Source organism: Fukomys damarensis, unplaced genomic scaffold, assembly GCF_012274545.1.
Source record: "Fukomys damarensis isolate Sample0158 unplaced genomic scaffold, DMR_v1.0_HiC HiC_scaffold_18, whole genome shotgun sequence".
Classification (NCBI taxonomy): Eukaryota; Metazoa; Chordata; class Mammalia; order Rodentia; family Bathyergidae; genus Fukomys; species Fukomys damarensis.
Genome location: NW_022900930.1, coordinates 34,022,896 through 34,094,984, shown reverse-complemented (window position 1 = coordinate 34,094,984; position 72,089 = coordinate 34,022,896). Strand labels below are relative to the sequence as shown.

At 38.8% G+C, this 72,089-nt stretch overlaps 1 protein-coding gene and 1 pseudogene across 1 annotated transcript; both read right to left on the bottom strand.

Moving 5' to 3' along the window:
• Positions 1 to 2,711: 2,711 nt before the first annotated feature.
• On the bottom strand, positions 2,712 to 8,079 carry LOC104866087 (annotated as a pseudogene).
• A 4,244-nt stretch (positions 8,080 to 12,323) lies between these two features.
• Positions 12,324 to 45,469, bottom strand: Aadat (aminoadipate aminotransferase). The gene is made up of 13 exons (XM_010629832.3): positions 44,962 to 45,469; positions 43,802 to 43,970; positions 42,749 to 42,881; positions 34,327 to 34,401; positions 33,025 to 33,234; positions 30,990 to 31,055; positions 29,733 to 29,815; positions 29,040 to 29,136; positions 27,447 to 27,508; positions 26,581 to 26,645; positions 25,227 to 25,333; positions 22,448 to 22,549; positions 12,324 to 12,609 (listed from the first exon to the last, which is right to left on the bottom strand). Exons 1-13 carry the CDS (start codon positions 45,026 to 45,028, stop codon positions 12,568 to 12,570), a joined length of 1,278 nt encoding a protein of 425 aa, XP_010628134.1. The 5' UTR covers positions 45,029 to 45,469; the 3' UTR covers positions 12,324 to 12,567.
• Positions 45,470 to 72,089: the final 26,620 nt, after the last annotated feature.

Genomic DNA, 72,089 nt, shown 5'->3' with positions numbered 1-72,089 from the left:
TATGATAAATGATAACTGTTTCCAGTTGAATACCATGAAGACCACCTGTTCAGCACTTCCGTTCTTCGTGGTCCCTGAATGGAGAAATTATGACTTCTGCATGGAAATTTCATAGACTAACAACAGGAAGTTAAACTTGTGTAACTTTTGTCCAGATCCACATCAGGTATGTTTGTATGGGTATGATGTTGTATTACATGACAACTGCTGCTTTGCTGTCCCAAGATTATTATTGTTATTTTACTATCACCTGTAGATCTCTGTGGAAAAGGCACTCTGTTACCACTTTACTTAAGGTATTAAAAATAAATATATTTTTATATTATTAAAGGATTGTGTTACAGCATATTTTGAAAATAAAGAAAAATCATCCAATTGTCCCATTTGTGTGCTCTTTTTATGTAGTTGTAATTAGACTACATCTATTTTTTTTGCCCTGATTTTTCATTTCATATTACTTAACTGTATTGTTTTCTTTTCTTTTCTTTTTTTTTTTTTTTTTTTTTTTTTTTTTTTTTTTTTTTTTTTTTTTTTTGGTACTGGGTATTAAACTCAGGCAGCGGCACCACTGAGCTAAATCTCCAGCCTGCAACCATATTGTTTTGACTTAATCTACTTCTGGCTATTATAACAAAATACCACATATTAGGTAATATGTAAGCAAGAGAAGTTTATTTGGTTCAGGACTTGGAGGATGAGAAATCAGAGGACATGGCTCTGGCATCTGGTGAGAGCCTCTGTATTGTATCCTCCCATGATGGAAGGTGGATGGGCGGGAGAGCCAGAGTATAAGAGAGCAAGAGACAGAGAGAGGAGCCTTGATGGGGAAGAACTTGCAAGGAAGCCATTCTGCTGACGATTAATTCAGTTCCACAACAGTGCCATTAATCCATTCACAAGGGCAGAGTCCTTATGCCCTAATCATCTCTTATAGGTGTACCTCTCAGTGTTGTAGCACTGGAGGCCTGGTTTCCAACATAGGTACTTTGGGGGACACAGTCACACCATAGCATGCTTCGTAAAACCATAATGGCTACAACCAAGTTTTTTTTTTTTTCATATTTAATGTTGGTCTGTTTTAATTCTAAGTAAAGCAATTCTAAAAATACAAACTGAACATTAGAACCATGAACTACCATGATAAAATAAAACATTTACAGTAATTACATCTAAAGACAGTTCAACTTGGTAAATCATATTCCAAGTATGGTAAATAAAGAGTTACTAAAAATATTGCTGGTGTTCAGTTAGAATTGAAGGACTTTGGGGAAAATGAAATAATATGATATAGGTGGAGTGTATGTGGGATTTACATTTTCCATTACCCCTAGATATGAAGAAACACTCAAAAATCAAAACAAACTCTGTGTTTTATTCAAAATATTGCTGCTGCAAGAAAGGCAACTTTAAATTAATAGCTAGGGGAAAATCAAGTTTTGGTGGAGTTAAACAGAAGCGATAGTTTTTGATTGGAACTTTTGTAAAGCTCATTTATACCTGGTAAACCAGGAACCAAATGCAGAACAATGAAGCTGCTTCTTTTGCCTATAATGTGATAAGAAAAAGTCACCTTTTGAATATGTTTAAAGAAATAAAGTGACTTTCTTTATAAACAGTCAAATAATCAATTAATGGAATAAGTACTAACCAATATTTTTACCAACTTGTCATCACTACACTTACATATTTTTCATTTTGGCAGCAAATTCTCCATTTATTTTGGTCTAAAATCCAATCATTTTAAAAAGTAAAATGTATAGCCACCAAAATAAGAATAGTCTTCTGTTTTCTTTTTGGCTAAGAATCTTCAGATCTTCACAGACTTACTGTTAAAAGTGAGAAACATAATCAAATGTGCCATGAAAACTTGAAAATGTTACTTCTGGTAGGAAATAATGTTGATATTATTTGAGATTGTTTTAAGTAGTGAACAGCTGAGTGAGAAGGACTGAGTTACAAGTGAAAAGCATTCCAAATGCCCATGAACTGTTGTTCCCACCCTTCTTCAGTACACACTAAATTTGACACATTTCCCTTCATACATAGCAAGCAACAGCACCCAACAGAAGCCTGAGAAGAAATGCTGCTGTGTAAATACTGCAACTATTCCTGAAAAAAGAATTATGGGATGTATACTCTAGAGCTGCCCATTCCCATAATTTTTATTGCATAGGTCACATAATCATACATATATATATATATATATATATATACACATATGTGTATATATATGTACATGCAAAGAATATATATATATAGTATATAGTACATATAGAGCAGTTTACAGTCTCAATATATTTTTTACACTTTGCTTGAAAGAAAATTTCAATATTTTACAGTCTTTTAGTAGGCATTATATACATTGCACCTTATGAAATCTAGAAGGTATTGGAATAAATATCTTCCCAACATTTTGGTATAACAAAACAGACAATGTTTCTCTAAATACTTGAGCTACATGATGTTTGCTCTGATAACCACTAATCACAAAAACTGACCCAATGGAATAATTAGAAAAATGATCTAACACCATGCATGAGTTTGAATAATTTTAATATCCTATCCTAGAAATAGTCTACAAATCTTACAATTTAAAAAATTAAGTCTCCTGATTTTTAAAAGACACCTTTTTTTGGACAATATCCATAACATTGACAAGTACGTGTTAAGGCTAGTATCATCTTCTGTGACTTGTTTTGGACAATGTTGTTTTTAAGAAAGACAGTAAAAGCCAGACTGCTTTAGGGCTCTGAGCTGTACCTACAGAAAATGAGTGCGGTGAACATAATAATCAGTCCTACAGTCAGGATGCAGTTGCTCCTTTCCATTCCACAAGGTGTCACCCGATGAGCCAAACTCGGTTCTATCCCACCTGCTATTCTAACTGCAGCATCAAAATAACTAGTAATGAAGTTTTTTAGATGATTGAGTTGTAACTCTTGATCTGCTAAGTTATTCAGGTTCTCTGGGTCAAGTTCTTCAAATTGATAATCTTCTTGGCCTTCGTCATCTTTTGCAATTTCTGAGTTCCGAGTCCAGAGTGTTCTTCTCAGAAGATGACCTCTTTTACGCTAATGTGGTATTGCAGCAGGCCAAGGTCTACCTGTGCAAATTCTTTTTCTGGAGTCAGATAAGCCATAATGCCTGGAAATACTAGATGAGATAGTTTCTTTTATACGGGAAGCACCTGTGAAATCCATATCTGAAGTATTGGATGAATATGCAGTTCCCTCAGTTTCCCTTATAGAACAAGGTAAATCAAAAGCAGGATTCTCAGACACTGATTCTTTATCCAAAGGCGGCTCAGCAGGTTTTGTATCATTTTTCTCATGTATGGGCCAGGAGGATGACCTACAGATTTTTTCTTTCCCTTTTTTTTCTGTTCCATTGCTTATTTCTCTTGGATCATGTATAGGTTTGGATGCCTTTCTGCCTTAAATTTAATTAATTAATTAATTAAGGTACTGGGGGTTGAACGCAGGTCCTTGTGCTTGTGAAGCAGGCAGCGGAACCACTGAGCTAAATCCCTAGCCCTCTGCCTTTAATTTTAAATTCATGGGACAGTCCTTCAGATTCTTTCTCTGCTCTGAAACCCACATTTGTTGGCATAGGAGGAACATGAATTTGCAACCCAAACAAATGCTTCTTCTTATTTCTTTCCCAGACATAAACATGGTCTTGTAATCACTTAATGCCTCCAGAACATACTCATAATTTGGGGATGAATTAGCTCAGATTGGAGCTTGAATAATTTGTGTTATTAGTCTTGTTTTTTTTTTTCTGGCTTGACTGGATCCAGGTCTAATAGCTAACTTGATTGGATCTAGTCAGAGGCCCCTGGTAAGCATCTTTTTAATAAAGGCTTACCTCAATACAAGGAGTCTAGGATTTTTCCCCCTTTGGTTTTTTGAGACAGGATCTCTCTATGTAGTTCATTCTGGCTTTGAACTACAATTCAGGTTGGCCTCCAGCTCGTGGTAATTCTCTTGCCTCAGCTTCCTGGATGCTAAGACTACAGGCAGGTGCCACCACACACAGCCGTGGAGTCTAGGGTTTTACACTCTGAGACTCCAGCTAATTTTATGTAGGAGAAGTAAAGATCCAGAACTTGTGAATTTTCAGAAAAAAAAAAAATTGCTAGAGACAAGTAAGAATTAAAATGGCCACTTGGAGGGGTTTTAATTTAGAAAAAAGTGTTTAGCAGGGTATACTAGAAAAGAGGGACAAAAACCTCACTAATCAGTGGGATATATTTTCACTGGTATGCAGAATCATGTAAAATTTTGAATGAATTAGAATTTCCCTAATATTTTCCTTGCAAAAGGCAAATGAAAAGCTTACAGAACACATAAGATGGTACAAAAAAAGGGCTATTGTGACTGAATTAACCCTAAGTTCTTCTCTCTGTCCTTACCTGAATACTTTGAGCCCTCTAACCTTTTTGGTCAATTATCTTTTCACCCCAAAGTAGTGAAACAGGTGAAGTTGGGCAAATTCTTACAAAGTGAGATGAGCAAGTCTGCCGGACATGGCAAAACTGCTCTCAGTTCAGGGTGTAATGACCATAAAGCCAAAGTAAAAGACACCTCCAAACAAGAGAAAAACCCTCAAAAATTTACTGTGGAATTTAGAGTCCTCATAGGTGAAAGGGGGTTCGCGTGCCCTTTCGGGTGCCCCTTCCCAATTGGGCCACTCAAGCACCAAGAGGTCAGGCAGGAGATCTTTATTGTAGGGAGGTGAGCAGGAGGCAAAGAGGCAGGAAGGCAGAGAGAGAGAGAGAGACAGAGAGACAGAGAGTAGGAGATCTTTATTGTAGGGAGGTGAGCAGGAGGCAAAGAGGCAGGAAGGCAGAGAGAGAGAGAGAGACAGAGAGAGACAGAGAGAGAGAGAGAGAGAGGAGGAAGAAGAAGCAGAAGGAGAGAGAGAACAAATAAAGGAATGTCCTTTTATCAGTTTGGGGGTGGGCTATTTTTTATTTATGAGGAGTGAGCTACTTTTAACCTATCACAGGCCAGATTGCTTTTATGGGCCCAGTCCTGCAGACACAGGTTTCAACTTCCTGGACCACTGTGGCCGTGGCGGGGAGGGAAATCAGAGATAAGGGCATGAGGTCATTTTAGGAGCCAAGATGTACCAGGAGAATGTAGCCTGTGAGGCGGCGTCGCAGCATACTTTAACATGATCAATTCCCTAACAATAGGAGCTTATAACATTGGACTCCCTGACTTTGCCAGTTTATTGATGGAGAGTGGGGTGTGGCAAAACTTCCTCATGAGAAGGACTGGAAGGAATTAGAATTGCTGGAAATCTTTCAGATTCAATTCTCCAGAGTTTTACACAAACACACACACACACACACACACACACACACACACACACACACAAATCAATGGGTCAATTACATAATTACGCAGGCAAAAAAAAAAGTTCTAATTCCAAGTTCAGATTACAGTTTGTTCAGAAGCAGTATTTGCAGCTGGACATGGTGTAAGACTTGAATAAGTGAAAGTGACTCCATGCTAATAGGCCAGACTGTGCTTCTTCATGTGCTAATTGCTACCTTGGTTAACTGCCCGCCCAGGGGCAAATGGTTTGACAAAAGGTGACCATAGAACATTTCCTGCATGAGATAAGCAATATGTTTGCAGTCTTGTTCTGTGAATTCCCTCTTTGTTTAGAAAAACCTTATAAAAAGGACCTCAGCCCCTGAGCAGTGGCCTCTCTGAGCTACCTGGCTCCAGGAGTGCCGTCTGGCTGGACTAATAAAGGTCTATTTACCATCTAGCCTGGTGTGTTCCTTCCTGGGTTTCTCGTTTCTCCGTTGAGCTCCCGGAGCCTCGCTGGGTGTTAGGGCCCAACATCGTGGAGGCCTTTTTGGCTGTTCATGCTCCTTGGAGTGGAAGTGAGACTTTAAGTCTTACAATGGTGGCACACATCTGTAGCCAAAGCTACCGGGTCCCAGGACTCTGGGAGAGAGATTGACCACTTGTGTATTAGTCTGTGAGTAAGCAAGCCTCCTTCTTTTAGACCGGACTATGTCCCCACCAGCAACAGCCTGTGAGATCGTAATCAGCATCAGTGTTGCTCTAGCGATTGTGTGGTGAATTTTTCCCTATGATACCTTTAAATAAATAGGAAGAAACAAGATTTAAGATGAATAGGGAATCCCACACAATGGTCCACTTTACTCTGTAAACCCCATTGTAATACAGACAACAAATCCCTCAGAGTAAAAAGGTCTTTTCTCTGGTGGGTGTTTTGAATTGAGTGAAGAGGTTCCCATTGTTTGAACCCATCCAAGTGATATTGGAGCCATTATCAGAAAAACACATTTTTGTTGTGTGATATTGTTCCCATAAACTTGTTAGGGTGAGATTTATTTTCTAAGCTAAAAGGACATATGCAATCTGCTTTGGAGGAAGAATTAATCTTAGAGTTTCCGAAGTCCTCTGAGCCAGGACTGCTATATTCTATGTGGGAATTGATAAATGCAAAACTCATGCCTGGATATTCCTGGTCTTTCTAACATACCTGATTGTTTATGGTCCTCTTCCTCTGCTGATATAGGAAAGATTAAAAGTGCAGAGCCTAAAAATTCCAAATAGGTCTGAAACTTTCCCTAAATGACCTCAATTGCTACTGAAGCCTGACATAATTCAAGGACTCTCCTTAATTTTAGAGAATTTAATTAAACAGGGACTCAAAATTTCATGTACTTGTCCTTTTGACATTCCAATCCTACCAGTTAAAGAACTAAACAGACACATTTGGAAATTTGTTAAAGATCTACAAACAATTGATTAAATTGTATTCTCCCCTGCCTTGACCATCCTTTCTCCTCTTTCATCTCTCTGCATCTACCTCACTCCAAGAACAAGATAAAATTAAATAAGACATTTAACTATGGATCCACATATAGTGCAAAAGCAGAATAACATCAGAGAAAGCTGAGAGGGAGCCAGTACTGTGTCATGTTTGAGATTTTACAGTTAGATATTATCAAAGAAAAAGCAATCTTCAGTAAATACTTTGGCAAAACAATTCCTATACACATATTTAAAAGAATTATCAATATCCTGTCAGAACAACTTGATATTTTTCTATTTATTCATTCATTCATTCACTTTTTGGTGGTGTTAGGGATTGAGCCCTTTGCACTTTGTTACATCCCCAGCCTTTTAAATTTTCTGATACAGGGTTTCCCTAAAGTTGCTAAATTGTCCAGGCTAGGTGTGAACTTTCAATCCACCTGCCCAAGGCTCCCAGAGTGCTGGGATTAGAGACATCCATCACCACACTGGTAGAACAATTATTTATTTGTTCCTCGTGAAGCTAAAAATTATCCCCATGCCTGAAAAACTATTGAATGAACAATTTTTAAAAATTCAAGAACTGAAACTTTCAAAGCTGTTTCTGATGCTGAGAGAGAGAGAGACAGAGAGAGAGAGAGAGAGAGAGAGGAAAACATCCATCAGAGGAAGCAGAAGGCATCACCGGAGTCCTAATAATAGCTCAAAGAAAGTTACTCTGTGTCTACTGAAGTATCTTTTGTAGTTATGCCCCAATATTGCCAATGCCTATTTTATAACTAATTTCTCTTGCATACCAACATCTGTATTGTGATTTGGAGTTTAATCATGGAAACATAAATCACAAATATTATAATACTGTTTGCATTTGATGTTCATACTGTTTTTCTGAAGACTTATTTGTACCGCCTGTGTTGGTATAAAATAATAAAAAGCCAAATATAAAACATACACTCACACACACCCACACACACAAGCAGGGCAAACAGCTGAAAGGGTGCAGAGTGATAGACCTTTGCTCAGGTTTCTTTAATGTCTGTTGGGAAGGAGAGTCAGTGCTTGTTTGTACTTGGAAATGTCAATAGTCCATCTGGGCTGCAGTGCCACAAGGGCTCACTGAAGCTCCTTGTTTTCATAGCCGTTGCATAAGTCCTGGACAACTCTGCAGTTTCTTTGAAATTCTACTCTCATTCAGTACAAAGATGACCTAAAATTATACTCCTCCAATAAATACTACTCTGAAATGTTCTCAACCTGCCTTTTTCGGCATGTTGCACATCAAGGTTACAAGGTTTCTACAGGAAATCTTCAGTTTTCAAGGGAAGAGTTTCACTATTTGGGACATGACCCAAATATGGAAGGGATTTCTTTGCCACTTGAGAGAATAAAAACTATTCAGTTTTCCTTAGCCTACAACCAACAGACAATTAAGATGTTTTCTTAGATTTGCAGATCCTAGGTCCCCCATTTCTTTCTAATGGCCTCACTATCACATGAGCTAGCAGGAAGTGCTGTTCCAAAGCCATGACCTTGGGAAGACAGTCATCAGTAAGGTTTAGCTAAAAGAAACTGGTCTTAGAACAGCCCTCAGCACTGGGAATTTCAAACTATGCTAAATCTTTTATCTTGTTTGTTCATGAGTGTAACGATCAGGAATTCGGGGTTTTTACCCACGAAACTGGTGAAAACATAGGTCCATTGAATGTTATAGCCTGCAATTAGACCCAGGAGCTGAGGCATGGCCTAAATGTTCGAAAGCAGTAGCAGCAACAGCTAGGCAGGTAGAGGTTTCATTTGAGCTGGTTTTAAGCACATTACTTTATTGTCAAATCCCACACACTACGGAAAGTTTGTTAAATTCCTGTCAAACTTAACATTTCTTGGCAAGTAGCCTAACTAATATAAACAAGGGAAATTCTCCTTTCTCCTTCTAATGTCTATCTAAAGTGTTGTAAACTTACTTAACCCTGCTACTTTATTTCCTATACTTGAAGCCATGTGAGTTTAGGATCAGAAATAATGGCTGCTTATGTTGGTTTGTAAGAGGCTCTATTGCATAGTCATGGGTTACTTTTTGTTGATTGTTGATGGATTTTATGCCAAAAACTCAGAAGGACAATACCTGGTAGGGTCTACTGCTATAACCAAGGTGTGTCAGTAGAAAAGGAAGCTCTTCCCTTAATCAAGACAGCGCAACATTCAGAGCTGGCTGTCACTCAAGCCTGTCACTTACCTATTCAGTAGAAATTTATACAGATATTGTATATGCTTTTGGAGTAGAGTGTTTCTCACTGCTAGCAGGACCCCCATAAAGACTCTGTGAAGATTAATTTCTTTCTGCTATCCAGTTGGCTGTCACAAATAGTCATTATTAAGACTGAAGCCCCTACCTGTAAAACTGATCCTGAATAGAAAGAAAATTCCCTGGCAAATTTTTATGCTTAATCAGCTAGTGCTCAAATGGCTAGAAGAGGTAGTTTGAGTGTGCCCCACAGCATGGATGCAAGTTAGTTTTCCTAGATGACCTATTTAACAATCAGTCCAATGGAAAAACAAAATTGGCATCCAAAAGGAAGTAAATTCAGAGTTAAGTGTGGACTCACAGAGGGTGCAGATAACTACCTGGTCTTCCTTGGGTTGCTGAAGCTTCCACTGTTAAAAGTTCTTTATTTCACAACTCCTTACTGCAGAGACAAGATGATCCAAATTGCTGGGTTGACTGCTCTAAAATAACCAGGTGTTATGGTTTGTGTTTAGAAGTCCCCCCAAAGCCTCATGCAGATGAGGTGAGGCTTTCTTTTTCAGAGGTAGCTGCATGTGGAATGGGTGATGTTGGGGTTAAAAGCATGTGATTACTAAATTACTATATGCGAATGATTACTTTGGCACTGCCATAATCTGAGTAGAATAAGATAAAAGGGGCAGAAAGACACTGCTAAACTCTCCTGTTACTTTTGCTACCTTGTGCACATTATGTCATTTCTGCTGTGCTATGCCTGTTTGTCATCCCTGCCTTGGAGTTGGCCAATTATGGGTTGAAACTTCTATGAACTGTAAGCCAAATAAACCCTTTCCCTTTTAACTTTGGGTGTTGAGTATTTTGTCTCAGCAATGAGAGAAAAGTGACTAACACACATGGCTTATAATGAATATTTAGTTTTCCAAACAATCCTAGGACAGTGATGGTAAAACTTTTAAGGACCAAGTGTCCAAACTACAACGACAAACTCACTTATTTATTGCAAAGTGCTAACACTGAAATTAAACTTAAGTATTGAGGTTTTAGTTTGGAAAAAAACAACTGTTATTCATGCTCGGCTCCTGGGGCATCCTGGCTTGCATACCCACAGAGAGGGCTCTGCTTATCCACTGTGCCATAGGTTCACCACTACTGTCCTGTGTAAACAATAAAAACGTCAGGTAGTGTATTTCACCTGGCATTTTCAGCTGGTTTTAAGAAATTAATTTTTTTCACATTTTGATCATTTGTAGATGGACTTCACTCAGTTGTTACTCTCAGTGGGGTATCCATTTGTTCTTTTAACCATCTGATTTTTTTTTCTGGTTGTAAAGAAGCTTTCTCAATGGAGGAAAGTTTATGCCATGATGGCAGCTAAGAAGTTATTAGGAAATGTGTTTCTTTTATGGGACATTCCTGGAGAAATCTCTAGCAACAAAGAAACCCATTTTATTGGACACATTATCAAGCAGTTTAATAAGATGTTACCCACACAATGACATTACTACTGCTCCTATTGCCTCCAGGCTTTTGGAAAGGTTGAAAGGACAAATTGCATTTTTAAAAAGTGAACTTGTTACAGTTAATTGAATCAACTGTATTGCCTTCTCCAAAGGTATAACCATTAACTTTAATGGCAATCAGATCCATGCCCACTGGAAAACACAGACTGACCCTTTTTGAAATATTTCCAGCAAGGACCATAGGACCGTACTCCATTAACATTACACATGTCAGAGACCATAAGGTAAAGATAACTAGGGAAGTTCTTGCCCAGTAGCTGAAGGAAGGAAACTTAGATGTGGATGGTTTTCTCAAGATCATGGATCAAGACTTCCCTACCACTATGAAATCTTCCTCCTTTCCCCCATTTCCTGCTGTCTTAAAGCCTTCTCTTTCCTTACAGGAAAATCCACAGGACCATAATCTTTATGTGGATTTTTAAGCAAGGAATTATGCTATATGAAGAAAGCAAAGTAATTGTTGGGTTTGTGGGATGATGCCTCAAAATCAGGAGACAACTGGTTTGTATTATGGAGATATGCATACACACAAGGGATGGAACAGATAGCAATGGCATAATCTTCCTAATTCCTCAAAGGAACTTGTAAGCTTACAACAATCGGATCTTGAAACCCTGTGGTAATTCATTAGACAGTAACAGAAGATATGCAAGGGTATGTATGGTACTCTCTCACAATGACCTTGTGTTCTGTTACATATGACAAGCATATGCATAGAAAATATTTTAAAGGAAGAACAATAGCTGCTGACAGCAGTTATGAGTAGAGGTGAGGTAGAAAGTGACATTTACTTTATGCTTTATGCTTTCTGGGTTTGCAAATTTAAGATAAGCATATATTATTTTCATAATCAGATGGAAAAACAAATACTCAAAAAATGAGGGAAAAATCATTTAAAAAGGATTCTGAAAACCTCAAAGGGCTGTAGTAGATTTTAATTACATAACTAATAAGAATATGCTTTTGTAAATTGTGTGGTATTATTAAAATACAATGTAGTAAACTTTCCTAAGTCCACCATCTCTTCTCCTAACTTTGAATTAATAAGTCTGATACCCTCAGGTATGTTTAACTTTAGAAATTTATTTGAAACAGATTTCTGTACTTTAACATAATATCTCTGGTATTTTTAGGAAAAACTCATTTATTTATTTATTTATTTTTGACTTTTTGAGACAGGGTCTTACTATGTAGCCCAGGCTGTCCTTGAACTTGTAGTGATCCTCTTGCATTAGTCCCCCCCAAATGCTGGGGCTACAGGTATGCACCACCACGCCTGGCTAAAAACTCATTTATTATATTATTTTTATTTTTTGTTCTCATTGAGGTTGTTGGTACATTTTAGATATACAGTACAGTTACATTCATTATCGGGATCTTGTACCTTTACATGACAAGTCTTGGTTCTCATTTTTTCCCCTTGTCCCTGCCCTCCCTTCACCCTCTTCGCCCCTCCTCATTTACAAACACTTTGTTTCCATTTTTTCATTTTCTTATATTTTTTTCTTTTCCCTTATTACCTTTCCCTTATCCTTCCCACTTTCCCTACACCTTTAGCCCTTTTCTTCCTATTTCACATTAAAAACTCATTTATAATGACTAAATTATAACATTGATATTTTTGCAATAGGCTTTCATTAAGTTTCCTTAGAAACAGAAAAAGCATTCATCATACATCATTTTAAATTTAATTATTTTCTTAAAATTGCAAAATAATTTAGCATAAAATGTTAGTTTCAACAAAAATTTATGCAACATTATAAGGCAGCCGCAGAGTTCTTTACAGTAAAATCTAAGATAAAAATATTTTTTTACAGATTCAAAAGTGAAAAGCCTGAGTGTCTTACAAATATATTTTCCCAATCTGATGGATTTAAAGGCATTTCAAAAGTTGTTGAGTTAAACTAACCTTAGCATCAATAATTGTTTCTTCTGGATTAAACATAAAACTAATTAATCTGAAAATCCTACAAGTAGTATGATTAGTTGGATTTCTTCACAAAGATTCTTTTATAATTTGGGCTAATCTCTGGAAGGCCTAAAATAGAAAAAAAGATAAGAATTATTAATGAAATTAGAAGGCTATTTTAGAAAAGTTGTCAAAATTTTAAAAAGTCAGAGTTCATCTAAGGATAAGGCAATGAGATATCAAGTTTGATATTAATGAGGCAAAGGGCCATGGATAACTACTAAAACATGTAGATATAGTCATGTGAGATTTCGGAATGATTTTGGTTCTTATAACCCTCATGATCTGCAGGAAGCTGCAATATTGATTATGCTTAAAGCAGGCTGTAAGCAGTGCAGGCTGTAAATTCCTCAGTTGGCTGACTTTAAGAAGTGAGTCTGACTAAAGCTATGTGACTCACTGCAGTACCATGCAGGTCAATATGGCCTCCCCACTAACAGCCGCAACCAAGACCAGAGTAATAGACTATGAAGCTGTAGGGCTCATATGAGATTACATCTGCAGCTTAGGTTGGAATAAATCACACCCAAATTTCATTCCCACAATTAGTGTCTTCATAGGTAGAAGGACAATATTTTTCTAATTACAACCATATGTTTTTTCCATCTTGCTTCTAATTTGAAAATTAGTTGTCTCTTCTCTTTTCAAAGCATTGCCTGCATGAATTTTGATAGTAATTGCACATATCACACATCTGTACACATAATGTATCTTTACCCTAATTGATGAATAATAAATTTCAGTGGATGTGACTGACCAGGGTCTTTTGCTGGGGATCCAGCACTGGCCATCCCAGTGCTCTTAGTTCTGTTTCAGTGTAGTTTTTCCTTCAACCTTGCATCACATACTGAGCAGGTGGGAATTAGAGATTTTCTGCAGGGGTCTCTAGAAATTGGTGCCCAACATGGGGCAGCATAACTGGACACCCCTGCAGTTAGGTTCCAGTTTCCAGCCCAGTATATGATGCAGGCCGAAGGTGGGGGAGGCAGGGAGATGGAACTAAGAGAAAAAGCAGGGAGCCAGGGTGGCCAATGCCAATGAAACTGACAAAGATGCTGGCCAGTACCAGGCACTGATTTTTTTTTTCAGCTTTGAGTTTATTGGTACATTTTAGGTACACAGTACAGTTACACTCATTGTTGGGATCTTGTACCTCTACATGACAGGTCTTGGTTCTCATTTTTTCCCCTTTTCCCTGCCCTCCCTTCACCCCCTCCTCCCCTCCCCATCTACAAGCACTTTCTTTCCATCTTTTCTTTATCTCACATTTTTTTCTTTTCCTTTATTACCCTTTCCCTATCCATTCCACCTTCCCTACACCTTTAGCCCCTTTCTTCCCATTTCACAATGTCAGTAATCTTATTAGGATCTTATGTATTATTGCAGTTTATTCACACCAGAGAAACTATTTGGAATTTACACATGTGTGACTTATTTATTTCACTTAGGAGTATATCTTCCATATGTATCCATTTTCCTATGAATGAATCTATTTTCTCATTCTTTATGGCTGAGTAGTATTCCAACTTATAGAAAAATCACATCTTCTTTATCCAGTTTCCAACTGAGGGGCAAATGGGCTGTTTCCAAGTTTTAGCTATTACAAACTGTGCTGCTATAAACATGGGTGTGCATATGTCACTGTGATATGATTCTTTTAGTTCTTTTGGAAAGATACTCAGCAGAGGGATGGCTGGGTCAAATGAAACCTTCAGTCCCAGCTCTTTGAGGTATCTCCATATTGATTTCCACAGTGGTTGCACCAGTCTGCACTCCCACCAACAATGGAAAAGGGTTCCTTTTTCCCTTCCCTACAACCCCACCAACATTTATTATTGTTTGTTTTCTTGATAGGAGCCATTCTTTGTGGGGTGAGGTGGAATCTCAATGTTGTTTTCATCTGCATCTCTCGAATGACCAGTGATGTGGAACATTTTTTTCATATATTTACTTGCTGCTTTTACTTCTTTGTCTGATAAACATTTCAGATGCCCATTTTTGAATTGGATCTTTATATTTGGGGGGGCTGACTGTTTTGAGTTCTTTATATATTCTAGATAATAGTCCTTTGTCTGAGGAGCAGCTGGTAAAAATTTTTTCCCACATTGTAGGTTGTCTCTTAGTTCTGCTGATGGTTTATTTTGCAGTACAGAAGCTTTTTAATAGGATGAGATCCCAGTTGATTCTTTCTGCTAGTTCCTGTGCTACTGAGGATTTGTTCATAAAGTCTTTTTCTATGCCATTGTCTTCAAAAATTCTGCCTAACTTATCTTCCAGCAAGTTTCTGTTTTAATATTTAGATCTTTAATCTACTTGTATTTTAACTTAGTGCATGATGAAAGGTAAGCATCTAGTTTTAATCTTTGGCAGGTTGAGATCCAGCTTTTGCAACATCATTTATTAAAGAGGCCATCTTTCCTTCAGTGGGGATGGTCAGCTCCTTTGTCAAAGATAAGGTAGCTGAGTACATCTGGAGTTGTTTCTGTGTCTTCCAGTCTGTTCCACTGATCCTCAGGCCTGTTTCTTTGCCAGTACTATGCTATTTTTATCACAATGGCTTTGTAGTATAGTTTCAAATTGGGAATTGTTATACCCGCTGCCATGTGTCTGTTGTCTAGGAAGGCTTTTGCTATTCTAGGTCTCTTATGGTTCCAAATGAATTTTTGGATTCTTTTTTCTAGTTCTGTGAAATATAGTGTTGGAATTTCAATTGGCATTGCATTGAATCTGTATAGCAGTTTTGGTAATATGGCCATTTTCACTATGTTGATTCTTCCTACCCAGGAGCAGGGGATATCTTTCCATTTTTTTAATATCCTCTTCAATTTCTTTTTTCAGAGCACTATAGTTTTCAGTATAGAGACCTTTTGCTTCTTTCGTTAGATTGATTCCAAGATAGTTCATTTTTTTTGGATACTATTACAAAAGGAATTTTTTTTCCCTTATTTCTCTCGCAGTGAGTCTGTTATTTGTGTGTAAGAAGGCTATTGATTTTTGGGTGTTCACCTTGTATCCAGCCACTCCACTGAATCTGTCAATTAGGTCTAGAAGTCTTTTCGTGGAGTTTTTTGGGTCTTCAATGTAGAGTATCATATCATCAGCAAATAATGACAGTTTAACTTCTTCCTGTCCTATCTTTATTGTTTTAATTTCTTTCTCTTGTCTAATTACTGTGGCTAATGTTTCCAGAACTATATCAAAGAGAAGTGGTGATAATGGGCATCCTTGTCTTGTTCCTGATTTTAACGTAAAGGTTTTCAGTTTTTGGTCATTTAATATGATGTTGACTGTTGGTTTTTCATAGATTACCTTTATTAAGTTGAGGTATAGACCATCTATTCAAATTTTTCGCAGGGTTTTTGTCATGAATGGGAGTTGCATTTTATCAAATGCTTTTCCTGCATCTATTGAGAGGATCATATGGTTTTTGTCCTTGACTTTGTTAATATAATGTTACATTTATTGACTTACGTATAGTGAACCACGCTTGCATCCCTGGAATGAATCCTACTTGGTCAGGATATATGATCTTCTTGATAATCCTCTGTACTCTGTTTGCTAGTATCTTATTAAGGATTTTTGCATCTATATTCATTAAGGAGATTGGCCTGTAGTTCTCTTTTTTAGTTGCATCTTTCCCTGGTTTGGGAATCAAAGTGATACTTGCTTCCAGGAATGAATTTGGAAGTATAGCTTCCCTTTCAATTTCATTGAAAAGTTTGAAGAGTAATGGCAGTAGTTCTTCTCTAAATGTCTTGTAAAATTCAGCAGTGAATCCATCAGGGCCTGGGCTTTTCTTTGTTGGTAAATTTTAATTACATTTTCAGTTTCACTGATTGTAATTGGGGTGTTTAAAATGTTTTTATCTTCTTTGTTCAACTTTGGTAATTCATAAGTATCTAAAAATCTGTCCATTTCTTCTGTGTTTTCCATTTTATTGGAGTACAGGTTCTCAAACTAGGTATTAATGATCCTATGGATTACTTTTGGATCTGTTTTGACTTCACCTTTTTCATTCCTGATTGCATGGATCTGAGCCTTTTTCTTCCTTTTTTGATATGATTAGCTAAGGGTTTGTCAATTTTATTTATTCTTTCATAAAACCAGGTCTTTGTTTCATTTATTTTTTGTATTGTTTTCTTAGTTTCCATTGCATTGATTTCTGCTCTAATCTTTATAATTTCCTCTCTTGTTCGAGCTTTGGGTTTTTCTTGCTCTTGTTTTTCTAGGAGTCTAAGATTCATCATTAGGTTGTTTTCCTAGTGTGGGCATTCAATGTTATGAATTTTCCCCGTAGAACTGCTTTCATTGTGTCCCATAGATTCCTGTATGTTGTACTGGCATTTTCATTTATTTGTAAAAACTGTATAATTTCTTCTTTAATTCCCTCTATAATCCATTGATTGTTTAGGAGTTTGTTGTTCAGTTTCCATGTGCTTGTGAAGTTCCTACAGTTTCTTGTGCTATTGATCTCCAGCTTAATTGCACTATGATCTGATAATATACAGGGGATAACTTCAAGTCTTTTGCATTTATTTAGATCTGTTGTGTGAGCCAATATGTGGTCCATCTTGGAGAATGATCCATGTGCAGCCAAAAAGAATGTATATTCTGATTTTTTGGGGTGGAATACTCTGTAGACATCTATTAAGTCCATGTATTCCAAAGCTTGGTTCTTTTCTATTATTTCATTGTTGATTTTCTGCTTAGATGATCTGTCAATTTGTGATAGTGGGGTATTTAAATCCCCCACTAAAATTGTATTAGTGCTTATTTGGTTTTTCATGTTACTTAATATTTGTTTTATATAGTTGGGGAAATTTATATTTGGTGCATATATGTTTATGATTGTCATCTCTTCCTCTTGAATTTTTCCCTTTACAGGGATGTAGTGGCCTTCTTTGTCTCTCTTAATGAGTTTTGGTTTGAAATTTACTTTGTCTGAGAATAAGACTGCTATCCTTGCTTTTTTCTGGGCTCCTGACCCGTGGAGAACTGTTTTCCATCCTTTCACTTTCAGTCTATGGGCTTCTTTTTGCACTAGGTGTGTTTCTTGTATACAACATATTGTTGGATTTTGCTTCTTAATCCATTCTGCCAGTCTGTTTCTCTTGATTAGTGAATTGAGGCCATTAACATTGATGGTTATAACTGATATGTTCTCACTTATTATTGTCATGTTATGTCTTTTGTTGACTCTTTTTACTTTTTCTCCCCTCTCCTTTTAGTTTCTTGCCTTGCCTATTTGATTTGGGCCTCATGGTATTGTGACCTTCATTGTCCTTTTCTAGGATATTGTTTAGAATTCTTTGTAGTGCTGGTTTGGTGTTCATAAAGTTTCTCAGGTGTTCTTTGTCATGGAATTATCTTATTTCCCCGTCTGTTTTGAAAGAGTTTTTCAGGATACATCAGTCTAGGTTGGAGGTTGTTTTCTTTTAGGAGTTGAAATACCTCACTCCAGGCTCTCCTTGACCTAAGGGTTTGTGTTGAAAAGTCTGCTGTGATTCTAATGGGCTTTCCTTTGCATGCAATTTGGTTCTTTTCTCTTACTGCTTGTAGTATTTTGTTCTTCTGTTGGATTTCTGGGATCTTGATTATTATATGTTTAGGTGTAGATTTTTTTTGATTGTGGCTAGTTGGAGTTCTATATGCCTCACTTATCTGTATGTCTAATTCTTCCCTTCTGTTTGGGAAGTTTTCTGTCATTAATTCTGTGAAGAGCTTTTTTAAGTCATTTGTCTTTTCTCCTGCGATTTCATGGATTCCTATCAGTCTTATGTTATTTTTCCTTGCATCGTCTAGAAGTTGTTGAATAGATTTCTCATGAACCGTTACTGTTTTTGAGAGACTTCTTTTTTCACAGTCACTGACTGCGATCCTATCTTCTCTATCTGAAATTCTATCTTCGCAATCTTTTATTCTGTTGCGTACACTTTCAATAGAGTTTTTAATCTCCTGGATATCTGTTTATATCTGTTTTATGGATTCCATTTCTTTCCTCTGCTGGGCACTCATTGTTTCCATTTCTTTCTTATGCTGAGTCTTCATGGCTTCTATCATGGTCTTGAGCTCATCTATTTTTTTTTTTTGTCAGTTTCTGTTCTAGAGTCTTGAATCATGACTTCCATTTTGTTTATCATCTCTATGGTTAACTGGGAAATTATTTCTGATTTTAATTTTTCTACAGCCTGATCGACCTGTTTTGTTACCTCCTGTGCTATGGGTCCAGGTTGTCCTTCTGGTTCATTATTGGCCTTTTCATCCTCATTTGCTCTACTGTTTGCCATTGATGAACTGGAAGTCTGTCTTTGTGTCTTGCTTAAGTGTTTTTTCATTTTTATTTTTGTTGTTGGGTTGTCCTTGTTTTAATTTCTGGGTTATTACTTAAATCTTCCTGATATAGTTGTGTTTTAGCTTTCGAGTCTCTAATGACTCATAGACATCCTCATTTTCATAATATTGGAGAAAACAACTCATTAAATCAATCATAATCTTTAATCCCAATTAATACATTCAGCAGCCCAATAGGATCAAGCACAGCTTGCAAATTGACCACTTGTGGTAGTCATTAATCTATCACCTTTAAACCATGTGAATTAAATTAATATCAAGAAGTAGCCCAAAATATTTGCAGTGAATATGCTTTTCAACATAGCATCTTTACCATTTAGGATGGGGGGTTAGACGAGTTAGGACGAGAGGAGTAGATAAGTGAAAGAATTGGAGAAGGTTTGAAATGAAGCCAGAGGATGTAGAATGACCATACTGTCTTTATGAAACTATTAACTTTCAAGGGGATAGACAGAGTGCAGGAATAAGGACAAGAATATATCCCCTTAACAGTAACAGGGGCTCACCTTCCCTGGCAGCTATGGAGCCATGAGTGAGGTAAAATGACAGGAGAAAAGAACATAAAGAAAAAAAGAAAAAATAATAAAAGAAGACATCTGAGTTAGGGCAGGAGCAGGAATAAAAAGGGAGATGAGGGTTAACATGGTAGAGCAAGAGACTGAGTTGGAGAGCGAGGACAGAAAAAAGAAAGAAATTTTAGGGTGGAATGAGGAAAAGAAAAAAAAGAATTTGAAGGGCCTCTTTCAGATTATGTCTCTGTTGTCATATTATACCACGTGTACAGCCATGTGCAGAACCAGATGCCCTGATCTCAGCTAGCTAATGGTAGGTCCCCACGACTCAGACTGACCTCAGGCCACAAGGCCTAAACTGAGTTTCCCAACCCGTTGTCTTGCTTAAGTGTTTTTTCATTTTTATTTTTGTTGTTGGGTTGTCCTTGTTTTAATTTCTGGGTTATTACTTAAATCTTCCTGATATAGTTGTGTTTTAGCTTTCGAGTCTCTAATGACTCATAGACATCCTCATTTTCATAATATTGGAGAAAACAACTCATTAAATCAATCATAATCTTTAATCCCAATTAATACATTCAGCAGCCCAATAGGATCAAGCACAGCTTGCAAATTGACCACTTGTGGTAGTCATTAATCTATCACCTTTAAACCATGTGAATTAAATTAATATCAAGAAGTAGCCCAAAATATTTGCAGTGAATATGCTTTTCAACATAGCATCTTTACCATTTAGGATGGGGGGTTAGACGAGTTAGGACGAGAGGAGTAGATAAGTGAAAGAATTGGAGAAGGTTTGAAATGAAGCCAGAGGATGTAGAATGACCATACTGTCTTTATGAAACTATTAACTTTCAAGGGGATAGACAGAGTGCAGGAATAAGGACAAGAATATATCCCCTTAACAGTAACAGGGGCTCACCTTCCCTGGCAGCTATGGAGCCATGAGTGAGGTAAAATGACAGGAGAAAAGAACATAAAGAAAAAAAGAAAAAATAATAAAAGAAGACATCTGAGTTAGGGCAGGAGCAGGAATAAAAAGGGAGATGAGGGTTAACATGGTAGAGCAAGAGACTGAGTTGGAGAGCGAGGACAGAAAAAAGAAAGAAATTTTAGGGTGGAATGAGGAAAAGAAAAAAAAGAATTTGAAGGGCCTCTTTCAGATTATGTCTCTGTTGTCATATTATACCACGTGTACAGCCATGTGCAGAACCAGATGCCCTGATCTCAGCTAGCTAATGGTAGGTCCCCACGACTCAGACTGACCTCAGGCCACAAGGCCTAAACTGAGTTTCCCAACCCGCAGGGTTGAACTCCATTCAGTTCTATTACAGGTTTCCCCTGCCCTTTCTTTAAAGATGTTCAAAGTTGGGAGCTCAGAAAAATACCCTTCATGACCACCTATGCCTCTGCAGAGTGGGTCCAAGGACTGGCACAATCAGGAGGTTTGAGAAAGGGAGGGGGAGCAGGTCGTGGGGGTGTTTCAAAGGCACACGCGCAGCTACCTTCCTTACTGGTTCTGGTGGCATGCAGTCGGGGAGGTCACGGACCTGCCGGGTGGTCCCAAGCAGGTGGCTGGAAATACCTCCTCCGGGGTCCTTGCTTCCTTACTGGATCTGGTGGCGTGCAGTCTCAGGCACTGATTTTTATTGGCAATCAATTGCAGTAAAAACAAGCTATGTGCAAGGGATGTTTCTATGGAAATTAATGTAAATTAGACTTGTAAAAGCCAAGACAAAGCCTTCTTAAGTTAGGAATAGAATGGACAAACTGTATAGTTGTAATTAGAACATTGTCGTTCTAGTAAGAAGGTTTTAATTGTGGGAATGGAATTTGGATGCAAGTTACTCTGTTCTTGGTACATATGGTTCAGCTGGACTCACTTCTACAAGTGCAGTATGGGGTTAACTCTTTACAGCCTGCATTACTTATAGCCTGCTTTGAGGCATAGTCAATATTGCAGTCTCTTGAAATGATCATAATTTTCATGGTCATCATTTTGTATTTTGTCCACAGCACACATTATTTTATGTTTTAATGTAATATTCCACCTACAAATCCATTCTGTATAGTTCTGACTGTCTAACTCATTCATGTATGAAAGCAGGGAGAACTTATGAAAAGCATATTTAATGATACAAGAAAGCAAGCAAAGAAAGAACACACCAAAATGGAACTTTCCCCCAAATTCAAAATAAACTGTACGTGTTAATACTACTATTCAGTTTATAATTCTGCTTTTTTGATTTCCACATGCATAGTTCTTAGGTTCTTGTTCCTTTGCTGCTTATTATTTTGGTTAAAGCTTGACTGTACTTAAGAATATTATTGCTTTGGAGTGCAGCGGTTAAGCATACTTGCCAACTTGATTGGCTTGGGAGCTACCTGGAGGAATAATAAGGGACACTTCTGGGTGTGTGTAGGTGTCTAGGTCATGGAGGCTGAACATGGGGACTACAACTACTGTTCCCTGTCCCCTTCTCCTCTGGCGCTGTTCCCCTGATGTGCTTCCCACCCACCATGAAGTGAGCACCTTCTTCGTTTCTGCCTTGGAGTCAGTTGAATACATGCTAAATCTTCTGAAACTGAGCAAAAATGGAGCTTCCCTCCCCTAAGTTTTGCATGTCAGGTATTTGGTTCCAGGGACAAAAAGCTGACTAATATGTTGACTTTGCATATGCTTTTCTTCTTCAGAGAAAAATACTGAAGTCTACTGTAAATTCACAATTTTCATTCATGTTAATCCCATGAAGAAAGGAAAGAGGTTTTCTCTATAAAATGCTTATAATCTTCAATATTGTTCAGTAGGTTCTGAAAAGTTATTTACAAAAAAGCAAACTTTTACTAGCTTAGTTAGAGGACTACTAGACCTCCTCTACTAACAAAGTAAAGGGATGTTTGATGGGAGTTCACAGTGGTTCATAAGATCTGTTTTTTGGAAACCTGAAAAGATATTAAGTAATGTTTTAATTTAAAAGGTTAACACATGCACCAAAGCCCGGAATGGAGGGCTGGTATAACTCTGAAGAGAATCCTGTACTCACCACATCCATCTGTTTTGCAGAAACTGTGGAGAAGCAGGCTCTGAAGTAAGGGCTATTAGTTGAGCTGTCCCTGTAGAAAGCACTCCCAGGAACCAGTAAAACCTAAGAGAAGTTGTGAAAAATGAGTGATGTTGCCACTGGGGAACAACTAAAACATAGGTCAACCTAACCTTAGAGTGAGAGGGATGTTCTAAACTTAAAGGCAGTTTAAGAAATCACAAAAGAACAAACAAAACACATAAATATCACATGTCACCCAACAAAGACTAAATGGATAGAAGGAATGCTATTCCTTCTTTACTTTTGTTTTTTTATTCTTCTTTACTTTTGAAGAATGAACAGAATAAAAAAGAAAAATACTAAAATGTGCAAAGGACAGCTTACTAAGTGAACAAATAGGTATAAAACAATGATCTAATCTAACTAGAAAGCCCAATGGTATAGCATTTCAAATTAACAAATTAGATAGTGATTTGTAAGCTGGAATCTTTAAGATAAGTAGTTGTTGGCCTAGCAAAAAGCAGGGAGCAATATTTTAGGGGATGATATAAAGGCCATGAAATGGAAAGAAAATGGTACATTAAAAGAATGAAAGGTGGTAAAAAAATACGTGAAGTGAAGGAATAGAAATTAATGTTAACTAAGTGTGCGAAGATAGATGGAGAGAACAATTCCCCTTCATGGTGACTGCTATGTCTGAATCACTGAGTCTCTCTTTCTCCTGCTTCTCTCCTTCCCTCCTCCCGCTCCTCCCAATCTGTTTCTCTTTTCCTATGAGCTCATGTGTACTAAACACCTACTAATCACACACAGTCACTTACCTACACACACACAGCACTCCTACCTTCTTTTGGCTATGTGTGTCCACATGAACCAAAGTCATGGAAGCTACTTCTAGTTGGCCCATGAAAAGGTTTCCACGCATCTACCCTATTCTTTCCACTTTCTAGTGATTTTGGAATCTGTAACAACACCAGAGAGTAAGAAGGAAGAAACCAAGATCCATGAATTGTCTGTGGATTATAGTTTTAAATTTTGTGTGAGTCAGAAATTAACTCTAACTATGTTAAATCTTTGTGATTTTGGAACATATTGTTTAGAGAAATTAGTTTTAACTAGTACGATGATGATCTCTAAAAGCATGAATTAACTGCTTTGTTGTTACACGAAAAATCTGGGTACTATCTACTCAAACAAGATGAGTTGAGAGGACAATGATTTGAGGCACATGTTGGAAAAGATTTTATGTGTTTCTTTATGCTGACCAAGAAACATTTCTCTCAATGTAATATAAAACTTTTGGGATAAGATAGAAAAAATAACCTGTAATAGGAGAGAATGAATGGTAATACTGTCTTTGTAAGAGAACAAAATTCTGTGTTGAGGAAGTAGTGATAAACTTGGAGAGTCTTTGGAAAAGCTAAAGGAACATCCAAGAGGATTATGGAATAAACAAAGAGGATGAAAAAAACACAGTAGAATATCAGTCTGCATCCTTAGCTCTTAGCTCAGAAATACATACAAATAGCTACTTACCACCAGTTTTGATGAAAATGGTACTGATAGGAAAGCAAAGAAAATATGAAGTCCATCTATTACATTACAATAAATTTATTTGAAATAAGTCAGTATATAAGTGCCTACTATGTGCTGCTACTAGGATTAGAACAATGATAAAGGATAAGTCCTGTTGTAAAGTAGGATGGTCAGAGAAGATAATACCTTTTCCCTGTTGTCCGTCTCTAAATTTAACCTCTAGCCTAGTTTGTCTCTTATGCATCAGTGTGCTACCTTGCCATCCTCATCCCAATCTTATTTATTCTGCTTATTGATTCAAGACAACAGTGATTCTAGAAATAGTCTCAGTGTTTACAAAGGATGACTGGCAAATGTGGTAATGGAATTAATTAATGGAAGAGGCGAACATATTAGGTAAATTAGAAAGCTACACAGAAAATTTTCAGTTAGAATTTGAGCTCAGTCATTGCCCTTAACTGAAAGCTAAGTAGACTCATGACTTAAGTACAAAAGGAGAAACAGATGAACAGCGAAATCTAATTGAACTAATTTTAAGTGGAAAATCAGGGAATAATATTTACTATATAATATTAACTATGTAAAATAACTTCACAACCCAAAATACTGGAATATATAAAATCTCTTCAAAAAATACACAATAAATGGTAACAGGACCTACGGTGAAATGATAGATTATTTGAAAGTTTTCATCATGCTTTTATGCATTTTCCAAATTTCACTACATGACTATAGTTTAATCATTAGGAAAAAAATTTTCCATTTCAAATACTAATTGACCTACTACTTATAGACTCATACTCTGGAACATTTATTATGTGCCAGGTATTACTCCAAGTGCTTTACACATACAGTTCATTTAGCCATCACAGCAACCCCATGAGGGAGAGATTCTCACTCTTTGCTTTGTAGATGAAGCACCAAAAGGGCCACTTACCCAATGATGCGTGTTCAGCAGTGGGCAGAGCTGGACTCAAACCCATGGAGTGTGGCTCCATAGCAATCTCTTAGCCACTGTGCTAATCACTGGCTGAGGTGAATGACTGTGCCGCCATTCACTTAGACCAACTGAATAATTATGTAACCCTCACATTTATTACTATTTTAATAAGACATAGCATGCCTAATATTAGAACAGTATCAGTTGGCTACTGGGGAATACAAAACACCTTTTTCATTTTTAGTCAAGTAAAAACATTAAATACAAATGCAACTTTTTATTTAGGTGTCCCCTTCCACCCACCTCTTTCTTAAGGGCTTCTTCTTCAATCAGTTGTTGTGAATTAGAAATGCCTGTAATTTTAACCCATAAAAACATACCAGCAACAGGTACATGCCATTCTGCCAGACCTACACACAAAAGAGAATATGTGTCAACTATTTTTTTCTGTGACATAATGTGGTCATTATAAACTATTGCTTCCAAAAATTCCTTCAGTGATAAGATTTAAAAAAATATAGTTTTATGAGCCCTGAGAACAGATACTCTAGGATTATTTCAAGGAGTCAGTGTGTGGGTAAGAGGGAGGTAGGGAGGGACACTGAGTAGCTCCTTTGTGAACAGTTACAACTGCAGCCAGCCTTAGCGGAGAACTAGAAATACAGTGCCTCTCTCCAAATAATTAGAACCATAGCTAAGCCAAATGAGGCTGCTTCCATTTTAAAAGACAATTCTTCAATTCCTCCTAAAGTCTTCTGGTGTTTCAATTAATCTTATCATTTATGCGATAGTTTAGAAGTTCAATATATTAATTTTATCAGAATGTAGTTAATTATGAAAAGAAGTACTTAAAATTCAAGAATTCCATATGTATTTGTAAGCTGTATGTTCCATGAAGTATTAGGATATAAAAATAAAAAAGAAGGAATATTTATATTGATTTTAATTATTATTTTTAAAGAACTTCTTCTCTGTTACTATTTATTCATTATTATATGCCAGATGATGTAAAGGTATTCTTACCAAACTTGTAATAATTCAATTTTTACCAAGACTTTGTAGAGAATTAGATGTAACAGTTAAATAAGGAACTGAAAATTTTGGTTTATTATTGTTCATATAACAGGCATTTTAAATTATATAGTTAAAGCCATATAATTCTTCTGATTCTCTTTCATAACAAAAGTAATTGTAACACATCCTGAAATCAAATTAGCAATGCCTAATATTAGATAAATATGGTTAATGGCTAGAAGAGAAAGAATTTGTAATGCAAGATCTGCTTTAGACTGCACTACTTGTCCTCATACAGCTTACTTAGAAACAGATCATATTATTTGTTTGGGGAAAATTTTTGAAATAAATAAAAATTTTGAGTATGGCTATTATCTAGCTGTAAGTAAGCTATGGCTGTTTGGCTTTTAGTCTAATACTTTTTTGTTGAAGAATCACACATTTTTGCAACAGACAGTAGAGACAGGAAGAACTATGTTGTGTTTTTACTTGTGAGATTTGTTTTTAGAGAAACATCTCCCTGCCAAGAACACTCTAGGATGCAGCTTCTTTCCTACTAGGAATGTCAATAATATGCAATATTCATCACCCATTCTTACAGGTGTTCTTGTTTATCGTAAGGACACATGCACATTTTACTCACCACTTAACCACTTCTCCGCAGCTGCCAATATGGCGTCTCTCTGGTTCCTGTAGAAATCAGTAACTCTGGGAGAGGAGAACAATGACAAAGATATGCTCTGTACATGGACTGCAGAAACGAAAGTAGCTTTGAACTCCAAGTTATAGGAATTTGTTTTCTCTCCCGATTAAAATGTTGAATGTTTGAGAAGAAGCGAGAGTATTTGAGTTGACCATTTTCACAAGTGTCATGTTTGCTTTGTTGTGGATTCATTAAAAAATAAACATCAATAGTGCAAAAAAGTAATTTCTATGTAAAACATAGAACTTAGAAATAGGAGGATTGATCTTTGTTTGTCTCAAATAATGATTGCCATTTGCAAGGCAGGAGAATCCTTAGCAACAAAGACAGTACTATTGGCACGGTGAACCCCTGGTCTGGGAATGAGGGGACCCCTTCCTCCTTATTTCTACATGTCCTAGGAGGTACCACACTTACACAACCACAGCAGTTCATAACTTGCACCATTGTGTTGACTATTTAGGTAGATTATGTTCTTACTCATTAGGACAGGCGTCAATTCCTGTGTCATGTGTCCCTCACAGTAAGTTAATTACTAAAGAGAATGCTTTTGTGCACCCATCCTAATCTTGAGGGAACTTCAGGTTACCTTGGGGCTTCATTGACGTTGCTTTCAGGGCATTCCTTGGGTGCTCCTGGGAAGACTTTCTAGGTAATGAACAGGATTTGCCCTTTGATAGACTATTCCCATTGTCTAGCTTGGTATATTCAGGAAGGAAGATTAATAAACCAACACTCTGGTGCTGTGTGCTTCTTTTGTGGGGCTCCTATTTTGCTCATAAAAATGTTAAGAAATGATTCTATACCTGTCCACGTGAGCCAGGAAGCCTTCTTCTCCCCATTGCTGTAGAAGCTGTGATATCATGAGCTAAAAGAGAGACTAGGAACACTGTCACAGTTCATTCCTTAAAAGTGTCTGCGTTTGCCAAACGCAGAAGCAAATCATCCAGACTACTGCTATAAAAAGATAAAGTATGCTGAATCCAGCTGTTGGCAGTCAGTGATTTATAACAAATGTTGATAACCATGACAACAACAGTAGTAAGAAGATCAACTATTTCTATGGAACTCTTTATGTACCAGGCACTACAGAAACACATCAACATATTTTCACTCATCTTCCCAATGATCCAATTATTAGAAAAGTTAGTTTTATTTTATTGATAAGAAAATCAAAGCAGAAGTGTTAATTTTTCTGCTGGTTACAGAGCTCAGATTTGAAGTCAGACTGTTCAGCTCCACATCCAAGATATTTGTTACAAGACTATTCTGCCTCTCTAAATATAAAAGAATATATAGTATTCTCTCTCTGTCCCATCTCTCTGAGCAGTGCTGAGAATCAAAGCATTTCCTTGTCCTTGGTAACACTGAGCTATATCCTCAGCCTAAAATATAAATGGCAATATCTAAAGTTCTATATCATATTTGGAGATTGTCTATTTAAAATAGAAGCTCTAAATGGTGTAAATGGATAGCAAACTGTTGCTGATAATCGATATTTAAAAATATAGGAAAAGACTCTAATTTGATAAGGCATGGGGACAGCTACACTTTATGTATATACAATATCAAATACCTTATGTGACTATTTTTCTATTCATTTTTTTTCTTACGTAGTAGTTCTACCCTAAAGATCCAATTCTAACACTTACAATAATTTTGAAATCCAGTAATTTCTCACAGCACCTGAGAAAATTTATACATTCTTGGAGGTTAATTTTACTTTAATTCCCAGTTCCTCCCAAAATAAGACCTACCCAGAAACACAAGTTCCAGCATGGTTTCAGAAGAAGCATTCCCTGAAAATGAGGTCAATTGCATCCTTTTCAGGGGATGTCCCTTTTCAAATCATGCTGGAACCTGTTTTTTGGGTAGGTCTTATTTCAGGGAAACATGGATGCAAAGCAGTCCAACTACTGTGTGTGGGTTGGTGGTGCAATGAAGGTACACAGTGAGTCACTGAACACGTTCAGATTTCTTGGTCTCTTTATAAGGTCCAAGTCAAGGAAGTCAAAGTTAGTATTGCTTCACCAAACTTGAGTCCGTTTTGTTCAGTTCCATAGAATAATATTTTGGTGTTCTCATAGGGGCACAAGCTAAGTGCAATACCTTGATTCACAAGCAGTTTGGGTTGTGCTGTGAAAGAACACCAGATTAGCATAACTCATTTGTCTTTTAGAGTAAGCATCTATGGGATTTGGCCTGCTAATTCAGTCTGTATTGGAAATGGAGATTTAGCATTTATGAGTCTCCCTTCTTGTTGCCTTAACTTAATCTCACTTTCTGTCTTTGGCCATACCACCCTGAATGCGCTCAACCTTGTCTAATATTACTTGACAACATCTAATTCCTATACTGGTTTGATTTTTTAAAAAAACAGTACTTCAATTTGCACTTACCTGTGAGAAACTGCAGGGGTGCATTGATGATACTTGTGTGTGTAAAACAATTTTCTCTATCAATGGTTTTGGGCCCGTTACAAAACCCACTCTCAACCTACAGAAGAAGAGAAAAGTCTCTAAACCTATTCGCATTAACATATCACTGCATTGACTTCATTAGGAGGAACCTTTTCACCTGGGATAAATGGACCTAGAATATTAAAAATATTCTGATAAAATGAACTACTTATTTCAGGTACAACTGTAAATGTAGGTGCCCATTTATGAAATACATTAATGCAAGTCCAAGTTTTTCCAAATGTGTTCTTTCATAAGGATACCAATATTCTGAACTATCTCACTAAAACTTTAGTACCCAACCATCTTTGATAACTGGAGATTAATAAAGAGAAAGGATTATACTAATATTAATAATCACTATGCTGTTTAAAGGTGAAATTCAAGTTTTTTTTTAACCCAGCCCTTTGCATTGAGGTACATCCTCAGCTGTCTTTAAGCCTTTTATTTTAAAACAAGGTCTCACTAAGTGGCTAAGTTGCCCAGGCTGGGCTCAAACTTGCGATTCTCCTGCCTAAGCCTCTCAGAGTGCTGGGTTACAGGCATGCACCACCATGCTCAGCTTCAAGCTTCTTAAATGAGACATGCTTGGATTAAAATATACTGGGCTCAAATTAGAGACATGGACCTTACCCCGAGGAGAGGATTTTTGAAAAGGAATCAGCTCTGATGACACGCCCATCAACATCCATGGAGAGAAATGTCGGTGCCCAGGGCTTAAAATGGGAAGAAAAGTACTTTGGTGTGTGAACAATGTTAGCAGCTGTAGGGTAACACCGAATAGAGCAGGGGAGGCATGGCTTTGGAATATAATAGCCCGAGGATCTCTTCTCTTTGTCTACACCTCTTTCCATGTAGTAAACCTGACATGCATGTTCTGTACTAGTATCTGCCTGCCTTCATGGTTTCCTTGTCAAACACAAGGTCTTCTTTATATTCTCAAAACAAAACTATTGCATAGTTAGAAAAACCTCTTTACCTCAGGGGTTGAAATTTAGGAAAAAGTGACTTGGAGGAAGGACTCAAGCAAACCTACTTTGGACAGGATAAAAATGAAGAGGGCCAGTAGCATTCAATTTCTTAGAGACTGTTGATCAAGATGTACAGAATGATCAGTTAAACAGTACAGAGAAGCTAAGAATTTTTGTTTCTTCTTGGTGACGTAATTGGGTGACTGAATGCAATTGTATGTTCCCTGCAGCCCTGGGAGCAAATAAACTGTTAGATTTTGGTGCACCAGGCACTAGTAGTCTGTTCCACCTCTACTGTCCATTAGGATCTAGAAATCATGAAAGGCAGCAGAGGTATAGAGTGAGGATGAACCTAAAAGCCCATTATTTTTAGGAAAGATCCAGGCATAAGGGAAGGGGATGGTGAATCTGCATGCTGCCTGTAACACCTTCTTCTATGTCCATAAATGAACAGCATTAACTGAACACAGCTCTACTTCAGCTTGAACTCAACTTCTCAGTCCTCCTTAGACATCATCCTCATCAGCCACTATCTCAAGACTGAAGCTGACATCCAAGAAAAAACGTGCTTCAGCATCCCTAGGATGACACTGAGGGAGCTGTGAACTAGGGTTTGGAGTCCAAGACCATCAGCCTGATTTAATGTGCTTGTCTAAACTCATGGTTCTGGAGACTAGTGACTATTCTGAAGTTAAGTAATTTCTAGAAAGAGGAGTCACACCAAAAATGAAAAGTATGAATTTAATGGTAAAATCAGAAAACTAAAAAATTGATGTGGTACTAAATTAATAATAGTTCATTTAATTCAAAGCTTAAATATGGATAGCTCTGCCTCACCAGTCTGGCTTGTCCCAAATACAGTATAAAAACTTAAAATAACTTACCTTTTAATAGTAAATATGTTATCATAGTCACTTACCTTGTTGAACTGGAGAAAATAGTAAGGATCATCTTCTATTATGAGGAAATCATACTTTCTTGCAAGCTAAAATGTTAAAATAATATATTTCATAAGAGCTCTCCAAAACTGAAGTCACTCAGAGTCATAATTCTTTGTATTCATTCTTTCACGATTGAAAACTCTGTTGTTGTCCTTTATCCCAGACAGCGGGGATAAATTGAAGGAGGCACCAGGACTTCCATTCTCAGTCACCTTACGCTAGTGGGAAAGGCAGACTATGCATGCACCAGTGGATGCTAAACCAAAAAACACGACAGCGGGCGGGGGTAACTCCTAGTCAGAGCACTTTGTGAGATCACATTTGAGAAGAGTGGCAGAGTGTTTATTCACGTTGAGTCACTGAGAAGCCCTCCCTGGCAAGGTAGCTCTACAGCACAGAATGAGAGGAAGCAGCCGTGCACCAACAGGGGAAACGATTCTAGACTGAAGGAGTGAGAGTGGGATTCTGGGGGTGAGCAAGGGCCTCAGCACGTTGGAGGAACAGAAAGGCCGGTGGGGCTGCAGAGTGGGGACAGCTGGGATGATGACGGGGAGTCCTCGGGAGAGAAGGACTGTATCATGCAGCCCGCAGAGGCAGCTAATGGAGTCCGGACCTTCACAGCAAAGGGAAGAATTGTGAACAGGAGAAGCATGAGTCTGGACTTTTGCATTTGCCACGTAGCAGGTGCCAGGATGCAAGTTTCACACGAAGAACGCGTGGTTAGAGACCAAGAGTGGAGCACAGCAAGGCTGAGTGACCAAGCCACCCGTCTAGTAAGGGCAGGTGGTGACTGAGAAGATGGGGTTATGAACTGCAGTGAGGAAAAATGTTGGGACTTGGAAAAACCTGATGGTGGAGTAGGAAAAGAGAGCAGGGGAAGAAAGAAAGCAGGCTCTTCCTGGAGTTTACAAAGGGCATTTATAGAGGTGGTGCGCAGAGGGGTTGTGGATTCAAGATTTCGGGTGGTGCTGGGGAAACCAGGAGTTCTATTTGGGCCAGATTGAGTTTGAAATGCTGTAGACATCCATGTGAGGACGTCAAGCAGAAAGTCAGACACAAAAGTCTGGCGTTCAGGGGAGAGGAAGGGCTGGGCAGTGTGGGTTTCTTGTGTGCAGAATGGGATATTTCCATGGAATTGCATAGGCGGAGTCTGTAAACAGAGCAGAGAGCTGAGGAGAGCACACAGGAGAGTGCAAAAAATAGTAAAAAGATATTTTGGACTTCATTCTAAGTGAAAGGTACTGGCTGACAGCTGAAATCTTACTTAGGAATCCACTGCACGTGATTAAATGGAACACAGTTTAACATGAGTTTGTTACTTATTTTAAAAAGGTATTTGTAAGAAAGGCTAGCGAGCACAGTTTGGGTGTAGAAAAAAAGACTTTTCAAGAGGCATATTTCTCTTTTCAAAGATCCCGTATAGCCAGAGATTTAGCTCAGTAGTTCTGCCGCCTGCCTCATTAGCATAAGGACCCGAGTTTGATCTCTGGTGCCAAAAAAAAAAAAAAAAAAAAAAAACCAAAAACCAAAAAACAAAAAACAAACATCCTGTCTAACTCAATGCACATTTTCTACTTTGAGAAAATGTTTATAGTAAAAAGCTGGGCTTCACAGGTACCCAAAGAGATTTTAGAGATGAAGAGCTTGCCCCTTATTTTTCAACAATTCTTTAAAATATGAAATGAAAAGGAAAAAGGAGCAGAAGAGTCAAGTGAAAAAAATATAATGAAAATTAAATTGTGGTCAAATACTAATAATCTCACAAAGTTTGACATCATACCAAGAATGTGAATGTGAATATGCCACTGAAGGGAAAAGAAAAATATCTTAGAAATAAAAGCCCTGGTAATGTGCTATGCAGAGATTTATTAGGGCCCTTCTCATAGGAGAAGTCCTCTTACTAAAAATCATCTTCCTTGAAAGCAAGGGGGGAAGAAAGGAACTTGACAGCACTCTTGGAAAATGAAAGAAGTGAAGCAGGAGCACAGCTGACTGACACATTCTTTCCAGTACCTTGTAGATCTCTGTTTTACGGTCACCTGTCAATGAGTTTCCAGTGGGGTTTGTGCCATTTGGAACAGTATAGAGAAACTTGGGGGTGTTTTTGTTGGGGTCCTTGGAATCTTCTGGTTTCCATTTGGAAAGTATTTCTTTGAGGGCATCTGGGATAATCCCAAACTCATCACTGGGAACACTGATAATGTTGCAGCCCAGCGGGAGCAGCTGAGGACCAACAAAAAAGGAAAAAAAAAAAAAAAGTTTAGGAGCCAGACACAAATACAGGACATAAGTGCAATTTAAAGAAATACTAACTAGGAATGTACTATTTATCTCCTCAAACGTAAGCCTGCCCTGAGCTCCAAGCTCTAGAGGGTTCACACGGTCTATTGTTTCCCTGGGGTAGATTCTAGGAGAACAGTTATACATTTTTTTTTCTACTGTGATTGAACCAGAGTCCTGTGTACCGAGTCACATCTCCAAAACCTTTTTCCTTTTTGAATTTTTGACAGGATAGCTCAAAGCTGCCCAGCCAGGACTTGAGGTTGTAACGCTTCTGCCTCAGCCTCCGAGGGTGCTGGGATTTCAGGTGTGCACAGCAATGGTTGGCTGTGGGTTGTATTCTCCTGCTCCAGTCATGTCTGGTTTGGCCATGTGTCTCGCTCTGGCCAATCAATTAAGAGCAGAAGGGATATTTGTTCTTTCATGAAGTTTAAAATTCCAACTCGTGGTTTACTAAGTCTGTTTTTCCTTTGCTCTGTGATTGGCTGTGATCTGGGCAGAGGCTGTTTCTGCCGACTTGGGGCTTGGGATGAAGATGCCACAGAGCTGAGCAGGGGCCATGTTGTGGGGTAAAGTGTTACAGGGGTCAATTGCTGAGGTGTGACAGTCATTCATCAGAGAGACTCTTTTAACTGAATTATCCCAATAGCTTGAGTTAGATGTGGAGGTAATTCTGGGGATATGAAGCCATGGGGAATGTTTCACCTGCTAGGCAGTTGGGTGAGGCTGATGGTTAGAAAGTTCTTGTTGTGAATTGCAATCACTTCCCTGTAGATTCCATTCTATATGTCTACCAATCTAAGGACATGGAAATTGAATTTAAATTTTCCCTCACATGGCAACAAATAGATTTTAAAGAGAAATGTGTGAAGCAGAGGGTCCATTTAACACATACTGCATATATCGTTTTTGAGATTCTCTTGTCTACAGGTGAAAGCTGCTATTTATTTTTCAATGGACAGATAACTCTTAAGGTGCAGTGCCCTCCTATATTTGCTATAAGTGAGTTGCTATTTTGAAAAAATGTATACTTACAGCTTGAAGTATTCCTGAATAAATGGGCTCATTTAGGAGGATATTATCTCCGGGATTAATTATCATTTCAAATGCCTAACAAAAGAAGCATAAGTTAGCTTGCATAGTATTGTTTCATTTTCAGAACCCCATTACGTAGTTTGAGCTCACACGGCCCTACGATATGGGTTGGCAGATTTTTTGTATAGGGTCCAACAGTGTGTGTTTGCTATTATCCATCTTTGCTCTTAGAGTGGAAAGTAGTCACAGACAATATACAAGCTAATGGGAGTGGCAGAGCTCCAGTAAAACTTTATGCACAAACCTAGATGGGAATCTGAATGAGACTCTTAAGTACCAACCTCTATTCCAGGGAAAAGTAAAAAAGAACACAACTGATTTGTTTTCTAAAATTAATGTATACATCTTTTTGTTTCTTTGAGAATTTGTTAAATGTATACCACCTAGAATATATAAAGAACTCAAAAATGAGAACCAAGACCTGGCATGTAAAGGTACAAGATCCCAGTAATGAATGTACCCTTACTGTCTACCTAGAATGTACCAAGAAATTAAATTTAAAAAAAAAAGAACTCAAAAAGTCAGGCTCCCCAAATATAAAGACCTGATTTACAAATGGGCATCAGTAATGAACAGATACTTCAGACAAAGAAGTAGAAGCAGCAAATAAACATATGAAAAAATGTTCAACATCACAGGTCATTCAATAGATGCAGATGAAAACAACACTGAGGTTCCACCTCAACCCCGAAAGAATGGCTGCTAGCAAGAAATCAACCAATAACAAATGTTGTCAGGGCTGTTGGGAGAAGAAACCCTTCTCCATTGTTGGTGGGAGTGCAGACTGGTGCAACCACTGTGGAAATCAATATGGAGATACCTCAACAAACTAGGATTAAAAGTTCCATTTGACCTAGCTCTCCCTCTGCTGGTTATCTTTCCAAAATAATTAAAAGAATCATACCACAGTGTTATATGTACACTCAAGTTTATAGGGGCACAGTTTGTAACAGCTACAACTTGGAAACACTCCAGTTGCCCATCAACTGGAAACTGTAAAAAGAAGATGTGGTTTTTCTATAAAATGGAGTACTACTGAGCCACAAAGAATGAGAAACTAGTCATTCATAGGAAAATGGATGCATATTGAGGCCATACTCTTAAGTGAAATAAATAAGACACACATGTAAGTACTGAATAGCTTTTCTGTTGTGAAAAACTCAAAGTCTCAAAGTGTAAATGAGATCCAAATTGTATAACTAACATTGTGAAATAGGGAGAAAAGGTCTCAAGGTGTAGGGGAAGTGGGAAGGGTAGGGGAAAGGAAAAAAAGGAAAAGAAAAACTATGAGAAAATGAAAAATGAAAACAAAGTCTTTGTAAATGGGGGGGTGTGAAGGGAGGGCTGGGTTATGGGGTAAAAAAAATGAGAATGAAGACCTGTCATGTAAAGGTACAAGATCCTAGTAATAAATGTAATTGTACTGCATACCTAAAATGTACCAATAAACTCAATTTACAAAAAAGGTACAAGGTCCCAATGGTAAATGTAGCTGCACTTGTATACTTAAAAAGTACCAAAAAACTCAATGAAAAAACAAAACAAAACATGAAATAAAGGAAACTGACCAGAAGTGTAGTCTTTTAGGGCCAGTGATTTAGCTCAGTGATTTTTCTCCCTGCCTTGCAAGCACAAGGTCCCAAGTTTGATCCCCAGTACCAAAAAAAAAAAAAAAAAAAAAAAAATTGTAGTCTTTTATTCTGAGGTCTACTCAGTGGTGGTTACCTGTGTCGAGCTTCAAGAGGCCAGCAGAGAACAGATTCAAAAATGGGAGAAGGGTTGGGGAGGTGGTGAAGAGAGAGGGAGCAAAGAAATAAAGCCCCAGCAGTTATAAACAATAAACAGACATATACAGATGGTCTCTGACTTACAAAGATTCAACTTACATTTTTCCTACTTTACATTGCTGTGTAAGTTGTATGCATTTAATAGAAACCATACTTTGATTTTTGAATGCTGATCTTTTGCAAGGCTAGCAATACATGGTGTAATATTCTCACAGACTGCTAGGGAACACCAGCTTCAACTGGGCCATGGGATCATGAGAGTATACAACAGACACTTTGCAGTGTACTGTGTCAATAAGTTATTATTTTCAGTAGGTTAGGTATATTAAATGCATTTTGGACTTGCCATATTTTCAATTTAGGATGGGTTTATCAGGAAATAGTCCCATTATATATTGAGTAACATCTGTATATAGATCTATAGAATGTAGCAGACATCTCTGTCCAGTATTAGCTGACTCTGGTTAATTGCAACCCACTCTCAGAAATCTTGATCTCTCCAAGGAAGATAAGCAATACTTTCCTCCTTTACATTACTGTGTGCATATCAGCTAAGCTTTCCTGCCTGCATATCAGCTATCCCTGCCTGCATATCAGATATTTCTGCCTATATATCAGCCATTACCAGACGCCACTTCATGTCTTCAAAGCCTACCTTTCTTACCTTCCCACTCTTGTAGTCAATAAAATACTGGATGCCCTTGGTGCCCTTTGTCTTTGCTGCCAAGACACAGTACTCTCTAAGTCTTGTTTCTTGTCTTTATTTTTATTCTGCTTATAGTGTAGTGTCTCACAGGAGAATGTAGACCAACTGCAGAGCTGTATAGTAATGTCCCCATTCCTGCTCCTTGTATTTGGTGCTCCAGGTGGATATGATTTGAATCCATGGTTGGATTAGCCTGTGAGGTGGACTCAGGGTAAAATATAACACATAACCCTCCCAGGGAGATTTCTGGATGTGGATGAGGAACATCTATGGTAAGTGTTCATCCGGGGACAATTTTTCTGCCTTTTGCTGGGCTAAAAATATGGATCAATCTTTGTCATCACAGAGTATATCCTTGTCAAACTGCTTAAGATGCTGTTAAATTAAACTAGCCAGTCCAGAAAAGGCTGTAGTTAAATTGGACTCAAAGGAAAGTAAAATTCTCTTCTAGCCCAGGCCTCCAGAGCTGTGGGAGGCTAATCCCTGCCTATTTAAGTATCAACAACTTGTTTGGCAGGTTGAACTAACAAGAAATTCCATCAGGCCCTATTGTTTTCTACAGAAATATTTGAAATTAAAATATAAGGTTTTAAAACAATTAAAACATGTTTGTAAAAGGGGAGGGGAGGAGGGGGTGAAGGGAGGGCAGGGACAAGGGGAAAAAATGAGAACCAAGACCTGTCACGTAAAGGTGCAGGATCCTGATGATGAATGTAGCTGTACTGTATACCTACAATGTACCAATAAACTCAATGAGGAAAAAAAAATAAAACAATTAAAACAAAATATAACACTTAAGGTCAGAGCACAAAGACCAGTTGCTGTGTTACTGCCCAGTGCTTGCTTCAGACCGCTTGCTCCTTATGAAAATCAGCTGCCATATCCTGCCAGGTAGGGGAAACATTTAAAAAATATTTTCAAATTTTAAATTTTAGCTAATTGACAAATGTACCTTTCTTTTCCAATTTAAATTGAGGTTTAATAGGTGTATTTAAAACATTTCTCATATATTTCAAGTTCTTAAACTGTAACTATGAGAGTAATTTGCCCTTTTCTCTACTGTTTGTTGATATTAGATATGTTAACATCCATTCAAATTTAAAGTGTTATAGCCAAGCTTTTAAATGTAAGAAGCTACAAGGACTTCTATTATATCAGCTTAATGCTGTCTGCAAACTGTAGATATGTGGTCAAAGTTGAAAAATCTGCAATTGCTCTCTTCTAGACATAAAGAGGTTTGGGCTGGGGATTTAGCTCAGTGGTTCCGTGGCCCGCCTTGCAAGTGCAAGGACCCAAGTTCAATCCTGGTACCAGAAAAACCAAACCAAAACAAAACAAAAAAAGCGGTAGACATATAGAGGTTTTATAAAAAAAAATCAAATTTCAAATTCTAGCTAATTAATAAGTTCTTTTTGGTTTCAAAATTTTGCGTGTATTGCCACTGTTCTATTATCAACTTGTTTTAGAAGATTTATAGTTAGATGGACAAACATATTAACAAGGCTATAAGTACAAGAGATATTCTTTTGTTATAAAATGATTTTGTGTGTTTCTTCTTGTTAGAAGGATATAAAGATATATTATGATGAGACTAGAAAACGTATGTTGAAAATGTGTGCAAAAGTGATTAAAGAAAATACATATGTTTGCTTGTTGGTTTTCAGCATGTTACAGCAGATTTATAGTAAGTGAGAAAAATTAAAAAGGCCACCTTAAAAATTTCATTTACATGTACAGGTATAAAGCACTTTTATTCCTTTTGATTTTAATTACAAGAGATTTCTGTTGACTTACAAAAAGTCGTGGCTAGTCTTATTTACAATTATGAACTTAAAAATTATAAAAAGTATTATAATTCAATCTGGCCAAATATATTTCAGTGTGCTCTAGTTTTATAAATGAATTGTTTTATATATTTGTCCACTTGTACAGATATTTTGTTTGAGCTCAACCATTTTTTCCCTTTTTTGACCCTTTAAAAATATATAATTTTTTGAAAGAAAGATATTTGCTGATAATTTAAGTTGGCTTATAGATTAATGTTATTAAAGTTAAAGGCATGCCTCCCCCATAGGTTGCTAGCTAATCAAAATGATGTCAAATTAATTCTACAAATGTAATGCATATTGTTGTCTACATACAAGAACTCAAAAAATTTTTATTGGTTGAAAATAATGTATTAATTGCTACAATCTGGTTTTTATAAGTTATTAAAAATGTGTCAAAATAATCAAATGGAGACCTTTAGGTTTGGAGAAACTGCTATATGGGACTTCCTTTGGTGAATAAAGGAGAAGCTGCCGAAAAAGTGATTATTCTGGTCTTTGTTCACTGATGGGAGCCCCAATAATTTTCATAGGATTATGGGAGGTACAGCCCAATAAAATTATCTAAATATTTTATAAAAAATTTACATCAGTTATCATCAAAGGTTTAAATTCAAAACATGTTATTATTATATGCTTACATTGGTGATCTTCAAAAGATTAAATTTTTGTGGGAAAAACAACAAGGTTTATTGAAAAGGTGATTTTGGTATCAAGCTACGTTGAAGAACATAATGTTTCATATAATTGTGATACTTCTTATCGCTACCTTTCTGGTGTACAAAATGGATTCATCCCTTCTAACTCTACAAATCTGCCAACGTATTGTTTGTGGTAATAACCACCTTTTCTTTCTTTCTTTCTTTTTTTTTTTTTTTAGTACCGGGGATTGAACTCGGGTCCTTGCGCCTGCAAGGCACGCCACCGAACCAATGAGCTAAATCCCCAGCCCAATAACCACCTTTTGATTCAGGTATTTGCCTTTCTTTTATGCTCTAGCTATTTACGATAACAGTACATTTATAGGGAGATATATGTTCCATAGATAGCATCCTATCAAAAGATAACAGCTTAGGTAAGAGTTTTGTGTGTGTGTGTGTGTGCGTGTGCGTTTGGAGTGGAGCGAGTGGGTTTAATAATAATGGCTATTTTATACTAAGATACATATTTTAGTGTATTACAAAGATAATGTCATCTTATCATGCTGAAATATTATGTGTGGTTCTTGATTTAAAGTTTTCTTTTCTGTTAACATTCTACAGGAATTCATCTACTAGAACAACCATGATTGGCAAAGATAACAGTCCTTTAACTATATTTTATACTCCAAAATGCTTGATATCCAGGTAAAATTGTAATGTCAAAGTTCACTACTGTCATTACAATGCTAATGTTATTGATATTCTCTTCTGGGTTTTCAATATCTAAAGTTTAGAGACCAGAACTTAAAGGTAACTGGGATAAGAAGACAGCCAATATTTTGTCCCTGGACCTCCAAGGTCAAAAAAAGATCCAGAACATGAAGGAGACTTTTCTACAAGATCCTATATCTTTGGTAAGTTACCCAACTTGCTGAGCAGGGAGACTGCAGGACACCACAGCAGTAAGATTCAACAATACAATGTGCCAAAGGAATATCACCTGAACGGAAAAATCTCCCATACTTTTTCAGAAAGCAACATGGTCAAGCAAGGCCATGACACATCCTGACAGCTGACACTGACAGGAGCTCAGAGGCTTTATATATGGTTCCAAGAGAAGACGTAATTAACCCTGATAGATAGCAAGAGGTTAATTTTGTTTAATGTAATCTCATCATAACTTGGTCTTGAACATTCAGTATAAAAGTATAACTAAAGATATAGTCAATCAAGACCCTAGTAATAAAACTGGATTTGAAAAAGAGGCTCCAATTGCTGACCCTTTCTGGCAGTTTCCAGATACACTAGTGGCTGACCACTGTTATGGGTCATTAGATAAAGCCATGGTGAAATTTATATGAGCTCAACAAGAACCTTTAAAATTTTTAAGCTAAAATTATTTTTTAAAATTATTAAAACTTAATCTTTTCATAGATAAAATTAAAAGAAATTATGACAAAATATCAGACTTACAGATAATCTTCATTTAGTGGAAGGTCTATGAGTCAAGAAGTTACAGTTGTTATTTGAATCCTTTAAAACATTTTCTGAACATGGCTCTTTCCCAAAACTGCCTTTTTTATTTCAATGTTTATACTTTGACTATACAGGCTGTAATTTCTTTAAAAATTTTATTATTGCCTATAATAATACATAAAATATATAATATATAAAATATATAATATTACATGATAATAATATTGGAATTTGGCCACCAAACTCCAAGTGATCATACTGATAATATCAGCAATGAATGTGCTAGACCTGTTTTCACCAAACTTAACAGATTAACTTTATAAAGAGCTTATAATTGCTAAATTACATGATTTTTATTTAAGGCCCATTAAATTAGCTCCCTAGAGGGGACCTCCAACTGCAGTCTTTCCTGCACTGGCCTTTCTGAGCTCAAAGCAGTTAGATGAAACCTGTGCCCCTTGTCCCCTAATCCCAGTAGGGGACAACCCTTTAAAAGAAATGTATTATAGACAGCTAAACCAGTTAAACCCATGATAGATCCTTAAAACCCTTAGGGGCCAGCCATTGTGGGCATATTTGCTTTTCCTTAAAAACACACTAACATAAACAAAACGGGGGAGTACAGCTACCTCTACAAGCTCAACTTGATTTCGTTATCTTCTCTTGTTGCCTTCATTTAAAAACTTTTTAAATCCACTTATGGAAAGTAAATATACTCCATTAAAACTCAACTGATACTAAGGTAAATCTAGAGACATGTCTTAGACACAGATGTTCTCACAGGATGTCCGAACTAAAAGGTAAAATGGCTCAATACAATCAATAACATAGGGATCAGAGTATGCTTATGTTCCAACAGAGGACAAACTCAGACCTAACATAAACAAGAAAGGAGGAGATGTAGCAGACATCTCTGCCCAGTATTAGCAGACTCCAGTTAATTGCAACCTAGCCTCGGCAGCCTTTGATCTATCCAAGGAGACAAGCAGTACCTTCCCCCTTTACATCCCTGTTTGCATATCACCTACATCTGCCTGCATATTAACCATCACCAGATGCTTCCAGATGCTCCACACTGTGCCACTTGAGGTCTTCAAAGCATACCTTTCTTACCTTCCCATGCTTGTGGTCAATAAAATACTGGGTGCCCTTGGCACCCATTGTCTTTGCTGTGTAGAGCAGCTCTGATCAGCCCAAGACCCAGTTCTCTCTAAGTCTTGCTCCTTGTCTTTACTTTATTCAGCTTGTGTTGCAGTGTCTCACAGGAGACCATAGACCGACTGCAGAGGTCTATGGTAATGTTCCAACTCTCATTCCTTATAAGAGAAGTACAGCCAAGCAGTAGTAAGCAGGGAGATTCAATCAAGGTGCATGAGAAAGAATAAAGTTATTGTCTCAGGAGTATGAAAATATGCTCTTTAAAGAATGTAAAAATCATTCTAGTTTCATATCAACATAAAGTCAAGAAATGTTGACCTGTATCTTTGAGGTAGATGATTAAGCAGTGTTGACAAAGCTTTCTGTAGAATTTGAATGCTGTCATACCAGAAATCTGAGTTTAATGACTCAAAGCTCCAGGGAATTGAACACAGGTGTATATTTAAGAAAATTCAGTCTGTTAAATGCCACTAAAAGCAGATAATATTTTAAAGTCTTCATTTTCAAAATAAGGGAAATGCAAAGGAACTATGAATATCTTCACCTAAAGTATTTCAACCTGATGTCTGTGTATAGTTAAAGCTCGTCTTTTATATACCTTTCATGCTATGCTTTGTCTTTGAGTTTCCTGTTTATAATATTATACGAGAATAAGAAATACTATTAGTAATTTTGAAAACGCGATCCTCCAGTGGTTAGGTGGGTGATGACTGTATTTAGGAACATATTTGATTCTGCTCCTTGGCCACCTTTTCCTTTCAGTCTTACCTTACAGAGACCATCTTGGCTGCCCGATGTGATGCAGAGATCCATTTGTCCCTGGTTAGGTGGGTAATGGGTGTTGGGAGGATTGTGCAATTTTATTTGCAACTGTTTCAGCCAGGACACAAGTGCTGGAATTCTAAAGCCACGAGACATATGTTTAAATTTATAGTAATAATAATCATTGGAACAGAAGGCAGAAATTAAATGGTAGCTTTACGTATAACTATTATATATTCAATTTCAAACTGTCAAATACTTTTTGCCAATATCAGTTTTGCATTTATGAGATAAGGCAACAGACTCAGAGGTTAGTAAACTCAAATAAATTCAATCATCCAGAAATTCACACATCATTCATTTAATCAATGAATTGATATTTGAATCTATATCCTTCTTGTTCAAAGCCTGGAGTTCTTTCTTTTTCCTTACTTTCCTTAGGGAGCTTTCTATAGGCTTCTAGAAGTTCAGGCTCAAATGGCTCTTGTTATCATGGAAAGAAAGGCTTATTTATGTATTACATATAATTCATATATGTTACATTTTAAAGTGCTCTTGAACCTCATGACAAAAGTATTAAAAACATGTAATTTGTAGACTTCCAAAATTATCCCTTATAATTTGAAGATCAGCTAATAAAGTTTTAAGGCATGTTTCAGCTTCTTTATAAGAAATTAGACATCTAACCTCTGAAATGTATTTTCATAGTTTGCTTAAAAGGGAACATAATTACAGAATTATAAAATTACCCAGAGACTTAAAATTCCTCTTTTTTCCTCCTTTATTTTAAAATTTCTTCACATGCCGTCTTTTCAGTTTTCACACTTAGCTTAAATGGTACTTCTGGAAGATGCTCTGGCTTTCCTAGTTACTTAAATTTGAAAAGCATTCTCTGAGAATTGCTAAGTAGTTAGTATTCCTTTTCCTCTAAAGTAATGTTTGAAAACTTTCCTTCAACCTCCCAACCATCAAACACTTTTTTAAAAAAGACACAAGTCAAATGGTCAAACGGGACATGAAAATGAAGCAGTAAGATCACGTTATCTGTGAAAAACTCACCCGTAAGTTGCAGAATACTGAAGTGCTGTCTTCATGGTCTCTTCTCCAAATTGTATGGTGTTTCCACCTTCTAAAGTGATAACAGCACTCTTAAAGGGGAAGGTGCTTGGATTTGGATATCCAGGAGCCAAGGAGATGAGTGATTTTGGTGACTTGATCAGGACATCAGCTATGATTAACATGCAAAAGAACAAATACTTTTATTGAAGACTTAGAAACAGGCAGTTCAGTATGCACTACAGTCAACTACAAAGTTTGATAACTTCCGGTGACAGAATGTGCCATGGTGTGAATGTTGCTGCCTCCTCTTCATATTTTGGAACCTAATGCCCCATGTGACAGGAAGAGGAGATAGGTGTCTTTAAGAGGTGATTAGATTATAAGTGCTCCAACTGCATGAATGAAATAAGTGGGTTAAAAAAGAAGCCACAAGGAGTGCCCTTGCCCCTTCTACCAAGTGAGAACGTTATCCTCTTCCACAATGTGAAGACACTGCAGCAACGTGCCTTCTGTAAGGAATGGCTCTCACCCCAACACGGAATCGGCTGGAGCCTTGATGTAGGACTTTGCTCTGTCCTAAATTGCGACAAATAAATTCCTGTTGTTTCTGAATTACCAGTTTATGGCATTCTGACATAGCAGCCCAAATGGTCTAAGGTAGAACGCGAGTCTAAAGTATGGGATGACTTTTTCTGGCCCCCTCACTGGTGAAGGACCGAAGATTGAGAAGGCAGAGGGGCCGGGAATAAACACGGGGCCAAAGCAAGAGAAGATGCTCCTGCAGCTGCCCCCACTCGCCTGGGAGCTGCCTGGCTCAGCCTCCCCCTCCCATGTAGGAGCCCGCTCCCCGCCCCGCACACTTCTGCACACTGTGCCTCCCCACTGTCTCGCCGGGAAGAGCCTGGCTCCACAGCCTCCCTCCCAGGACCCGTCTCCCGGGAGGCGGGCTGAGCCTCTCTGGTCCTCCTGCTCCATGCTACTGGAACCGCTCTGTGGCTGCCTCTCCTTGCAGCCGTCCTTCTCTGAGAACAAGGGCTCCTCCTGCCTGGGCTCTGCCCCAGCCTGGCCCACAGTGGGCTGGCCCAGCTGGATGAATGGACGCCACCCAGCGGTGACCAAGGCTCCACCAGGGCAGGACAGGCGCTGGCTGCGTATCTCACCGAAGATTCGGATGGGAGAACATTTTCTGGCCGCGCTGGTCGCGTTAATGAACCGTGCGTAATTCATGTCTCCGAGAGTCAAGCGCCAAGCTCTTTCTTCAGTGGTTCAGGACTTGAAAAAAACAAAACAAAACAAAAACAAAAAAACAAAACTCCCAAACCAAGACAGCCTCCCAAGTCCTCAAGCCTAAGTGCAGCGCTAGAGGTCCCCGCACGGTGCCCAGGCTGCAGGCTGCGCACGGTCTTCTTGTCCTGTGCTTCCTGGCATCAGCAGGGGTAAAGTCCACGGCCTGTAGGGAGGTTGGTTCTTTTGCCTTGTGCGACTGCCCCTGTCCAGTCCAAAGGTCACAGACTGCACTTGCACCCTCTCCGCGGGCCAAAGCGTGAGAAACCTGCAACCCCCAGCCAGTGCCCGAGTCCACCAAAGCCCTCAGGACTCCCCGCTTTACGGAGGGAGTGCAGCGTCTGCAACTCCGCTCCCAGATGGCCGACAAGCTGGCCTTGGATCACACCCAGAACTACTGGAGGGGCCCGGACATTGTTCTGCTCGATCCTAGTCCTTGAGTACCATCTAGTGGTGGCTTTGGTCCACTGCCCCTGGCTCCGTTAGATGAGCTCAGCCAGACGCTGCACTTTTGGGCATTTGGCCCCCTCGGGCCACCCAGAAGCAGCATTTTACCCCCTCAAACCATTGCTGGGCTAAATTCTCAGTGTCACTAATAAAACGACCGGCACTCTTCTGACAAGTCACCATGGCACCCCACAAGAGTCCCTGGAACACGTCCTTCAAATTCTGAGCTAGACTGAGTGTGGAGTGTTAACTTTGTGAGAAATCACTCAGAACAGCTCGATTGTAGGGTCTCCTCTCCCCTTGAGCTTTCTATGCAGGCGTTAGCTTGGAGAGGAGTTGCACACGGTGGAATCAAGGAGATGACCAAAGTATGTGTTCACGAACCACCCGGTTTTTGTCATACTAAAAGAGAATATTCACAGCTGCTCCTCAGACAAAGGACTCTTATCTAGAATATATAAAGGACTCAAAACAATCAGCCCCCGCCAAATATAAAGACCCGATTCACAAATGGGCATCCAAAATGAACAGACATTTCTCAGACAAAGAAGCAAAAGCAGCAAGTAAATATATGAAAAAATGCTGCACATCACTGGTCATTGAGAGATGCAGATGAAAACAACACCGAGATTCCACCTCAACTCACAAAGAATGGCTGCTATCAAGAAATCAAACAATAACAAATGTTGGCAGGGTTGTGGGGAGAAAGGAACCCTTCTCCATTTTTGGTGGGAGTGCAGACTGGTGCAACCACTATGGAAATCAATATGGAGATACCTCAAAGAGCTGGGACTAGAGGCTCCATTTGACCCAGCCATCCCTCTACCGGGTATCTTTCCAAAAGAATTAAAAGAATCATATAACAGTGATATATGCTCATCTCTGGTCTGAAAAACTATAATAGTACATAGGATCCTAATGAGATAATTGACAATGTGAAATAGGAAGAAAAGGGCTAAAGGTGTAGGGAAAGTGTGAAGGGTAGGGGAAAGGTAATAAGGGCAAAGAAAAAAATAGGAGAAATTTAAAAAATGGAAATAAAGTGTTTGTAAATGGGGAGGGGAGGAGCGGGCGAAGGGAGGTCAGGGATAAGGGGAAAAAATGAGAACCAAGACCTGTCATGTAAAGGTACAAGATCCCAATAACAAATGTTACTGTACTGTATATGTAAAAACGTACCAATAAACTAAAAAAAAATTTAAAAATATTTCTAGGTTTCAGTATGTAGAGACATGTTCTTAGATGCTGTTAGTAAGTATGTGTGTGTGCGTGTGTGTGTGTGTGTGTGTGTGTGTATTGCTGGCAGTCTTTAGGAAAATAATCTGCAGCTATTTTATCATCATCATCATCATCATCATCATCATCATCATCATCATCATCATGACACTGGAACCTAGAGTATTTGTACTGAGCCTCATTTCTACCCCTTCTTATTTTTTCTTTTGAGATAGGGTTTTGCTAAGTCACTAAATTGCTCCATCTGGCCTCAAACTTGTGATTCTTCTATCTTAGCTTTCCAGAGTCCCAGGCTTATAGGCAGAAGTTACCACAGTCAGCTAATTTGCAGTTCTTGGCAAATTTTCACCATTAAACAGATGCTTAACAATAAATTATGAAAAAAAAAAGATAATAAGCTGGGTGATGGTTCAGGTCAGTAAGGAGACAAAGGGGCCAGTGAGGTGGATATTGGGATTCAGGGACACTGAAGGTTGTAATTAGCAAGTGAAAGGCAGGACACAGCCTGTGTAGTGGGAAAAGTATTATAGAGAATAAATGGGAAAGAGTATGCGAGTCATTTCGAGGCTGCCTAGTTGAAGATAAAACTGCTTGCCAGAGAGGCTGCCTTGGGATTTGTCAGGAGAAGCCACAGAGTTCTCCTGAAGAAGCAAGATGAATCATGAAGAGTTGCAGCTCAGTGCTTTCCCTTTTTAAAGACTGCCTGGTCTGGCTGCCCTAGGGTAGAGCTAGAGGGGCAGATCTTTTCTCCAAACATTTATTAGACCCTTACTCTGTGCTAGGAAGTGTAGTGAATTGAAAATGATAACTGAGACAAGTCACCGCTCTTGAAAAGCAAAAGGGTCAGGAATTTCATTCAATACAGTGGCACAGAGCTAAGATGCAGCTGCTGAGGAAAGCGCAGGGAGGTGGTAGTTATTTTCAGTGGAGAGAAGTACTCAGCCATCCTAGACAAGCTTCTTTTCCTCTTATCTTTCTCAGAATTTTGTTCATCAAAAAGAGTCTCCCATCCAAGAACTAACCAGGCTCGACCCTGCTTGCTACTGAGATCAAATGAGTTCGGAAGGGAAGGCAGGGCAATGGGGAAAAAATCAGATTCAAGATGGATTATATCAAGGTGCAAATTTCCACTGATGAATGTCATTATATTGTGTACCTTAAATGTACTGATAAAATTAATTTAAAAGAAAAGGGTCGCTCACAGGATAATCATCATCTTCTGTTGCTTTCTCTTCAAACTCAGAGGGGACTCATGGGAAGGCTTGCTCCTCCTTTGACAAACTTTTCACTGAACCTATTCTATAATGTGAGAGAGGGAAGGTTTTGAACATAGAGTTCAGAGAAATTTTGCTCAGTTTCTTAACTCGTATACTTTGTGGCTAAACTTTTGAGATAATTTTTGGGTGCTGAATGGAGATGGAAAGATGTGTGATTTTCCTGGAGAAGGGAGTGAGAAAGTGTATTTCAGAAGCCTGGGTGAGATGACCCCCAGTTGAGCAGCTGAATTATTCTGCTAGGGCTGCAGTGATAAAATACTACAGGTCGGCTTGCAGTGGAAACTTATTTCCCCACAGCTCTGAAGGCTATCGGTCCAAGATGAAGTTGCTGGCAGGCTTGCTTTCTCCTGAAGCTTGCAGATGGCTGTCTTCTGTGTGTTCACCAGGTGTTTTCCCTAGATACCTGCATTCCTGGTGTCTCTTTCTCTACTTTTCAGGACAACAGTTATATCAAATGCACCTCTCACATTTGTGACTTCAGTTAACCTTGATCATCTTAATGCCCTTACCTCCAGTGCTATCACATGGAGGCTTAGGGCTTACAAAAGTTGCTGATACCAAGTTCAAACTGTTTTTGTCAGGCTCAGATAAAATTAGAGCCAGGACGTTATGAAGGAGAATGCATATTGTCTGATATAAGTCCTCATTGTCTGATATAAGTACTGTCTCAGGGACTGTGTAAAACCCCACAAGAAGTTCTTTGTTTTGATTTCTCTAAACAAGTTTATATTTAACATGCTTAGGACTGCACCAAATTCAGATAAGATGCTCAGGACAGTACATACTTGTCTAGCAATACACTTCCACCCGTGAGCTGACACTCTCTTTTGCCTCGGGAGACCAAGCAAGCACTTATGGGAATTTATGCAGTGAAGCATTTATGGGAATTTCTCTTTTTGCAAATAAAAGCTTCCCTTACCCCCCTTTCTTCTCTGAGTGCTTGAGTGGTTTACTGCAGTGTAGTCTTGCACTGTATCCTTTAACGCTTTCTCGTAAAGTACCCAAAAAAGAGTGCCTTTGCATAACTGATATTTATTGTTCACATTTCTGGGAATTAGAAGCACACAATAAAGGTACAGCAGTTTTGGTTCTTTCTGAGAGCTGTGAGGAAGTATCTGTTTCATGCTGCTGTCTTAGGATTCAGTAGTTTGTTTGCAGTCTGGTGTTGGTTGGCCTGTAGTTGCATCTCTGATTTCCGGTTTCACTTTCATATGCTCTTCTCCTTGTGTACATGTTTCTGTCCCATTTCCGTTCCTATACGGACATTGATTATATTGGATGGGTCCTCACCTCTACTGAGTATATTATATGATTACCACAGCACAATTCAGTCTTCAAATAAGGTCACATTCTTTGGTCGTAGATATTAGATCTTCAGCTTATCTTTTTTGGAGAGACAGAATTTCAACCCACAATGCATGACTGTCGGCAGATGACCGCTCGCTGGGGTTTGGTAGGAGGTCTCAGTTCTTTCCGTGTGATTCTCTTCATAGATTTGCTTGAATGACTCCATGACATGGAATCGTTTTCTTTTTTTTTTCCCAGCTTTAATTGAGTTTATTGGTACATTTTAGGGATACAGTACCATGGAAACGTTTTCTTCATAGTGAGTGACCTAAGAAAGAGTAGAAACTCTCAATGTCTTGTATGACCCACCATCACATGTTACCATTTATGCCATCTTGTATTCATTAGAAATGAGTTGCTAGGTCAGAGCCACACTCAAAGAAATCAGGATCTACCTTTTGAAGGAAAAAAAAAAGTTAAAAGTGATCATTTTGCTGGATGGACTGGAAAAGAAGCATGAAGGTTCTATGCTTTCCACTTGACCCTTTATAAAGTTTCCATTTTTCTCGAGATATTTTCATTTATTGTGAATGTTTTCCTGGGTAATTATAATGCATAGTTGACTAAATATAGTACATGGCTAGCGTAACATAGTCATAATAGTTGCTTTCAAGTTATTCAAGCATCTGGATCCCTTGAGCTCATCTCTCTCTCTCTCTCTCTTTCTGCCTCTTGATATTAAGTCTCATTTTCCTGGTTCTTTATATGGTGAGTGATTTTGAACTTATCATGACATTGCAATTGTTATGATGTAGCGATATTAGTTCTGTTATATTCTTCCAGGAATTGGTTGAACTTTTAGTTTTAACTAGATTGGAATTAAAATGCAATTTCTGTCTCTTCCATGCAAGCTCAAGTCTCAGGTCAGCTTTCTCTTTAGCTGGCTAATTTGAGACTTTCCTGTGCCTGCTTGGATTAAAGATCAGCCAGAGAGTTGTACAATGTTTACACAAGGAATTTGGAGTATCTTCTCTCACCCTCTCTTCTTCTGGGAATTTCTTTCCCCACTTCCCTGTCAGGTTGTCCTTTCTTTCATTTTATCAGACCAGAGAGACTGCATTTTTCTCTTTGATATAGCTCCCCACCAGTGTTGAGATTGGCTTATTCTCATGTAGAAGCTGTGAAAATGAGTAGCTCCTCTTCAAGTGTACTCTATTCCCTACAGAGTTTGTGGGTCTTTGTCCACTTTCCAGAGCCTTCAATTTTTCTTTCCTTTATTTCCAACTCTTCTTTTCTGCCTATTTCCTTCTTTCTAGTATTTTGTGTATAACTTATACTTGTTTTCTGTAGGTGGCTTGGGTCCAGGAGGATCATACTCAATCATACCCAAAGTGGAAACTTATGAGCATGGGCTTTTGAAAAAGACAAGAGAAGTGTAGTGTAGCGAATAATTATGGCTTTGGAATTAGCCTTCCTGGCTTCAGTCTTAACTTTACTATTTACATGCTATGTGTACCTGGGCAAATTAATCTCTTTATATCTAAGTCACCTGTTCTAAAATGCAACAAAAATGTTACCTATCTCTAAGATTATTAGAAGTACTAAATGCATAAAAATTTACCTTATATGGATAGACACAAAAAGTGCTTCATAAATGTTAGCTGTTATCATTCTTTTGAGCAATATTAAAAAAAAAAAGGCTTCTAGTGCGTATCTCATGGTGGAAAACATGGTGGATGGTTTCCACAGGGCAGTGTGTGTTTGGTTGGTAACCCAGTGCAAGTGCAATGTGAGAGGAGATGCGAAGAGGTTTTAACATCCCACCCCCACGCCGTTCTTGTGGGGACTATATTAACCATTAATCTCTCCATGCAGGTGCAGTCCTATGACCTGATTACTCTTCAAGGTCTCACCATCTCTCAACGCCACTGTAAATGAGGGCATTGATTCCAGTAAGAATGGCTCTACCTCCATGACTCAAGCACCTCTCAAATGCCTCGTCTTTTAATGCAATACAATTGAAGATTAAATTTTAGATCGTAGGAGACACAAATATTCAGACCATGGAAGGGAGGTTAGAAAACATAGGTTGCCAAGCGTCTCCCCTTTGCACCACCCACTTGTATAACATTTCTTATCCTGCCTTTCCTTTCAGACTCTAACATGTAGGTGAGCAGCAGAGGGCAGCCATTGAATTTTCCTTAAATTCCTCAATGATTCCAGTGAAAGTGATATATAGGATGTGTTTGAAGAAAAACTTCTTCAGGGGATATCTAACTAAGTAATAACTTAGTAATAACTACCAAGAAACACATCTATGTTCTCCTTGGTTCCTGTCCAAAATTAATACCTTCTGGTCATTTATACTCACTAACATTCTTATCACTCCACTTCCTTTTGATTAAATATTGACTTTTTAATCTCTCCTAAATCTCTGGAGATGTCTCAAGCCATAACTAGATTTCTTAGGCCTTTAAAAACTTCCCCAATATCTCTCACCTTTATCAAGATATGGCTTTACTGAAACCTAGCTATCCATGAAGATACTAATTTCTCTGCAGCTTTCTCAGTTTCAAAACTCATCTTCTTTCCCCATACCCACTCAGGTACATCACAGTGGGAAAGTGAGGCTTGAATCTCCCTATCTCCCAAGCTATTTCCATACCATTACTCCTACACCTGCCTGAAGAATCTCCTGCTTTCTGAGATTCATGATACTTGGCTCTGGATTCACTGTGTGTGCTCCCATGTTCTATGTCTACTTTTCCCATCACTCTTTTACACCAACCACTGAAGACACCGACACCCAGTTCAGAGTATTGCTTCCATGCCAAGTCCCAATATCATTCTGGACAACTTTACCGTGCAAGTGGGTGAATTGTGCAGCTCCTGGTCTTTTCACATTCTTGTCTTCATCCCCATCACTTTATCTGTTCTGCAGATGTACCCTGAACTTTGTTGTCACCTGGAAGCACTGTCTCTCTCATCGGTGATTCAGACCTTTGAACCTCTGTCCACAATCTCCATCTTTCCAGCTCCCTCAGTTACTCAGTTTAGACTCTCACCACAGGCAATCAACTTCCAGGGTGCCTCCAGGCTCTTTGACTTTACAGATACTTCATTGTATCCACATGCAAAATGCTCAACACCGAGAGCATCCAATTATCCATCTTTTCTCTGTGCCCTAAAACTTTTGTTAAAGACAAATCTGACCTCGTTCTCAAACTAGCTAAACCTTGAGTGATGCTGACAAAGGGCACAAGCATCTGTGATGAAGCTTTAGAAAGGGCACAGAGCCAGCTCAGTGCAGACCAGCTTCTTGAGTGCGCAATAAGAAGATAAGATGAAAACTGGGTGCTGAGGCTGGAAGGTTTGGCGCAGAGGTGTCTGGCTTGGAGGCTTTGAGAAAGACAATGCACATCAGTTCTACTCATTGAGGCCTCACTGTAGAAACAGAGTGGGGATTCCCCATCTGTTAAAGCCGAGTCAGTGATCAAGCTTCGCAATCTGAAACCTCAGTTAGAAGGTCTGTTTTTCTAGCACAGTTCATAATCATGCTGAGGGACTGTGATAAGGCTCTGAATGTGTGCCCAGAATCTCAAACGCTTGGCAGCCCTGGAACAAATCTGGAACAAAATATCCCCCTGAGTCCTATTAGAATTGGCATAGGGCAGGCCACCGCTTTACCTTCCCTTCCCCGGGGACTACTTAGCTCCTAATGGAGGAGATGGCAGAGATAGAGGGAGTCTGGCTTTCACCAGGCAGAGATTTATAGGGGGTCGCAGGTGGCCACCACACCCAAGCCCCTCTGATTGCAACCGAGCCTCATCCTACCCAGGGGTAGAGTGATGTTGGGCCACAGAGCCTAACCTTGCCTGTGGGAACATTAACTGGTGCTGTTCTAAATGAGCAATGGCGGTCAGCGAGGGGGAAGACGTTCCTTTGTCCTAGGCGTACTAACCGTGTCTTTTTATTTTCTGTGTTCCTATGCTTTGACATCTTGGAGGCTTACTGATCCTCCTCCCAGGTCTAGGCATTTCCACAGATTGTGCGCAGTTCACCCAGAAGCTCGCCTTTCACGGCGAATCTCCCACTCCAGAGCCCACATCCCACCTTTCCCGTGTTGGGCTCTCAGGCTCTGGCTACTCCCTACCTCCCTGATCACCCCGGGCCCCGGTGCCAGACTACTGGGCTCCACGTGGTAATTATTCAAACTGCTCAATGCTGAACTCCCTCAGCTTCACCTGTTCCTTCCTGCGGTAACTGATAAAATAAAGGCCCTCTAACTTGAGTCACTTGTTAGAAAATGTGTGCACTCTGAAACCATAATGTTAAGTAAAATGAGTCAGACTACTAGCTTACATATGGCATGGTTTGTCTTATATGAAATATAAATAAAGATCAGGGTAAAAGGTAGATAACAGGAAGTAGGGAAATACATATCTTTTGTAAACGGGAAAGGGACCAAGAGATGGGGAGGTAGAAAAGGTATGAAAGAAAGAATTAAGATGTACTATGTACATGTACCAATCTCCAAGAGGAATGTGACTATGTACTTTAAACACGAGAGAGAGAGAGAGAGAGAGAGAGAGAGAGAGAGAGAGAGAGAGAGAGAGAGAGAGAGAGAGAGAGAAGAGAGGGCGCGGGGAGCTTGGGATATTTATAGGGCAGGCAACGGAAGATCCTTCCTTGGGAGAAGCGGTCTTTGTTATCCTATCGCAAGCCAGGTTGCCTTTTGAATTTCCCGCCTTGCAGAAGCTCTAGTTTCGCGCTTTACAATTTCAGCGGGAGAAAGGACTCAGTCGGGGAAGAACCCGGAAGTAAGACATAAAATGGCGGGGAGGGGGGGGTTATATTTTAACATGTGCGATCTCCTAACAGTAAGAATCCTTTTGTTTCAAGGAATATAAATCAATATGTGCTAACAGTTGCCCCCTCCAATAAAGCAAGGAATTTGTTACAAGTAAGTCTTATAAAGGACAAAATTTAGATAGTTCCAGAAACCAAACTATTCAATTGTCTTGTCTGTGCATTAGCACTAGAATAATTCAATTCCAACTGGTTTTGTTCTTACATGATTCCAAAGCAAAGCCCCAGGATTGACTCTGATTGAAATACTGTAAATTTGACCATTAACCTTGACTTAAAGTTTTTTTTTTTTTTTTTTTTTAATGGGCTGGGGATTTAGCTCAGTGGTTCTGCCACCTGTCTCGCAAGTGCAAGGACCTGAGTTTGATCCCTGGTATGAAAAAAAGTTTCATTAATAAGCTTTCCCATCATCTTAAGATGTTGAGATAATTATCTGATAAAGAGGTTAAAAGAAATGGAACTGAAAGTGGAGCTTGCCTTCAAAAATCTATGACAGCAGAGAAATACTGGTAGAGTGAGTTTTGATAAGACAATAGTTAGTGAAGGGATACGGCACTTCATGGAGGATTATATACTAGCGTGACTTTCAGTAACAGTGATATTTACCCCTTGTGAAGACCTGATTATTGCTAACTTGTTTATAAAAGTGAAGGCGAATGATTAAAGTGGTATTGTGATGCTCCAAACAAGTTAAAAATAAACTGTGGCTAATGTTTATTTCTTGTAATAGTGTGTTTTTCATCACTGTAACAAAATACCTGAGGCTGAGTAATTTTACAAAAAGATTTGTTTCCTAGTTCAGTTATGTAAGGTCAAATCACTGTGTCTGGTAAGAGCCTTTTTGCTCACAAGGTCTGGCTCTTGGATACCTTTCAGGAGCAAGGGATACATAACACTGGTTGAAGCCAAAGGAACACAATTCATACTGCAAACAGATACGACAGACAGGCAGTTGATGTTATGAAAGAAAAAAAGTTTGTGTAATAGTCCACTCTGATTGTTATTGACTTACATACTTGTACATTGTGCATAGGATCATTCATTTGTATGTATTTTGAAGATTCTTAACCTAGTCTTCATTTTAAAATACCCCCTTATTTTGTACATATCTCACTAATCGGTGTCATGGTGGATTCCTTAGTTCTACGTTTTTAATTTTTTATTCCATCATTTGTAGGTATTTATTTCATTTTTCTGGTATAAAATTCTATTCAATAATTTTTTAAATTTCTGGGATTCTGATTGGTTGATTGTTTCTTTCCCTTATTCATGAATCTTACACATATTCATCTGCTTTACTTTGATTTTTAAAAGCAGATATTTTTAACTTTTTTTCTTTTGTTGCTGTTCTAGGGACCAAATCCAGGGCCTCATGCATACTAGGCCAGTGCTCTACCACTGAGCTACCCCCAGTCCTTCTATAAGACATTAAAGAACTTTGATTTTTAGAGCAATTCTCTCGTGTTCATTTTCATAAGAGTGAATTTCCTTCTACTGAGTTTCTTTTGGTCCATATTCTATGGTATTTACTTTCCCTGTGTCGTTGAAACATTTTGGGTAGACAGTTTGGCGTTTTCTGTCCTGCCCTTCTCTCTCCTTTCTGGTAGTTACTGCTTCCTTCACAATCCCAAAAGGTGTGGAATCAGTTTCTGGTCCCACAGATATGCCAGATGCTTTCCATAGCCACGGCTTGGCTTGGCCACTGCCCCGTGATGCGTTTCTCTTATTTCTCTACCCCTAGGCGAGTGGCTTCTTGTTAGTTTTGGTTCTGGGAAGTGGTCCTGACTAATTTTAACCCCTCTTCATGGAAAAAGGAATCATGTTTACAACCCTTTTCCCCAAGAGATCTTGGAGCGTGTCCTCTTCCCTGTGCTGCATGATTTTGGTTCCTTTCTTTTCCAGGAGTTGAAATATCAGAAGTCTCTGCTTGTTCCAAGGCTGAGGGCCCACAAGTGTGTTTTCATACCTCATATATATTTGGTGGTTAAATTGTATTTCTGGTCCATAGAAATTCTAAATTATTTCTTTGTTCAGCATTGTCTTTTCTTTTTCTCAGTGAGTTTGTTGGTACATTTTAGGTATACAGTACAGGTACATTCATCACTGGGATCTTGTACCTTTACATGACAGGTCTCGGTTCTCATTTTTTCCCCTTATCCCTGCCCTCCCTTCACCCCCTCCTCCCCTTTCTATTTACAAATACTTTATGTCCATTTTTTCATTTTCTCATGTTTTTTTCTTTTCCCTTATTACCTTTCCCTTACCCTTTAGCCCTTTTCTTCCTATTTCACATTGTCAATTATATCATTAGGATATTATGTACCATTATAGTTTTTCACAACAAAGAAACTATTCAGTATTTACACATGTGTGATTTATTTATTTCACTTAGGAGTATATCCTCAATATGTATCCATTTTCCTATGAATGACTCTAATTTCTCATTCTTTATGGCTCAGTAGTATTCCATTTTGTAGAAAAACCACATTTTCTTTAACCAGTCTCCAACTGATGGGCAATTGGGCTATTTCCAAGTTGTAGCTGTTACACACTGTGCCCCTATAAACATGGGTGTACATATACAACTGTGATATGATTCTTTTAATTCTGTTTGAAAGATACCCAGTAGAGGGATGGCTGGGTCAAATGGAACCTCTAATTCCAACTCCAAATCTCCATATTGATTTTCATAGTGGTTGCACCAGTCTGCATTCCCACCAACAGTGGAGAAGGATTCCTTTCTCCCCACAACCCCGCCAACATTTATTGGTTGATTTCTTGATAGCAGCCATTCTTTGTGGGGTGAGGTGGAATATCAGTGTTATTTTCATCTGCATCTCTTGAATGACCAGTGATGTGGAACATTTTTTTCATATATTTACTTGATGCTTTTAATTCTTTGTCTGAGAAGTGTCTGTTCCTTTCAGATGTCCATTTTTGAATTGGGTCTTTATATTTGGGGGCGGACTGATTGTTTTGACTTCTTTATATATTCTAGATATTAGTCCTTTGTCTGAGAAGCAGCTGGTAGAAATTTTTTCCCACATTGTAGGTTGTCTAGCTTTGTCTTTTTATATTTTAAAAATAGTGATCTGCTGTTTTGTGTTGATGTGAAAGGGGAGAATGCACTCAAGGATTTGCATAGAATTTATTCTAGAAATCAGATGCTTTTAGTACATGTTTCTAGATGTAGCGATTATATATGAATGTATAATTATTTGTTGGTGAGCCTGCACATACGTAATAATTAGTTTTTCATAGGACATTTACACTTGAGTTGATTTAGATGTGAGTTGATATGTAGACCTGAGAGGCCTGGGAGACAGTCCTGGATTTAAGGCTGAGATGCAGACATGTCAACTTAAAAGGCAAATTGAGACACACTGCATATGAGAACAAAATTGTTTGAGGCAAGGTAAGGATAACTCCCCCAGGGGAATGAATTTTAGCCACTTAGAATTAATGCTCCCTCCAAATGGTGTCTGGGGGGTTTGAGTTTTCAATACATAAAAGAGTAGAACAAAGAAGGCGGTCCCAGTAAACCTGTTGATGAGATTTTCATGTTTTTGGTGGTACTGGGCTTGGAACCTAGGGGAGCTGTGCCACTGAACCATATCTCCAGCCTCCCCCCACCTTTTATTTTGAGTCAGAGTTTCTCAAAATCCCTGGCCTTGAACTTGAAATGCTCCTGCATGGCCTCCCAGAGTGCTAGGATCACAGGCGCACACCACCATGTCTGGCCTTGCATTGGTCATCAAAACACCAAGACAGCAGGTGGATTGGTGGCCCGTCATTTACGTGTACAATGCCAGGTAGGAATGGTCATCAGTAGGCATTTCCTGAGATGATCATTGCCTTCTGCTTTAGGGAGTCGGCAGAAACCTGAGCATGGGGTCACAATGACCTAAGTGACTGCAGCCTGATGCCTATTTCTCCAGGCTATGGAAAACCCAGAGTGAAAATAAAGGGTAAAATAAAAGGAAGTAGGGAGATAAACTGTTCTCAAAGGAGGAGATCAAAAGATAACGCAGTGGCACATGTCTGCAATCCCAGCTCTTAGGAGTCTGAGTCAGGATGATTGCCTTGAATTGGAGACCAGCCTGGATTACACAGCAAGTCAAGGCCAGCCTGAACTACGTAGCAAAACCCTGTCGGAGGAAAAAAAAAAAGAGGAAGAGGGTAAGGAGGGGAGGGGTTGGGAGGGGGATGAAAGAAAGGAATTAAGATGGACTATGTAGTCACTAACTCCACACAAGGCATGCAAACATTTTATGTACTGCAATTGGGTACAAAACAAAAAAGGAAAAAAAAAAAAAAGAAGAAAAACAATAGATGGGTGAAGAGGGGAGAAAGGGAAACGGGGAGAAGAGAGGAGTTAAGATGTGTTATGTACATGGACCAAATTCCCACAAGGAAATGTACAGTGTGTACTACACACAGGTAGTGATAAACTAAGAGGGAAAGGGAGAGCTCAGCTGTCTGGGTAAATCGTTCACATCCTCCGAGGTTCAGTCCCTCACTGTCTGTGCCAGTAATGCCTGCAAGGCTGGGCGGCTGTGGAGTGTGAGGTCGTAGTTGCTGCGTGTCTCGCTTCCGGAGTGTAACGTTAGGGCGCGACATCGAGTAATAGGTGGGGCCTATTCTGTGGTTGTCCGGAAAGCAGTGTGCGTGCAGCGGGGCCTTTTGTTTCAGAGCTTTCTTGTCTTTTAAACTGCATTTATAGTAGTGGTAGAGGGTGTGAAGTAGCCCTAGGAGTCCCAGTTGAGGGAGCTCAAAGTGGAAGTGCGGTGGTAACTTTCCCGGAAACACATTTAGCAGTGAATCGACCCCCCACGTCTATAATGCTCCCTGCCGACAGGGCCGAGGGAGGAAGTTGAAATATGCGTCCCGCCCGCTTACTGTGTCCGCCTTTCTTGTTCTATACCTTTCCCAGGTAGCCCGGTGTGAGCGTTGGTTTGCTATCAGAGGGGGCCCGGTGAAGAGAAAAGGAACGGGCCAACGTTCTGGACCCTAGTCCTTCATGTTTTCTTGTCTCGCTATCTCGGCATCTAATTTTTTTTCTTTTTAAACATACTTTCATTTTTCTCAGTTTAATTTATAGCATGAATGGGTTTCACTTTGCAGACTCCTACATGCACACACCATACTTCGATAGTTTCAACCTCTTACCCCTTGCTCCGCGTAGCTTCACGTCCTGGGGCGGCTGAATGCGTGTATGTTGCTTATGTCCACCCCCGTGTTATCCACACTCGCACACCTACCCCTTCCTCTTATTTTCTCTTTTGAACATATTCTGCTCGTATCTAAAATAGAATGGGTGGGCTGTGGAGTCGCATGGGTGAAACCTGCTTCTGAAGATTTCCTCTTCTAACACAGCGATTCGCGTCTCCGCGCAAGTGCAGCCAATTTATTCCACCCGCAGAGCCCGGGAGACTCTCAAGACCTGAGGTCCACGGAGAAAGCAAGCCATGACCTTGGCGGCGCTGACACATTCGAACACTAGGTGGCGCTCCTGCATTTGTTTTTAGCGTTAGGACTAGCGCAATACTTGGACCTCTTGCGCACTTCCTTGATGGTTCTGAATCTCCTCTGCCCGGTTACCTTCTTCTCTGATTTTTTTTTTGCTACAGTCCCCTGCTAATACTCGCTTTCTGCTTGAACAGCAATTCTCTGGTTGGAGCAGAACTCCTTTACTGTCTTTGTTTTACTGCTCTCCAGGTTTCAACATTTTTTGCTCCTCTTTGCTGTGAAATGCACGGCCGTGCCCCAGGCTTAACCTTCCACCCAGAGCTGTCTTAACTCGCTCACTAGACCCCAAATATCTTCTACGCAGTAAGACGAGTCCTTTGAGTTTGTGTTTTGTATGCAGCGTAGCTTCATGTCGTTTCGATGGAGACACTCTAGTTTTGCTCCTGATGCATTTAGAAGCATCCTTGGGGTTAAATGAAATTCCCAAGGCGTAAAAAAGTTTCTGTGTTATTGACAGGAGTACGAAGAGTGGCCAGTGTTTCTCAAATACTTTCTGTTTTGCGAATGTGTCGGGGAGCAGCACAGTGGCTTCTCTTGTAAGAAAAAAGTGGGGTGAGGGCACTTGGGTGGGAGGGGTAATAAGAGCGCGGGCAGAGCAGAAGGGAGCTCCCGGACAGGAGGGACGCAGGCAGAAAGGTGCACTTGGACCCCTCCTCCCCGCGCTCTGACAGTGCTCCCCTGCCTGGAATAGATATAATTTGTGTGTCCAGACTCCGAGATGACTCAGCTGAGCCAGCTGTGCTAGCTAAGCGGTCCTCATCATTATTAAATAATATGATGATGGTGCTTCATTCAGTCCTCAAGAGGTAAAATCAACAGCCAAGGTATCTACTGCGTGTTAGCGGCCTCCTCACTTTCCATCCAGCTAGAAACTTACCGGACAATTCCCTCGTTATTTAAGTGGGGAATCAGGGTTCCACCCCTGCCTCGATCATGACGCACATTTCGAGTAAGCTGCACCTACGTTCTTCTCTGCAGTGCCAGAAGAAATGGTAAACTCCAGTGACCACACAGATGAGCAGAGGGAGGAGCACCCTGACCTAAGGGGGAGAGGGAGACCCCACAGAGCTGTGGGCCGCCACGTGGAATCATTGGAGGTGGATGGGTCAGTTCCTTTAGTTTGATTCCTACTTGTGGGGAGGGACAAACTGTGTAGTTTGATGGTGAAGTGTCAGGCAGGAGGTGAATACGTTAGGTGAAGTATGTGCCCATCTCAGACAGTAGAGGAAACACAATTTCATGGCTTCCTTTAGTGTCCAGGTAGAACTCAATGTTCATGAATTTCACATGTACTTGAGTTCCTTGATGGATACACATAAAACAGTTTCCTACTCCCCATTTACTCTCTCATCCCTTCCCTCCCTTCCTCTCTCCTCCCCTGCTCTCTTCTCCTCTCCTTTCCTTTTTTGCATCACAGAGCATTGAGCCCAGGCCTTCACCATGCACTCCCACCCTTATTTTATTTTTATTTTGAGACAGAGTCTTGCTAAATTGCTAAGTCACTCAGGCTGTGGTTGGACTTGTGATCCTCCTGGCTCAGCCTCCCAGAATGTTTGAAATATTTTCTGTTCTTGATAAAGTATCCTTTATAAAGTCTTGACAATATAAATATGCTATCAGACTGAGGGAGAAATAGGAGCTGGATCATAATCTTACTAACTTGATGAATTTCTGGCTCCATATCTGAACCCAGAAGTTGTTAAACTAGTGCCATATTTCTACAAGTAAGTATTATGACTTTATTTTTACCCAAATTTCCTTTGATACATCCACTCAAAATTTGGATAAAGAAATGGACAAACTCATTACATTTATGACTGATGCAGAGTGAAGACAGTTAATTAAAAAAACCTAGATACAGAATTAGATAAAGGACGTCACTGTATGCTAGAGGGATGAGCCACACTCTAAACGAAGAATGTAGAGATAAATATAAAACACTATATAGAATCACAAGTCTATATATTTATATCCATATAGAGTGTTAACATTTGCACTTAAAACAAAGTTTGGAGTACAGCGGGGCAGAACTAAATAGGCACAACATATTTTCATCTTTGTGTTTTTCAGATTTTACTCATCAGGGTCATTTAAAATAGAACAACCAGAGTGCCGGAGAGCTATCTCACTTGGTTCTCCTTGTGAACTAAGTTTTTGACAAAGACAGCCTCAAAGTCAGCTGTATTTATTCTGGAAATAGCCAGCTAAAAATATCCCACGAGTAAGAAGAATATCTCAGGCTTCTCTGTTTTCAGCCGAGAGGAGCTGTCTACAGCGTGGCAGATCGTCGGCGTGTGTCAGCCTGGTCATTCACTAGGAAAGCTCAGATTTTTATCATAGCCAGAAAAAGTCACACTGTCTATCTCTTCTTTGTGCCTGAAAGTCAAACTCTGGAGTCCCTCTGGATGAGGGGAAGGGATGATACAGTTCCATTCTGCAATGTTTTCTAGAATCCACTGAAGAGTTTCAGGACTGTTGCAGGAATAGATTCAATACAGGTCCCACAATTCATAGAATTATTTTATAATATTCATCCAAAAATCAAGTGCAGAGGAGTGCAAGAGATCTGTCCACACTCTAGAGGCCCAAGGACGCAGCCGAGGACCTGGATCCCACAGCGATGTCCCACAGCACAGGTCCAGCTGAAGGTGTAGAGTCCAAGGCATTATCTCATGCTTGTCTGTACCGAGGCTCTTCTCTAGGAAGACCCAAAAGCCGGTAGTGAAAGCTGGGTGTCTGTGCTGGTAGGGGAGAGGGCTTGTGACACCAGGCTGAGACATCTTCACTGGAGCCAGGACTGGATGCTCAAGGTGAAGACCAGATCTCCTTTGACAAGGACAATAGCCCTCTGAACCCGAGCTCCTCTGCAGGAGAGAGCAGCAGGGTGTGTATCAGGAAAGCCCGCTGCGGCAAGCTTTTCCAAGAAAATTAACAACATTCAGTCTTCCCCTCCAGTTCTCTTTTTATGCTACTGGCAGCAGACCTCAGATGAATCAGCCTATGCCGATTCAGTTCAGCTGCATGTTCCAAGGTGACCACTAGCTGATCTACCATAAGGACTATCCATAGGAATATTTGCATATCCCTGTACCTGACAGATTTTTAAAAAGTGATTTATACTTGGAAGATTCCCCATGTATCTGAGGGCAATAACGTGACCCTCCGTGGATCTGAGAGCATATTGGTTATAAATTTTGCAGAATTAGGGCCTAGTTTAGCTACATGGAATCCGCCCTCTGGATGATAATGGATTTTTCAAGTGTGGACGAGATGAAAGTTTCCACCGGATTATCCTTCATCTCTTAGAGTCACTCTACACAACACAGACAGCTTTTCCTTTAGAGTTTCGCCATGCACTGCGCTGGAGTTCTGATTGCTCAGTTTCTTTGTAACCACCCAGCTCAGGCCCCCTGCTCCCTGGTTTTGTTCTCAGTTTCTCTGTTGTGATTTGGATCCCGAATGTCCCCTAAGGCTTAGTGTTGAAGGCCTGCTCCTTAGCACGCAGGAGATGGTGGCAACTTCATGAGGTGGGGCTTAATGGAAGGTCCCTGGGGTGTGACCTGGAAGGGACACTGGGATCGCTGCCCTTTCTCCTCTCGGTTTGCTTTCTGGCTGCCAGCAGGTGAGCAGACTTTCTCTTCTCCAGCACACGTTCCCAGACGTGATGTCATCACAGGCCAAGGCAACAAGGCAAAGAACCACGGATGGAAGGATTTGGAACAGAACAAACCCTGCCTCTTTTATTGTATTTCTCAGATACTTTGTCACCATGATGGAAAGCTGACCACCACGTTTGAAATGAATCAACTGGAAAATGTGGACAGGGAAATATCAACATGTCATATGGCATTAATGAAAGTGGATTACAACAAAGTAGTGGGTAAACCTCTTTTGATCAGCCCATTCCTGGGAATTGTGTTCATTTTTTAGTAATGCATTTATCTTTCAAAAATAACAGGTATCATTTACTTTTACTGTAAAGTAACATATTTTCATTGAAGAAGACCTGGAGAAACATCCAGTCAAAATAATGTATAACACCCATTGATCAAGTGAGCCACTATTAAAATTCTGTTATAAGGTGTATATTTCTATATCTATGCACATGTATAAAGATATGTAGATATAACTTGTCTTACATATTTTTTCGTTTTTATCCCCATTTGACAACATATCACAAATATTTGAGTGTCAGATAGTTGTTTCTTCTTCCTATTATTCTTTTTTTTTGTGGTATTGAGGATTGAACTTAGGGCCCTCACACTGAACTATATCCCTAGTTTTTAAAAAAGTTTAAATTTTGAGACAGTGTCTCACTAACTTGCAAAATTGCTTAGTTGGACTTGTGATGCTTCTGCCTCAGCCTCCCAGATTGCCTGGATTACCCGCAGGTGTCTCCATGCCCTGCTTTTCTTACCTTTTCAGTATGCTTTTTAGTTTTATCATACAGGTATATCATACTATTACTTTAAAATATTATACTTAGTGGTGTTACGAACACTACTGTAGATAACTTTTTCTCATATTTCTAATTATTTCCTGAAGGAAAAATTCTTAGAAGTGTGAATTCTGGATAAAAAGGGTACGTGTCAGAATTATTCCTTTAGAGGAACACAGACAAGTTGAGGAATGTTTAGAAGAATGATTATTTTGTGGCCCAGAAATGATGTCATTTGTAATTAGTCACATGAGAATAGTTGAACGTAGTTTCAAGAGAAAGAAAATGGGGATCTAAAATTTCTTTATTTATTTCATAGCTCCCACACTGAGAAGAGAAATTGTAAAATTAAAAAAAATCCAGTGCTGATCACCAACGGTTTGAAGTGATAGGAGACAGATGGCTCCGAATGGAAGAATTTGTAGCCAGAGCTACTAAAGAAAGCTCGAGGGAGGGGGTGACTCAGGGGGAGAGGAGTGTTTGAACTTGGGGCACCAAACAGGCTGAAGGTCATGTGCATCCGCACGAGGATATTCAGAGGCGGTGCGGATTGGAATCTTCAAACCTTCTGAGTCAGGAACTTGTCCCAGTTAGGAGTCTTCGTATGAACTGATTATCTGATTAAATTGTCTGCTGTTAGTCTGTTTTCATTTTGATCCATTATTTTCACACGGTTTTAAACAGAGGAAAAAACCTCAATAGGCACAAACCTGGTTTACTTCAGAATTTAGATATTTTTTCTTCCTAAAATAATTTTTAAATGCCCCCTTTGCCCCTGAAAATTACTTTTGGTAAAGGAATCAGTAATGGTTCCACTGCAGTAATAGTGTTTATTATTACATGGATGTTTTAAAAGATGAAGCATCCTTGTTGTTTGTAATATACTCACTTTTACGACAGGATGTGAAACTGAAGATGTTATTAATGGTCTTGATTTTTTTCTTTAATTCTGGGAAAAAACTGTCAAAGCCACTTGTTCTCTTTTGCAGTTATGCAGGTAGCGTCCTCAGTGGGAGGTCTTCCTGCAGAAACCGGAAGCTGCCAGCTGTGCGTGACAGTAGGAGTGAGTGACTACTGGTGGTTGAAGGAGTGACAGGTGTGCTGCCCTCTGCAGGTTGAGGAAGATACTTACGTTGGTAAAGAGAGGTACAATCTGACGCTTTGTTTTCACCAGACGGAAGGGAAGCACCTGCCTAATCTCTGAAAGACTGTCTTAGAAGGGAAAGGGATAGTGGTCAGATCTACACAGCCAAACACAGTGCTCCTGGGCTTGATTCTCTGGGCAAGCTGAGGATGGGTGACTATCAGGGCAATAGGAAACCCTGCTCTGACCTTACCCAGATCAGAAAGATGCACTTGGTGCCCATGTGAGAACTGAATGAATATTAGCTAGTTCCACTGAGTAGCATGAGCCTCATCTATTGAGATGGAACTAAGAGTATCAACCTCTATGTGCCAGCAAGATACAATGATTCTCTTTGCTTGAGTGTAGAAGTTAGCCTACCAGACTCACACCTGGACTGGGAAGATCATGAAGTTCTTGAGTAATTTAGGGATGGGGTTGCCTGTAAAGAAATACCTAGTAGAACAATGACTGCCACATAGTAGCCATTCAGTATTTATTCAATTATTTTTCAAATTAAATTTATTGGTACATTGTAGGCATACAATGCAGTTACATTCATCATTGGAAACTTGTACCCTTACATGATATATTTTGGTTCTTACTTTTCCTCCAGTCCCCTGCAGTCCCTTCAGCTCCTCCACCCTCCCTATTTACAGAGACTTTATTTCCATTTTCTTTTTTTCATATTTTTCCTTCCCCTTCTTTCCTTTTCCCTACTCTTCTAACTTCCCATACCTCTTCAGACCTTTCCTTCCTGTTTCACATTATCACTTGTACATGTTGATCCTTATTTACACTTTTAGCTTCTTACACCTTAGAAACTATTTGGTATTTACACATGCACATCCTATTTATTTCACTTCAGAGTATGGCCTCAATGTGCACACATTTAGCTATAAATGTCTCTAGAACTCATTCTTTATGGCTGAGTAGTACTACATTTTATAAAGAAACCACAACCTTATTCAGTCTCCACTTGATGGGCAGTTGGGCTGTTTCCCAGTTTTAGCTATTACAAACTGTGCTGCTATAAATATGGGTGCACATATATTGCTGTGGTATGGTTATTGTAATTCTTTTGGGAAGGTACCCAGCAGAGGATAGCTGGGTCAAACAGGAACTCTAATCCTAGTTCTTTGCGGCGTCTCCATATTGATTTCCACAGTGGATGCAGCAGTTTGCACTCCTACCAACAATGGGTTCCTTTCTCCCCACAACCCCGCCAGCATTTGTTATTGGTTGATTTCTGGATGGCAGCCATTCCTTCTGGTGTGAGGTGGAATCTCAGTGTTGTTTTCATCTGCATCTCAAATGACCAGTGATGTTGAACATTTTTTCATATGTTTATTTGCTGCTGTTGCTTCTTTTTCTGTTCATTTCAGATGCCCATTTTTGAATTGTGTCTTTATATTTGGGGGGCCTGATTTTTTTGAGTTCTTTATATATTCTAGATGGTAGTCCTTTGTCTGAGGAACAGCTGATACATCCCCCCTCCCACATTGTATGTTGTCTCTTAGCTCTGTTGGTGGTTTCTCTTGCAGTACAACTTTTTAAAGAGATGAAATCCCAGTTGTTGATTTTTTGTGTTAGTTCTAGTGCTACTGAGGTTCTGTTTATAAAATCTTTTCATATGCCAATTTTTTTCAAGAGTACTACCTAAATTATCTTCCAACAAGCTTAGTGTTTCTGTTTTAATATTTAGATCTTTAATCCACTTGGATTTTCATTTAGTGCATGGTGAAAGATAGGGGTCTAGTTTTAATCTTTGGCAAGTTGAAATCCAGTTTTTCCAACACCATTTATTAAAGAGGTTATCTTTCCTCCAGAGAGAATGGTTGGCTCCTTTGTCAAAGATGAGGTAGCTGAGAAAGTCTGGAGTTGTTTCTGCTTCTTCTAATCTGTCCCACTGATCCTCAGGTCTGTTTCTTTGCCAGTTCCATGCTGTTTTTGTCACAGTGGCTTTGAGTTTAGTTTCAAGTTGGGGATTTTGATACCCCCTGCCACGTCTCTGTTGCCTAAAATGGCTTTTGCTGTTCTAGGTCTCTTCTGGTTGCAAATGAACTTTTGTATTGTTTTCTCTAGTTCACTGAAATACACTGTTGGGATTTCAGTCAGGATTGCACTGAATCTGTAAAGCAGTTTTGGAAGTATGGCTATTTTCACTACTTTGCTTCTTCCTACCCAGGAGCAAGGAATGTCTTCCCATTTTCTTATATTGTCTTCAATCTCTTTTTTCAGGGTGCTGTAGTTTTCAGTGTAGAGGTCTTTTGTCTCCTTTGTTACACTGATTCCTAGATATTTCATTTTCTTGGATGTTATTGTGAAAGGAATTATCTCCCTAATTTCTCTATCAGTGAGTTTGTTATTTGTGTACAAGAAGGCTGTTCATTTTTGAGTGTTGACCTTGTATCCAGCTACTCTGCTGAATTTGTCAGTTAAGTCTTGAAGTCTTTTGGCAGAGTTTTTTGGGTTTCCTATGTAGAGTATCATATCAGAAAATAATGACAGTTTAAATTTTTCCTTTCCTATCTTTATTGCTTTTCTTTCTTTCTTTTATCTAATCTCTGTGGCTAATATTTCCAACATTATATTGAACAGGAGTGGCTACAGTGGACATCCTTGTTTTATTCCTGATTTAGTGTGAAGGTTTTCAGCTTTTGACAATTTAGTATGATATTGGCTGTTGGTTTTTCATAGCCTTTATCAAGTTGAGATGAAGACCATCTATTCCAATTTTCTGCAGCGTTTTTTTTTTTTATCATGAATGGGTGTTGAATTTTGCAGAATGCGTTTTCTGCATTCTTTGAGATGACTATATGGTTTTTGTCTTTGACATGATATAAGTAATATAGTGTATTACATTTATTGATTTATGTATGTTGAGCCATCCTTGCATCCCTGTGATAAATCCAACTTGGTCAGGGTGTGTGATCTTCTTGATGACCCTGTGTATTCTGTTTGCCACTATCTTATTGAGGATTTTAGCATATATGTTCACTGGGGACATTGGCCTGTAGTTGTCTTTTTTGGTTGAGTCTTTCCCCAGTTTTGGAATTGAAGTAACACACTTGTAGGAATGAGTTTGGAGCTATTGATTCTCTTTCAATTTCATTGAAAAGTTTCAATGTAGTAGGAATAGTTTTCTAAATGTTTTGTAGAATTCAGCCATTAGGACCTGGACTTTTCTTTGTTGATAAAATTTTAAGTACATTTTCAATTTTACTGATTGTGATTGAGCTGTTTAGAATTTTTTTTCCTCAATGAGTTTACTGGTACATTTAAGGTAAACAATACTGTTACATTCATCATTGGGATCTTGTACCTTTACATGACAGGTCTTGGTTCTCATTTTTTCCCCTTGTCCCTGCCCTCCCTTCACCCCCTCTTTGCCTCCCCATTTACAAACACTTTATTTCCATTTTTTCATTTTCTCACATTTTTTTTCTTTTCCCTTATTACCTTTCCCCTACCCTTCCCACTTCCCCTACACCTTTAGACCTTTTATTCCTGTTTCACATTGTCAATTATACCATTAGGATCTTATGCCCCATTACAGAATTTTTATATCTTCTTCATTCAACTTTGGCAATAATTCATATATATTTCAAAATATGTCCATTTCTTCTGTATTTTCCATGTTATTACGATACAGTTTCTTGAAGTAGGTATTAATGATCCTCTGGATTTCTCCTGGACATTTTTTGACTTCACCTTTTTCTTTCCTAATTGCATGGATTTGAGCCTTTTCTTTCCTTTTTTTTGATAAGGTTGATTTTATTTATTTTTTCAAAAAAAAAACCTCTTGATTCATTGATTTTTTTTTGTATCATTCTCTTAGTTTCCATTGCATTGATTTGTGCTCTGATGATTTCAATTTTCTCCCTTTTAAGAGCTTTTGGTTTGTCTTGCTCTCCTTTTTCTAAAAGCTTAAGATTCATCATTAGGATGTTTATTTGAGCTTGCTCTGTTTTTTAGTATGGGCATTCACTGTTATAAATTTCCCTTGTAGAATTTCTTTCTGTTTGTCCCATAGATTCCTGTATGTTGTATTGGCATTATCATTCAATTGCAGAAAGTATCTAATTTCTTCTTTAATTTTCTCTGTGACCCATTGTGCAGGAGGGTGTTATTCAATTTTCATGTGTTTGTGGAGTTCTTATGGTTCTTCTGCTATTGATCTCCAACTCAGTTGCACTTTGGTCTGATAATTTACAGGGGATAACTTCAAGCCCTTTGAAATTCCTTAAACATGTTCTATGAGATTGTATGTGGTCTGTTTTGGAGAATGACCTATGTGCTGACAAAAAGAATGTGTATTCTGATTTTGTGGGGTGGGACACTCTGTGGACATCTATTAGGTCCATTTGTTCAAAAGCTTGGTTCAGTTCTAGTATTTTGTTATTAATTTTTTGTCTAGATGATCTTTTATTTGTGACAGTAGGGTATTTAGGCCTCCCACTACAATTGTATTAGTGCTTATTTGTTTTTTCATGTTCCTTAACACTTGTTTTATACAGTTGGGAGTATTAGTATTTGATACATATATAAATTTATGATTGTCATCTCTCCCTCTTGGATTATTCCCTTTACAAGGATGTAGTGTAATTAGTTTTGGTTCTGCAGTTTAAACTGAGGTTTTCATAGGAACATTTTCCAGGGGCTTCTCAAATCAATTGGAGCAAATGATATAAACTGCAGTTACTGCTCAGAGACAGCAGCTAGAACTTCCCTGTTGTGACAATCAACTCCACCCCAAAATGAAAACTCACTCCACTTTCTGCCTCTCTGTCTTACAGATTTGTGCAGCACATCTCTATGGGGCTTCTGTATTGAATGGCAGCTTGGTATACAAAATGCCATAAAGTTTTGCAGCAAAGAAAGGACTTGAAGAGCTGTAAACTTTGTCATAAGAAGAGCACCACACTAGAAACACATCTTAAGAATGGTTCTGCAGTTTTAAGTGAAATTTTTATAAGTACATTATCCCAGGGTCTTCTATCCCGTTGAAGCCAGTGGAATCAAAAGCACAAACTGCCGTTACTGCTCTTAATTAGTTTTGGTTTGAAATTGACTTTGTCTGCAAATAAGATAACTACTCTTGCTCTTTTTCTGGGTTCCTGTTGCATGGAGAACTGTTTTCCATACTTTTGCTTTCAGTCTGTGAATTTCTTTTTCAATCAAGTGTGTTTCTTGTATACAGCCTATTGTTGGAGTTTGCTTCTTAATCCTTTCTGCCAGTCTATTTCTTTTGATTGATGAATTGAGGCCATTAAGATTGATGGTTATAACTAATATGTATTGACTTATCCTTGTCATATTAATTTTCCTATTGTTGGGTCTCTTATTTTTCCCCTTCTTCCTTTAATTTCTTGCCTTGTCTGATCACTTTGCTCTATTGGGCCTCATTCAATTGTGACCTTCATTTTTTTTTATAGGATACCGTTTAGAATTGTTTGGTGTGCTGGTTCAGTATTCATGAAGTTTCTGTTTTTTTTTTTTTTTTTTTTTTTTTTTTTTTTTTTTTATTTTTTTTTTTTTTTTTTTTTTTTTTTTTTTTGTACTGATGTTCAAACTCAGGGCCTTGCACTTGCCAGGCAGCTGGTGGCACTGCTGAGCTAAATCCCCAGTCCTCACAGGTATTCTTTGTCATGGAATTATCTTATTTTCCCATCAAATTTGAATGATAGTTTTTCAGGATACATCAATCTAGTTTGGAGGTTGTTTTCTTTTAGGACTTGAAATACCTCACTCAAGGCTCTCCTTGACTTGAGGTTTCATGTTAAAAATCTGCTGTGATTTTGATGGGCTTTCCTTTGTATGTGATTTGTTTTTTTTCTCTAATTGCTTGTAGTATTTTTTGGGGGGGTTTCTGGGCTCTTGACTATTATTTATCTAGTTGTAGGGTTTTTTGATCATGGCTAGTTGGAGTCCTGTATGACTCACTTACATTTTGTCAAATTCTTTTGTTCTGTTTGGGAAGTTTTCTGTCATTAATTCTGTGGAACAGTTTTTTTTAATATCATATGTACTTTCTCCTGCTTCTTTGTAGACTCCTATCAGTCTTATGTTATTTTTCTTAGTGTCATCTAAGAGCAGCTGGATCAATTTCTCATGTTCCCTTACTACTTTTAAGAGATCTCTCTTTTCATTGTCACTAGCCACAATTCTGTCTTCTATATCTGATATTCTATCTTCACATTGGCTCATTTTGCTGCAAAAACTTTCAATGGAAATTTTAATCTCCTGGATATCTATTTGAATCTGTTTCATGGTTTTCATTTCTTTCTTATGTTGGGCATTCATGGCTTCCATTATGGTCCTGAGCTCATCTTTGTTATTTTATCTGTTTCTGTTCTCAAGTCTCTAATCCTGTCTTTCATTCTGCTCACCATCTCTGTAGTTATCTGGGAAATTATTTGTGTTTTGTACTTTCTAGAGCCTCATTCATCTGTTTTTTTATTTCCTGGGTTATCTGTTCAGGGTGTCCAGGTGGTGGACTGTCAGATTTTTCCACCACATTTCCCCCCAGAAATTGTCTTTGGTAAGCTGGAATTCTGGGTTTGTGCCTTGCTTAGGTATCTTCTCATTTCTAATTTTGTTGTTGGTGCTGTTTTTGGTTTAACTTCTAGGTTGCTATATCAGTATTGCTTATTGTAATTATCTTTGTTGCTTGTATTTAGAATTCTTATGGAATGATTGCTTTTCAGAGGTGTCTTCAAGATATAGCTGGTCTTTAGGTTTTAGATTCTGTCTCTTGGGTAATTTTGTTTTCAGTATGCCACGAAGGACAACTGA

Coding starts and splice junctions, on each gene's coding strand:
- Aadat (XM_010629832.3), bottom strand. CDS start 45,028: ATGAATTACGCACGGTTCATTAACGCGACCAGCGCGGCCAGAAAATGT. Junction 34,402..42,748: donor GCCAAGATGGTCTCTGTAAG/GTAAGACTGAAA, acceptor TTCTTTTGTTAG/GCATTTGAAATGATAATTAA. Junction 29,137..29,732: donor TCAAAAATCCTCTCCTCGGG/GTAAGGTCCATG, acceptor CTTCTTCTGTAG/GTTGAGAGTGGGTTTTGTAA.